General features: G+C 36.8%; 4 protein-coding genes across 6 annotated transcripts; 1 reads left to right on the forward strand and 3 right to left on the reverse strand.

The window, feature by feature from the left end:
* Nucleotides 1-1,726: 1,726 nt before the first annotated feature.
* LOC147761522 (gamma-aminobutyric acid type B receptor subunit 1-like) lies at nucleotides 1,727-9,218 on the reverse strand. The gene is made up of 10 exons (XM_087013659.1): nucleotides 8,989-9,218; nucleotides 8,464-8,527; nucleotides 7,974-8,063; nucleotides 7,369-7,519; nucleotides 6,887-6,969; nucleotides 5,067-5,200; nucleotides 4,425-4,550; nucleotides 4,044-4,183; nucleotides 3,582-3,777; nucleotides 1,727-3,233 (listed from the first exon to the last, which is right to left on the reverse strand). The coding sequence occupies exons 1-10, from the start codon at nucleotides 9,196-9,198 to the stop codon at nucleotides 3,138-3,140; spliced, it is 1,290 nt and encodes a 429-aa protein (XP_086869785.1). The 5' UTR covers nucleotides 9,199-9,218; the 3' UTR covers nucleotides 1,727-3,137.
* A 79-nt stretch (nucleotides 9,219-9,297) lies between these two features.
* Nucleotides 9,298-12,752, reverse strand: LOC106154735 (gamma-aminobutyric acid type B receptor subunit 1-like). Its single transcript, XM_087013242.1, has 7 exons — nucleotides 12,546-12,752; nucleotides 11,621-11,785; nucleotides 11,051-11,221; nucleotides 10,683-10,787; nucleotides 10,406-10,477; nucleotides 9,409-9,633; nucleotides 9,298-9,312 (listed from the first exon to the last, which is right to left on the reverse strand). The coding sequence occupies exons 1-7, from the start codon at nucleotides 12,750-12,752 to the stop codon at nucleotides 9,298-9,300; spliced, it is 960 nt and encodes a 319-aa protein (XP_086869368.1).
* A 13,122-nt stretch (nucleotides 12,753-25,874) lies between these two features.
* Nucleotides 25,875-35,411, reverse strand: LOC106154745 (hepatocyte growth factor activator serine protease). Of its 2 annotated transcripts, XM_013529203.2 has the most exons (7): nucleotides 34,716-35,145; nucleotides 33,709-33,843; nucleotides 32,122-32,229; nucleotides 30,476-30,625; nucleotides 27,985-28,098; nucleotides 27,537-27,686; nucleotides 25,875-26,938 (listed from the first exon to the last, which is right to left on the reverse strand). In XM_013529203.2, exons 2-7 carry the CDS (start codon nucleotides 33,785-33,787, stop codon nucleotides 26,931-26,933), a joined length of 609 nt encoding a protein of 202 aa, XP_013384657.2. In that variant the 5' UTR covers nucleotides 33,788-33,843; nucleotides 34,716-35,145; the 3' UTR covers nucleotides 25,875-26,930. The 2 variants fall into 2 exon arrangements, with proteins under 2 accessions (XP_013384657.2, XP_013384658.2); XM_013529204.2 differs by lacking the exon at nucleotides 30,476-30,625 and having other exon boundaries at nucleotides 34,716-35,411.
* A 10,095-nt stretch (nucleotides 35,412-45,506) lies between these two features.
* On the forward strand, nucleotides 45,507-52,210 carry LOC106154747 (lactadherin). 2 transcript variants are annotated; one of them, XM_013529208.2, is made up of 5 exons: nucleotides 45,507-45,588; nucleotides 48,358-48,477; nucleotides 50,837-50,944; nucleotides 51,230-51,261; nucleotides 51,883-52,210. In XM_013529208.2, exons 2-5 carry the CDS (start codon nucleotides 48,402-48,404, stop codon nucleotides 51,931-51,933), a joined length of 267 nt encoding a protein of 88 aa, XP_013384662.1. In that variant the 5' UTR covers nucleotides 45,507-45,588; nucleotides 48,358-48,401; the 3' UTR covers nucleotides 51,934-52,210. The 2 variants fall into 2 exon arrangements, with proteins under 2 accessions (XP_013384662.1, XP_086870258.1); XM_087014132.1 differs by lacking the exon at nucleotides 45,507-45,588 and adding an exon at nucleotides 45,769-45,856.
* Nucleotides 52,211-53,792: the final 1,582 nt, after the last annotated feature.

Here is a 53,792-nt window from a genome sequence, read left to right on the forward strand (position 1 = left end):
TTCAGCCTATCAAATACCGGTGTAACAGTAATCCAAGTCCCCCAGGAACCGAGGTCCTTCTGTAGGACTAACATTACTTGGGAATAGTAGTCCTACAGGGACTTAGGTTCCTGGCTCATAATTATAGTAGGTAGGACTTGTATTACTGTCGGACTTTTATTCCTGTTACACCTATGACAGTAATAAAAGTCCGACCATTTGAAAGTCCTATCCTTAGCAAATAATCCTGTCAAATGATAAAACTATAAATGTATGTGAAATCCTTCTTGTGAGCCATATATGAGAGAAAAAATGAGAGGTTTGCAACTTCAGCTCGTCTGTGTAGTGGTTAGCGTGCAAGACTACAAGGTAATAATTCATGAATCCTTCTGTTGCATCTATGGGTTCGAGACCTACCTTTGACATGACCTTACTCCCCCCCTTACCCCTATTTATTACTTGTAGCAAATTGTTTAATGGTGTTTTTAATGTCTAATATGTGTTTGAAATTCCGTGCTAATTACATTTACAACTTTTTTTTTGTTTTGTCCTTTAAGTGTCAAAGCACCAAAATAGCAAAGGGTTATTACATACTATTATATACATATATTGAAATTTTCAATTTCTAAACTGTCTTGATTTTTCTTAAATCTCAGCCCATACTTTCCAAGAGCAAATTTCCATCGAGTTTGAGAATTTTTTTAACTTCAGCGAGTGTAAACCGAAAAAAAATCTAAGAACGGAGATCCCGCGTTTTGTGTAAAGTGATTTTTCTCTTAGGAATAAGGTTTTGAAAAAGAGAGAGATGGAGAAAAAATAAGAATTTCGACGCAAAACACAAAAGGTACACCCCAGTAGAAAAGGACATGAAATAATATACACTTTACACATACCTCAAAGGATGAAAATAAGAAATGCCTTTGGATGGTGCCTTATTTTGTGAAAAAAAATATCGAGCAAACCAGGCTCATACATATTGTGCAATGAGGGAGGCGTGCGCCAAAAATATGCGTTAACACGTCAAAATTTGCGTTTACTACATGTAGATGAAAAATGCACATAAACTGCCTATCGGAAAACACTGTAAAATATAAAGATAAAATGTCATATAAATATAATAAAGCAAACGTTTATTATATCTTTAAAACTAGTATGTTTCTATTTCTATTTATTTATGTAATTTCTTGGTGTAAACTATATAGGACAAGCGTTACTAAAATGTTAGGAACGCACGTCCCATTAGGACGTGTATTACTACACGTAGGACTTGCACTACTTGGGAGCCTTCGTCCTACGGACATTGAATCCTAGTAACGTATGTCCTAGGACTTCCATTCCTAACAATGCATGCCTTAGGACTTGCATTCCCAGGACTTAGTGTCCGGGCGGACTTGCGATACGAGGACGTGCACTCCTGCCACACCGGCAACTGACTGGCTAATTGGAAGCGCAAGATGCGCACCCTATTTAGGGCCTTCGACGTAAGCAGTGGTTGCTGTACAGCAGAAGATATGGAGGTGGCCGGCAGAGATACTGCAGAGTACATGAAACTTGACGGTATATGTATTAATTTTTGTCTAAAAAAATGTTGGATTCGTATTTTAATTGTAGGCCTGTTTGGTAATGTAAATGGTACTTACATGTAATGTTTCTTAAACATATTATTATATATTTTTCTAAAACATATTAGAAACCTATTTTATTTTTGCACAAACATTCCACATGCTTATGTCATTATCAGCGAAAGTCAATAAAAAAATACCAACATTCTCCAGTAGTATTTAAATATGTACATACATTCATGCATTTTATTTTAAACGTGCAGTACTGTATATACATGTATTTCAGAAGAAATTCTAATTGCTGTCAACCAACCGGCTTAAATGTCTGTCACGCCTAGTATAGCTGTTAGGGGGTAGTTATCTTTACCCCTAGCTGATTCGGTAGGCGTGACATAGATTTAAGCCTGTTAGTTGACAGCAATTAGTGAGACTCCCCAGAAAGATAGATCAATCCAAATATCTGTGGGAACCAATGCGTTTACCTAGTTGAGAGGTTTGATTTCTAAAGATTCGACAGGAGAACGTAAAGGCACATAAATTGAGGATGAGTTCGTGCAAAATCACCTCATCAGCATGAAAGAAAGCAAGTTCCGAAAAATATGGTTTGATATGCTTTCTTTAAGATTTCAAATGATGGATATTGATGTAGATACATTTGTGTCTCTAGATGAACCTGCTTTTTCTACAGTTTCAACATCCCTTCTGAGCATTCAGATAAAATATTTGACATCATGGACACTGACAATGACGGCTTCATCTCCAAGAAAGAGTTTGTTCACGCACACACTGAATTTTAGTCTACAGAAAATACTGACAACAAATACAATGAATGCTTTGGTCCGCTCACTGACATTGAAAATTGAAACGATGCTTTCTATTACCAGTTACCAGATACTTAAAATGATAATTCGGTTCATTAAAAACGCAATATAAACTTAAATGTGACATGGAATATTACATACCAATGTTCTAGACGAACGTCCTAAATATACTAAATATATGCGATTTATTAAACTAACAGAAACAGTTGATGCCGAATAAGTTAAAGCACAAATTGAACAAAGTCATATTTGGATCTCAGTACGTACTGTTGCAACAGAATAAGTATAGAAACTTGGTAACATACAAAATGATTTTAACAATTGTTGAGGTTGAGGGTGAAATTTTTGTTGTGAGACGATAACAGCAGTACATAAAATTTATACCATTATATCTTAAAAAAATAAATTTTAACAGTGATGTATTTCAAATATTCCATATATATATATTATAGATCTGTGTTTACATGCAGTCACCCGTACCATTGTTATTGAATATACAGGGTATTGTACAGTAAAATATGAATTGACAAATTTAACCATTTGTAATATCCTTAACAAATATGTAAAACGGCCAACCATATAAAGTCATCCACGGTGGAATGAGGGGTTGAAAAAAATGTCCATTCACTGAGTTAACAACAAAAAGCGTGACAGCACTTTGAACGCAGCCATAATTAAGCCACAGTGTTTAAACAACCTAGATTTGTGCTGTTCTTCCATCGCCTTGGTTGTCGTCACTTGCATTAGTATCTCCGTTCTCAGTGGCACGAAAAGGCTACTTATCACATGCGTCATTGAAGAACTCCTCGACGTAGAGCCGCAATGGCGACCAAAGCGACGGTTCCATCTCCCCCCTCTTGAGTTTCATGAGCTGTAAGAATCACAAAAATATTTTTAAAAAACACATCCATACCTTGTTTCAAAGGCTACAGCATTACAAAGAAATTTGGCGTTTGATTGGTTGAAAGCTTGGCGTGATTCTTTGGTTTCATTCTTTCTGAATTAAATTCATAAGACAAACAGGCCGCCGGGAATTTTCAGAATTAATCCATACAAAATCATGAAATAGTTTTCACAAGTATATACGTCAACTCACTTGGTGTCCATCCTCAGTATCTGTATCTTTCTTTCATGGCAAAAAATGAATACTTCGCTGATTTAAATTTTTTGCTTAAATCAAACAGTCAAATAAAAGTGCCATTTTAAAATAGTGTTTTACCTTGGGAATCAAAAGCAACAAAACCGTAGTTATAATAGCGAAGAGCGTGAAGCCAGCTACGACTCCAAAGTTGACACTGGGCTCTTCTTGTACGAGGACACCTACTGGAACTCCGACAACAGTCGCCAAGGCAATGATAACCATAGCAAAACCAACCAGACTGCTGTCACCAGTATCTGTCTTCACCGTCATCACCCTAGAAAAATAAGAAACTAATGCAAATATTACGTTATATCAAATAGCAGTATAATAATATAAGTAGAACCGAAAGTTGTATCCATGACGTAGGCAGAAACTACAGGCCCTACAGGGAATACAGTAAAAATTTCTGAAAGTAAACTTGAAACATTATGTCAATAATGTGTTTCCATGTTGTGTCTGACATGATTCGAAGGTTTGAAAGTGTTCTGGATGCGACAGATAGTGTGTTGGATGTTACGGTGTACATATTGGTTCACGTACCAGGTAGGCCAGGCCAAGCAAACAGAGACCAGCAACAGCAGACCTTTGTACACGATAAACGCAATGGTCCAGCCCATAGCGCTCCCGCTGTGACATTGGCGATAGAAGGTCTGATACCGCACCATCTTGGCACCATCTCTCTAATATTGAGAAGGAACGGGAGTAATATTATATTCAAGACAAACTGTGAGACAGCAGCTGAGCTAATGTACTGGTCGCACATGTGCCACCTTTGGTACAATATCAAAAAAGTACAAAAGCAATGTGACTTTGAAAAAAAAGACCAATTACCAACCTGATAAGTAGTTGAGTCAAAAAGCAATATCTTCTCTTTCACAAAGTACATATACATCGTGGAGACCACCAGTATGGTCAACTTACAATTTCGGGTAAAAGCCTATCTTGCACCACGAGTGGGTCAGTCAACTGCCAGATTAGCAGCATCAAAATATCAATACCCAACAGTACGGCAACTCCAGACAGCATGCGCAGTTCTACTTGCAGACCCTGGCAAATATATATTGTACATAAAGATCCGAAAAGAACAACTGCAATCGTAACATTTTAGTTTGCCACATTTAAGATGAACAACATAGGCCTACAATGTACGTGGATATATGTGTGGTATATGTAGGTATATATGAGTGGCATATATGTGAAATAGCACGGGCTCTGCAGCTGTAATTAAAGCATTTAATATAGCTTGCTTTGTTGATAGTGGATGTGTCTGCTTGGGTTAATCCTTGTATTTGCCTGCAATCCTTTCTATGTGAGTGTTTTGGATTTCACGAGATGTGACAGCCTGCTGTTCGTGAGATTTAAGTGGATGCACAGAATGAGTTGACCACTAAAAGTCTTAGTCATTTTTAGTTAGCTAATAACTATTGCATTGTGTCCCACATGCAGTGTGCTGAATACGACAATATCATGTATGCGAGAATTCAACAGCTGTGGCAGCATGCAAGATGTTAATAAAACGCTGCGTTTAACTCAAAGCAAAAAATTACATTAATGAAAACTCACCCAATCCTGCTGATAACGAAAGAGTCGATACACTCCCCACATCTTCAGCAGCATGGTACCGAACGACAGTGTAAACCCAGTCACAAACAGCCAGACAAAGGCATTGCATGGCGACGACAACTCTGTCGCATTGCCTGGAACAAATCATCTGGTTTTAGAATATATGCCTATGTATAGTATGTAATGCAACTAAGGTACCGTTTAGAATAGGGACTAACTAGTCAGGGTCAAATTTGGCCGACCCACTTGAAAACTTCCTGACGGGATTAACTATTCAGTGTCTGTCAGAGGATACGATGACCAGCTTTGTAGTGGGTCGCCATCAGACTATGTATGGGGCATAAAACAAATGTGATAATTTTTTAATGCAACACGGTAGAAGACACCAACACAGACTAAAAACGGGTTACTAAAATTCACAGCCCGCACAGAAGTGTGTTTCTTTTAAACAAGGTAGCAAAGCTGTCAAATGTACAGACGAAAAACAGAAAATAAAGATGCAGAAAATAGGTCACCTTGTCAATTTTGATACAATAATAAATAATGCTTATAACAGCACAATCAATCAACACTAAAATTTAATTATGTACAAAAGGTAACATGGTCAATAAGATTACAGTTTCAAGACCATGAGAGTTCAAATACACATAATGAAAATCTCAATATCTGAAAAATGTTGACAGGCCATACAATAATATTACAAAATGTTTAAAGACATAAAGAACAATACTGTTGCTTATGTGGAAAAACAGAAAATGTACAAAGCTTCTACTGGATGGGAGTTAAAAGTCACATCTTGAAGATGCCAGTGTTTGAAAAATAATTTTAAAAAAACATAACAAAAATCTCCAATAAAGCTGTTATTCAAACTTTTAATCTAGCTGTATTAACATGGTATGAACAACCCCATTGAGTTTGAGAAAAATATGGCACTTTTATTCATTTAAAGCATTAATGTTGGCGTTGCACAAAATAGTTTTTCTTTTGTAAACTTATTTGCAATATTGAACAACATTTACCTTCATAATTATCATCAATTCCTAATTATGTGACACTGTTAAGTGAGCTAAACCTATGGGAGTTTACAGGGAAATCTCAACATGTGTGTTTTATGTAATCTCATTTCTTGGCCATTTGAAAGTTAAGTAGGTAAGTGGCTTAATAGCTCTGAATTTAGACAGTAATTACCCAAGTGAAAATTACACACTGACCACTATCCATATAGCATCATACAGCACTCTCTGAAAATGAACCTTTCATACAGAACAGCACTGCTTCCAAAACAGAACATTGATTTTTCCAACAAAAGCTGCACTTCAGTCCTATAAACCTTTTCAGTAAGTTTGAGAATCATAAGTAACATCCTGGCAGCTGTGTCCAAAATAAAGTTTTCTTCAATTTTGATGCAACATTACATTTTGCTTAACAGCATAATGACAATTAAATTTTAATAATGAAATAAGAGCATCATGGATATTCTGAAAATGTGACTTCTTCAAGCCCATGGAAGTTCAAAGGCACACTTTGAAAATGGCGATATGTGAAAATTTTAATTCTTAAAAAAAAAAAAAAAAAAAAAAAAAAAAAAAAAAAAAAAAAAGAAAAAAATCCAGATAAGTTAACCATTAAGATAGGTCTACCATATAAAGCTTTATTTTAGTCATATGTTACTTTTCTGTTTGAGAAGAGCAAGTGACATGGTTTTCCTTTAACGACGGCGACGGCGACGACAGACGCAGGTGATGGCTATATGTTTGGTGACGGTTAGATGTGTCTGTACATAAAAAGATACATTGAAATCGACTTGCACGAATGCTCACCTTGAAAAATGACACCGACAGCCAGGAAGATGCATCCCAGTGCAATGACGCTGTTCATCAGTGGCCATGAGTTTTGAATTAACCTTAATATTAAATTGTATTGTGTTAGTTGTGATCGTGTTTGTCGTTGTGACAGGAATGGTAGTCCTGGGAATGGAAGTCCAGGATATAGGGTCCCATATGATCAGTACATGTTAGGGTAAGTCGTAGTATTGGAGCTAGAATACGGGACGAATGTCATCTGTACAAAGTAATTGGAAATTTACTGTCATTCCTGTCACACCTGTGCTTCTGCAGTCAGAAAACATATGAATGACAATTAGTGCAATAAAACTTAAAATATCATTCCCATGTGAACAAAAATTCTTGAAATGGATCGCTTGTTGGATTCATTTCAGATATTAATCTATGGTTGATTAAATTTACACACTTAATGACAGTTAGGTGTACGCATTTCTGCCAACACTGGTTCCAATACGTACTGCGTCTTCCATTTGACGATCGTTACTAAAAGGAACACAACAGTGATAACAATTGATATCACAGCGATCACAGTAAAGGTTATTTTTAGTTCATCTGTGACAACCAGTACTTTTCGGACCGTCCTGTACCCAGATTGAGGTATGGAGCCACCTATGGAGAGAAAAAAATAATGCCTTACACAGCTGCTCAGAACACATCGGGTGATTATACACAGAACTATTAACAAGACAGCTAGTCCACTTGGACGACCCGCCACCCTCCAAATAAATAAATAAATAAAGCCCATGCGAAAGCTGCGTGGACATCAAAGCCAATCCCAACATGGATTCTACAGATGGCTTCCACTGTGCATCAGCAGGGAAGTTAACATTTTAGCTGAAAAAAATCACTGTTTATGTAACTTTCCTTGCCGAAACGGAATGTTTTTCCCTATTCTGTTAATTAAAGACAGACGCAAATAAATAAACGAAGGCGAAAATATGAGGAGATAGATCTATGAAGTCGACATACTGCTTGGGTTCAGACAATAAAATATTGGTGAATGAATTTCAATATAAGTTTGGTAATAAGTGCACTCAATATGTAGAACAACCGCAGAACGCACCATGAGAATACCACAGGTCACTAATCTTCCCCGACAACGTGATGTTCCGGGATTTCTGGTCATAAATACCAAACAATATAGCTGTACCGTCTGAAATCAGAAATAGGATACCAATTAATCATTGATTCTAGGATATAAATAACTTTACATGTAGGGGGGCATAGATAAAGAACTAGATGCACGCATGCATCCCTTCTTCTTTATTACACTCACACACTCGGGGAAACGCACACACAAACACAGACGCACTAAAGCAACTGAATTCCAATGTATGTTTAAAACAATTTCTCCACGGTTGTTGAATGTTTCGGCATGGGCTCACTGGTGTACATGTTATTTTTGGTATTGCGTATTTAAGCAATTAAAAATTAATAATAATAATAATAATAATAATAATAATGTGAGTGTTTGTTTGACCGGTGGCAGTCGGGGAGGAGGTGGTTGTGTGTGGTTTTATTACATTACATCTGGATGCGTGCTAAAAACCTACTTCTTATTTGCTCCATAGACAGCCAGCTCATTCGACTTCCATGTGGTGAGAAAGACACAGGACCCTTGAAAGAGAAAAAAATGTCATGATGTTACATAAGCAATAACTTTTTTTTTTTTTTGGGGGGGGGGTAGGGTAGGTTGAGCACGTGTGTCTCCCTTATAGTGTAGCTTACAAGTTACTAATGTAGTACTCCTTCTATATATCTCCCATGAAAGTATAACTTTCGATCCGAGACAAAGTCAGGCAATGTTCCATCTCTGTGCTCTACAAGTGAAAATCATAGAAAATGATTTTGTCTTTGACCCCACCAGCAACTTACGGAATAGTTAATAGAAGTAAACAATGATTTCACTCCAAATATGTCTCTCTGGAATTTGAAAATACATTAAGAGCTATGACTTGCCTACTGTTTTTTAAAGACGATAATAGCGAAAACACAAAACAAAGCCCCATTTCAGTGAATCTTGTCAACCAACTCTTCACTTACACTATAATACATCTGACAAACCTTGAAATACTTACCGACGCACCGAAGAAGTTGGTGCGATTCATTTCTGGCACCAGAGCATCCGTCACCGTGCCCAGATCGGTGTACTTGAAGTTGGTGATTACTCTTGGCGGAATACGAGGAAGACTCTTGTTTAAGGCCAATGCAGCCGCCCATATGGCATCATAATTCACTTGATATAGTATTCTTCTGGTGTCGTCATTGAACCAAGCCTGTTCTTTCATTTCCCTCAAAATTTCTGCATGATCCTAAAAAAATACGCGCCCGTGTATATACATATATAAAAAACGTCGCTTGTCGACGGAATTTACTACTCTTTAAGTTCATAAGTATTCCATCTTAAAGAGATTATGTTTTGTTCATATTATGGCTTGAAACGCGTGCACGATATGTATATGTTTGTGTGCGTGCGCGTGCATTGCTTCTGTGTGTACCTTTACTGTAAATGGCCGTATTGGTTCATATCCAACTTCGCTAGCATGTTTAGCTTCAGCACGGAATATAATGAACTGCCCTTCTGCCGCTTGGACCACCTGCTCTGCGTTGCAAGAGAGTTGCCCTTTTCGATGCATGTTGGATGCTAAGTTGCGGTAATCTTTGACGTGTTGCACCAAAGTCAGCCACACATATTTCTTTCCAATCAAACCATATTTGTATGCCTGTTTGAAAAAAAAAACAAAACATGATTAGCAAACCACATACTATGTCAAATATATGTTCTATGTCATTTTAAAAGGTGAGGAATATTGTGTTGGATACAGAGCTGCCATATACAGATGCTATCATACGGTACATGTACCCTGTATCACTCTATTTCCCCTTTCAAAAAAACAACTTAATCTAACACTTTAATCTTTCCAAAGGTTAGGCACGACTTTCAGGGGGAGACACAAGAGGGTCAATTTTGGTCTGCTCCAGTCAGTCTCCGCCATTGATTTGATTAAAATATATGTCAGCAACAGCAAATAAAAACTGATAGCAAATAAAAAGAGAAATTGTAAGTACAATTGAAAAATGCAAAAAAACTAAATACAATGGCATTTTTATAGCATTTTCATTCCCAAGAAGTGTTGCGTGTAAGCGTAGCCAGTTACACTTCGGATTGGATTGTCGTTGTCTAGCTACCGAAGTGACGGGAAGTCCGCTAGGAACTGTAGGTCGTTTCCAACTACTAAATGTACAGGTGACATTCGTCCCATTAACATGTACTAATCCCAAGACTCCGACCAACCCAAACCTGTAGTAATCATATGGGAGCCCGGACTTCCATTCCTAGGACTACCATTCCTGTCAGACAATCCACTCAAAAACATATCCATCTGTTCCTAACCCGGCAGACAGTGTTTATAAAACTAGCGGGATATCTGTTATTTGGCGGCTCGTTGGTTCAGTCCATAACACGCAAGTTGTGCGCTATCATTTTAAACTTACCTGACAAAACACATGGCAAAGCGATGAGCCCTGTTTGTTACTATGATGCATAATTACCCTTGCGTCCAGTTCCTAGAACGACAGAAAAAACTGGCTAATTTTATATGAAGGCTATTGATTGTGTACCAAGTAGGGCAAATATAGGAGAAAGACACCACTGAACACAAAGAATGATGCATCTCTCCCATTATATCTTGGGAAGCTTAATTTGGCTAAGTTTTAAACCAAGAAATTCGTATTGTAGTTAAAATCCATTCACTTAGGCTTAAAGCCTCACCTTCAGTTTTTCCATCACTTGGCCCAGCTGCTCTACTCTATAGAATACAGAAGTGACAATTTCTATACCCGACTGTCTTAGGAGAATTTCCACTTCTTTCGACATCTACTCGGAAAAGAAAAAGTAAACACAGTTGTTCTTCAAAAAATCTAATATTTCTTCAAACAAAAGTATAGGTTTTGCATGCAGACAAACAGCAATTAAGCCGCCAAAATGTAAAATTCGTTTTACTTATTAATAGCATCCGTTACATGAGACTAATTTGACATTTCATGCGTGACACCCAGGCAGATAATAATACTTGAATTCCTATAAAGGCAAAGCAATATTATGCTGTCAGTCCGCTGGAAATGTTAGTACCCACTTACCTCTGTAAACGACCTCTTGTCCTCCGCAAGCAATGCCACGCGGGTCCAACCGAAGCGCTCGACAAAATCCACTTCTATGTTTATAACGTCTAGCAATGCGCCGATTGTCCGGTACAAGTATGGGAAGACGAGTCTTTGGGATAGTATGGTAGACGAGCTTCCGGTCGAAATCTGCAATATACATGTATCTATATAAGGATCTATTCAACATGATTTTGGACCTAGGTGTATTCCCAAAGAGGTGGGCGGAGGCAGTTCTCTGTGCTGTTCATAAGCAGGGTCCACAAGATAACATGGACAACTATAGAGGTATACCCATATTGATTGTATGTAGCAAAATATTGACCAAAATCATGAACAATAGGATATAAAAATGGGCAGAAAGGTCGGGTAAATTACATGAAAGCCAGTGTGGCTTTAGTACAGGTCGGTCAACTATTGATCAAATATTTACATTATCCACATCCAGATCAATATGAAAGGTTAAATACTTTTTAAAATTGACCGCACAAATTGGGACACTGTGATTTTAATCTTAGTCTGTTTACATTTTGTTTAAGTGTATCATACCTGTGTCATTTTCAGTTTCCCCGTGATCTCTCCTATCACATCCGTCTCAGTGATGCTGCCGTAATGGAGCAGTGCCATGACAGGAGGGTCTGTTTTTGACGTCATCAGATCTTGGAGCTTGGCCACGGCGTTTCCAACATGATATACAGATTCCTTTGCAGGCACCTTCAGATAAAAGAAAACAATGGCTTAATTATCAGTGCACTAATTTTTTCAAAGGTAACTACTAAGTAGCTACTGCAATAATGTCACCTGTAAACAAGCCTATATAGTCTATATAGTGCGGGTAAACAAGCCTTTATAGTGTAAACAAGTCTATAAAGCCTATATAGTGCGGGCCTACGTGCCTTAGCGTTCCTTTCAAACTACAAGAAATACATGACTGAACTATTTACAGTGCTAAAAAGGGAAAGGTGAATTGTACATACAACATTAAAGACAGATGGAAATGTTTGAAAGATGGTGTCGAGTCTAGTCGACTGAGGCCCTATTTTTAGAGAAACATTGTTGGGTCGGTTCGCCGTGAGAGACTTACAACTTAAAAGTTGCAATCATTGAAATATTTTTACCATTACGTGAGAAATTCATCTCAACAGAACCCCCACGCCCGACGCCCCATTTTAATTAACAGCAGCAAACTTGTGAAAGGGGTAAAAAATCCCTGTAGAGTAATAACATTTAGGTGCGTCACAAAGTCGACCGGTCCAGTTATGTTTTAACAACTTAAAAGTTGAAGTAGTACCTGTTTAAAACATCTATTATCAAATGAATAATTTTACAGCTTTTCAAATTGTGCACTTTCTGACATATTTTTTCTGCTTTCATATTGAAAATAACAGATTAAAAATACTTAAGACAGACTGAAATTATATTCATCCTTGATTCACATACCAAAAAGAATTAATTATGGGTTAACTCCACTCACCGAAGTGTTTTTGATGACGAGACGCAGCGTGTGCCCTGACAGCACTTCGGGATGGTTGTTGATGTCGTTGAGGGCCAGCTGAACAGGGCCATACATTTGCTCGTTGGGCGTGCCAATCGGAGTGAGCATACCGAAGTAAATATCAGCGCCTTCAGTAACACGGAGACACAGGCCCAATAACAGCGCAATGTTGCCAAACACTTCCATTTTCAAACGCACAAATTCGTATAACAATCTGGTCGTTGCACAGTGTCCGTACGACAGCGTTTACCATCTGATAAACTTCGAAACGGTAATCTGCAGTTTGAAGATATATCATGGAACTTAAGGATAAAAGTGACTTGTCAATTTGTAGATAATACTTCATTCTACTCAATGCCACTATTTTCACAAAAACACCCCCTCACGAAAATTCAGTAGTATCGAAGTGGCAAAGAAACATTAACGCAGTAGTGGTGTAGAGCATATTTGCAGTAGAAATGCAGTATAGCCTACTGCAATTCTACTCCAAAAAGTACATAGGTTTGTACAGAGAGGAGCATTATTACAGTAGATTAGCAGCCTGATAGAAGCATGTTTCAAATATGCTAATTAGCTCCCAAATCGAAGCAGATTTGAAGCATGTTTGCAGTATGATTGCAGGAGTCTACTGCGATGGAGTATCTACTGCGTTTTCATGCGGGTATCATTATTAAATATGTGTCTGGGATTGTATAACACCAGGCTGGCAGCTCCATGTTCAACTTTTGCATGTTTTTCTCTTGCTAGGGGGTCTTGTTGACCTGGTAAACTGGTTAACTTTGATATCTTTGCTAATTCAACACATATTTAAAAATTGGAGACCCATTCTTGTTGATACCAAAGAGGGCTATCGAGTGAAGATGTCTACACATGTTCATTTGTAGTGGACTTCTAGTTTTAAGGGTATAAAGGTCATACTGAGATCACCTATTAAGCGTTATATCTCCTTACGTTCCGATTACATAATTAAATAAGGATATGAAATAAAAATCTGTTGAAATAAGCTTTCTATCGATATGCAACATGTTGGTATATTTTGGCTGGTTAAGAAGATAGCCACCCTGTTAATCGGAACCTTAAGCTATTGTTAATCGGTGTTGAAAATCAGAATAACGTAAATAAGACAAAAATCCACAAATATATAATAATTCATGTCGCCAAAGGTACCGATGAACCTAATGAACAGACCCATTAAAATGATAACATTCATTAATCAATATCATTACATTTTTTAAAAACTTTTTATTAAATATCAATTCATTTCATATTTTATATCACAGTATTATTGATTACTTTGTAGAGTTTACTTAACATTTAAATGGATTTTAGACTTAATATATTTAACATTTAATAATTAATTATTTCAATGTCATTCTCACTTTGATAAGTTTACAACAGATATATACACATTCCTTCTCACTTAATTTATATCATTGTAAAATATTCGCCTCTGTCTTCCAATACAGTTTGCTGGGGAGCCATGAAGTAAGGGCCCTTTACAATGTATGCTGTAGGTGAGCTATCTCACTTAACTCTATATAATTGACAATAAAGCGTAACAAAATAACTACAATGTAGACATTTGATAATAGTAAAGTCACACATATGTATTAAGGTGCACAGAAAACTGGATGATATTTCTGCTCATGATGTGATCCTGATTGTAAATGTAAATTGGACATTGTACTTATGAAATAATGCTTTATTCGGACAAAACTTACCTTGTTTGTTCTGCCTGATATCTGATCCAGCAATGAGACGTCTTAGAACAGGTTTCGCCCACGGATATATTGTCACTATCAATGTCTCTATGGAGACTGAGGTGACACAAATAAAACTATCCAATCACAACCATTCTTAATATAACCATACACTAGTATGTCACTGTTAACGGTATAGCTCTATGCAAATCATGATTTACATTACACTACTTGTTTTGGGCAAGGGTTAAGCAATTCTGCTTGGCTTAAAGACATTTTTATGGCACACTATGTAGAATAACGATGCCAAAACAATCATTGCATCTGATAGCTCTATCTACCTCTCTTTAATGTCGGATTGGGTTGATGCGGTTTTTTTATAATCTCCTTCTTTTCTCTTTGCTCTCTCTCATCACTTCAGCTAGCTGCCAATCACTCTTATTTTCACACATATCATTCTCACACACGATCTCTCTCTCTCTCTCTCTGTAGAGTGACAACAGATATTAAATATATCGACTGCAAATATTTACCAGTATATGTTATTTACTACGGATGATGACAAGTGAAACTATTGGAATAAAAATCCACCAGAATGAGGGCATCACGTTCGTATACATGAAGTTTAGCTGGCAATTACCCATCTTTTTCCTTCTTCTTGCTCTCTCATTAGTTTGTCTAACTCAAGCACGACCCCGTCCCCTCCATCTGTTCCTCATTTCTCTCTCTCTCTCACACACACACATTGGTTCATATCTTGAATAAACCATTTACCAATATTCGCAGTTTACCATTATAGATAGGTGAAACATAACATTAATCGTACTGGAATGTGGGCAAATGCACTTAATTGTTTAATCCCATTTCACGGGTCTCAGCACAGCTGACTTGTAACCTGACACAAAATATTCAACATAATTTAATCGGCCATTATGAATACATGAGGACAAAATCTCAACACAAATCTAATTGAGATTATGTGGTAACTCAATTAGGCGAACATGTGTCTTTCCCCACTGTAGGACCTATAGGACCTACTGACCAAAATCCCATGGGCTCCAATGAGACATATATCCAAGATATGAAGGACGTTTGATAAAATTCGATTTAGACCCTGAAACTCACTACCAGAGATCCATCTACTGCTGCTTTTGCAAAATCGGTTGAAGGTACTTGAGCAATATTTGAGACTGCTAATACAACTCGACGACATCATTCATATGGGGTCCGGAAGCAAATAAGACCCTAGCTTCAGAACCCTAGGACCCTAGCTTCAGAAGTTTTAAAACAATCTCGAAATAAAAAGTTGAATGGCAAATCTACCTTCTTGGTGGATACCCTGTAGTATGGTCCAAGGATGATTTTCACAAGATATTCACAGATATGTCTATGTCTTATTTCTGACACAATCCTCCGTCATAATGTTCACATAACTAATCTGTGCCCCTGGTAAAGGGTTCATGGTCAGACGGATGTTCTCAACCATTGTCTAAAGGCCTGCATGTCCTACGGTCAATATCGGAAGCATACCCACGTCAACCAAACCACCATCATAGATAATAATTATTATTTTTTAATTTTTGTAGTTATTGTAGGATCTTAGCTCAGTTGGACTGACAATTACCGCCACCTCTCACCACCCATTTCTCTCTCTCTCTCTCTCTCTCTCTCTCTCTCTCTCTCTCTCTCTCTCTTATACACACACACAAACAGACATACACACAAACACACGCAGACACACACACACAGTGGCTTATCTTGATAAAGCATTTACCGATATCCCCATTTTATCCTTAAAATGAAGTGAAACTGCTGAAAACAAAACATTAACTGAACGGAAATGAGGGCAAATGTTATTAATTGTCTACTCCCATTTCACGCTTGTCTATACAGCTGGCTTGCAACCAGATACAAAATATTACATAATTATAATCGGCCATTATGTATATATAACGTTATGGGTCGGGATAAACCGTGGTAAATAACAGAATTCCACAGGGAATGTTGGTAGTGGAGAAAAAAAACGAGGGAGTGGAAATGTTGATAGAATGGGCAAGCAAACAACGTGAAGATCATGAACACCTTCTCCAGAAAGAAAACATCAATAAGATGGACATGGGAAGGTCCAGATGAAAAAAAAATGAATGAGATTGATTTCCTCATGACAAACAGACCAAACATATTCAGTGATGTGAACGTAATTAACAGACTAAATATTGGTAGAGAACACTATAGGCCCTAACAGATGAAAGCCTCAGGTGTGGGTTAAAATGATTCCAGCAATACAAATGTAATGTTTGGACCACTAACCATCCCTTGTACAATGAAGGTCAACAACAAGGAGATAGAAGCAGTAGAAGAGTATGTATATCGTTAGCAACGGTTCAGCCTCAGCGATAAAACTCTGGAAAAAGAAATCCCAAGAATAATAAATGCAGGATGGACAGCGTTTACAAAGCACAAAGATATATTGAGAAGCAATCTCCCTACCTGTCTGAAAAGGAAAGTGTTCAGTGCCATCTGTCACCTTTGATTTAGAGACATGGACAATGAATACATCCATGGAAAAAAAGCTACAAATGGCACAGAAAAAGATAGAAAGAAGTATGTTAAACATTAGAGTATGAGATAGGATGACCATCAAGTGGATAAGAGAACAGACCAAAGTGAAGGATGTGCTTCTTATAGTTAAAGAAATGAAATGGGGATAGGTAGGACATATCAGTAGAATCAAAGATAACAGATGAATTATAAGGGTGACAGAATGGACACCAAGATATAGACATAGGAAACAAGGGAAGCCTCTGAAAAGATGGAGGAATTAATTAGACGAATGCTGGAAAAAATTAACAAACTGGAAGTGTGAAGCCCAAGACAAAATACGCTAGAATGCCTTTGTCAAACAATGAAACACTTTTGGCTATGAATGATGATGATGATGATGATGATGACAAAAAGTCCCAAAACAATTCTGAGATTTCCGGAATCATGTTTTGGTGTTTTTTTGTTTATCAAAGCCTGTATTTAATAACCTAAGTTACTTACTTTTTTCCTGCAGTGAAGAACCACGGAATCAGAGCATGGCTAGAGAATGTGCCAGTCAAAGCTCTTGCAATTCTCTTGTAATTCTCACGATGACTATTAACATGGTGGTTGCAAGCATGTCATCTATTCATTACAACCTTGATTTTCACATAGTCCTGAGGAAGTTGATAGGCCAAGAAATTTTACCCAAATTTCTACGTACTTCACCACCCAAAATTATAACAATTGTTACTTTTAACGAATGCAATATTCATTTTCATTGCAACACAGTTAAAGTAGATGTGCCATTCCAAAAAAAAAAAAAAAAAAAAATGATAACTTTGTCTTAGATTTGGACAATTTTGAAAGCAAGTCAAATGGTTCAAACCTTTGTATCTTATATGGCGGGTGATCCCTAATTTCTTTTAGGTATTTGTGTCAGGTCTAGGGTCAATTGTGTGGAGAAATATGAAATGGGACCAAACAGTTAATTACATTTACCCCCATTCCATTTTATTTCGACATTTCTACCTATGTATAATGGTAAACTGCAAATATTGGCAAATGATTTTGTGTCGGGTTATGTGCCACTGTGCGCGCAGGGTGTGTGTGTGTGTGTGTGTGTGTGTGTGTGTGAGAGAGAGAGAGAGAGAGAAGCCAAGTGATGAATAACACTCATTTACTCTCTGTGTTGCATTAAGTATATAAATTCGTACTTTAATATCACTCTCCCATTCCCTTCATCTCCCCATCTGCCTTCGTCTCGGTGGTGTATGTGAAAAGACAATTCTAATCTTTGCAAGTAGTTTTTTTTTACAAATAATACAGACCCTTAAACAAAGACTTACGTCCGGAAGAATGTTCAGTTCCAGTCGAAAAATAGTATATAACATATGAGAGGTGCTAAGTGTTCGATGAGGTCTGTTGCATCCAGCAGTTACTCTCCAATGTATGTTGAAAAATGATATGATGACATTATCATTCATTTCAGACAGTCATATCACACGTCATCAGTGCACAGTATACTGTAAAATGGCATTTTATCTGAAACATATATTGGCCGTACAGAAACCTTGTATCAGTGCTGCCTCTCTGCCTCTCCAGTATCATAAAACCAACGCCTCATGCTAAGAATCTTGGTGTTTTTCAGATAGTAGTCTTGGGTAGTTATAAAGCCTGGTGTACTTATAATGTGACTAATGAGTATAAAATCGCTGTGCCATGGAATTGTATTGTTGGTCTTGTACATGTACAGCAAATGTTATTCCTGTCTTCCTCCAATATGGCAAGATACAGGTAATTATCTAACGATTATAGACGTCGAGTTATTAACCTGAAGAGGCTGAATATATGTCAATGTCAGAATATCGATACAGTTGAATTGTTCAGTCAGAACTGTGCATAGGGTCTGGTCTCGGTATAGAAACACTGGATCAAGAGACAAATTGCCTCTGATGGGTCGTCCAAGAAAAAACTACTGACCGTGAAGACCGACGACAGATTTTGATGTCCAGGTTGTCAAGTTTCGACTTTGCTTGTCAGTTGACAACACAGTGGAACAATTTCGGTTACAATTTCAGTTACATGCTCAGAGAGTGTACAGCAGAATAGCAAGACTGAAACCTTTTACCTGTATATCGTTACAAAACAGGCAACGTAGAGTGAACTAGGGCCAACTAGGGCCAACAGGATCTGGAACTGGACAGTCCATGGTCTGACCTCTGATGACAGACGGGTCCGATGCTGGCGAACTGCTGGTAAAGCATTTGAACCACGTGCACTGAACTTTTCGAACCCGGAGCAGCATATATATCCATCATGGTGTGGGGCTGCATCAGCATCTATGGCGTTGGTGAATTGGTAGTGGTTGATGGAAAAATCAATTACCATAAATATATCGATGTTTTGGAGTCAGGCTTGTTACCATCTATTACTAACATGTTTGGTGACAGGAATTATCCATTTGTTAACCAGGATGACAATGCTCCTTGTCGATCACAGACCCAGAGCAGTTGATGATTGGTATGACCAACAGGACATTCGCAGGGTGATGTGGCCTGCCCAGAGTCCGGATGCAAAAATATTGGATAATGTGTGGAATGATATGTCAAAACATTTGACAAATGCCCGTCCAACCAGCAGACAAGCTCTGTTAGATTCAGTGTTTCATGCATGGGCCAGCATAAGCCCTGAACGCAACATTTTATGAATCCTTGCCTCGCAGGCTGGAAGCTATTATTAGGTCAGGTGGCTATTCCACTAAGTACTAATATTGGACTTGAAACTGCATATCTGGTAGAATGTATATTTTGTTCTCATTTTTTTTTTTTTTTTTTGTGAAATTTAATGTTAATAAAATGATACCAGGAGCATATCATTCCACAGTCATTTAACGCCCCCATAGTATTGGTTCAGTAGGGGTGACACTTCTATTGTCCAGTGTGTGCAGATTGGATTACTGTAATTCTATTTTATATGGTTGTCAAAAAAAAAAAAAAAAAAAAAAAAGATTAAAAGACTGCAGCTATTCAGAACATCTCAGCTAGATTATAAACCCGTACATCCATGAGTAACCATATCACCCCAGTTTTAAAAGAGTTACATTGGCTACCTCTGCAAGCCAGAATTTTATTTAAATTTCTAGTCTTTGTCCATGATGCTTTTTACAAAGTTGGGCCGATATACTTAAATGAATTAGTCACTCACTATATTCCAGCAAGAAACCTGCGGTTTGTAGACATTGTTACTTGAGTCGGTTAAAATGTGCCTAAAAACTTATGGTAACATTTCTTTTAAATCAGCAGGTCCAAAGGAATGGACTTTATTACCAGTGGAAATCCGATCAATTGAGTCTACCAAAAAATTTAAGAAAGAATTGAAGACATACCTCTTCAGGAAATATTTTGATTAATCGACTTTTAAATTGATTTTACAAATTTTATAGTAATTGCATTTTTGCACTTTGAGAAATAAAGATGTTCTACTTATAATCTTTTCTGTGTGCAAATAAGGCTGTTTCTTTCCTAGAACTGATTGCTTTTTTTTATAAGAAACATATTTTAGTTATGTACTGTATGTGCTTTTATGTGAGAATCCGTAAATTTTATCGAGAATACTACTAATAATTTTTTTTTTTTTTTGTCGTTAAGTTCTGTAATTTTTCATTTATCTACTCCTAATAATTAACTTCTTAAGAATTTGTTTTATGTATACGTAAAGTCTTCTGAACATGTTAGTATGGATTTTAAACTCAAAATAATTTTATTATTATTATTATTATTATTATTATTATTATTATTATTATTATTATTAATGGTCATTTAAGTATTATGGTGTGCATACTTTTTTCCTAAAATAAAACTTTCTTTATAATACTAAAATCATATACACACGTGCGCACGCGTACTCTCTCTTTTTCGCACAGGGAGGAAGTGTTCTTGTAGTCTGATAGTCTGATGTGAACTAGTTCAGTTGTTTGCTTCAAGTTCACAACACATTGCTCACAAAAAATATTTCTAATCTGTCGCAATCAAAGAAAGTATACGCTTTTCTCTCTCATTCTTACAAAGTATAATTTTTGTACCAAACCAAAAATTTTAAAAGGTGCAATGCTAGGTTGTATTCAAAAGAAATAATGGACCACAGGCAATGCAGTAGTAGAACCGAAGTTGTCTTTAATTGTCCCTTTCTTGCCTTTTTTAATCTTTTTTGGGTCATGAATGAAAGTCGTGGGGCTCGACTGAAAAAGAATCTAAAAGATGTAACGAAATCACTATTTTTGTCATATAAAATGACAGGAGATATTTTCCAAAATTTGAGATGTTTTTAAATTAACGTGTAAAATTGAGGAAAAATATGGGGAACATATCCCAAACACGACCAAACCGCACGACAATTCATCGCTGCTCTTATATGTGAGCCACTTCTCACAACATCGGGACCATACACTTACATTTTTACGGGATATGCTAAGAGTTACCAAGCAGAGCAACCATTTCATTTCTTTTCTTGAATGATTTTGTTATAAAATTGGAGAGGGACACAAAAATAAATTTGTTGGCACTGTTAAATACTTGGCATAATTGACTGTCTGGTTACCTTGTATCAGCTTTTAGGGTTGAGATTTTACTAAAAAAAAAAAGGTGTTTCGGTCTCCGAGGCCTGTCAATCCTTAAAAGCACCCCCCCCCCTTAAAAAATTCTGGATCCGCTCCTGGGATTATAATAAACGCCAATGAGCTCTGTCTTAATTTGAACGTATTGAAATATAATACCCTTTTGGAATATTCCATTATTTTCAACAAGAGTGTTTACATATATTGACTGTATTGGCATGCTTTACAAATTGTACCACGTTTACCTGGGGACCTAACTCCTTTTCACAAGTTCTGCATAAGCTTGCTTCCTGTTCTTTACTTTCTTTGTAGGAAGTATTGAGCGCAGGTCCTCATATGTGTCTCTCTTACATAGTAAAAGCTACGCGGATGCTCAGATTTAAGAACACCTTAAAAACTCCACATGCATTGACGAAAATTTTTTTTTTTATTCAGTAGCAAATAAATATATAATCTTACATTTTTACATTTTTTGACTTATGAATCGCACACAAACACCCACACACACACACACACATTTACATACTTTCTCTCTCAGTAAAAAAAAAAGGTTGTACAGTTACAGTATTGCATAAACGGGTAGAGATTGACAGTTCTTGTTGTTAACATTACAATTGAATTCTAAGAGATATATCATCAGCTGGTTGCTTGTCAATTAAGTTGTAATATGCGATCAATATTTTCCCATTTTCTTTTAACATGTTGTTGTTTTTGGTCGGTATACATATATAAAGAATATAAACAAATATTTCTGTAATAATTAACGTACTGTCTGGTTCCTTCCCATGTTGGGATTTCTGTTTTCGTTCTACATAAACTAATATATTTCTTAATTATTAAGATAAGTAGATAAAAACCTTTTATGTCATATGATTACACAAGCCCGAGTATAAAAATCTCGGGAGATCTCTCAATTACAATGCCTAAATTTTCTTTTACGGAACAAATGACACACGTCCAAACATTCTGTACATGAGGGCAATCCCAGAACGCGTGAAGAATAGTTTCTCTGGCAGCATTACAAAATCCACACTGTTCTGATTCTTTTTTAGAAATTTTCATAAGATAAACATTTGTACTAAATATTCTGTGATTTATTCTAAATTGAAGTGTCTGCAGTTTCGTGTCATCTGTTTCTTGGAAGGGGGATCTAAATATTAGTTGCCAATCGTCATTATTAAAGGATATTTTAATATTTTCGTGCCATTTACTTTTACTTTTGTTGGGTGATATAGTGTGGCCTTGGAGGAATTTTCTATAGAAGTATCTGGATGGTTTGGTAACTTTTTTAATCGAGTCAATTATTTCGTGGAACACGGTTTGTAATTTTCTTCCATTAGTGGAGATAGTTTTACGCCATTCAGCTGGTATGCTCTTTTGAATACTCAAGTATTCCAGAAAGTTTGCGTTTAGGTTGAATTTTTCGTTGAGTTCCTCTAGAGAGAGGAAATTTCCAACATTGTTTATAATATCATTAATGTAGAAAATACCATTTTTGCACCATCTTTTATGGAAGATAGTTTTTTCATTTATTTTAATTTTTGAGTTTTTCCATAGTGGTTGTGATAAGATTTCTTCTGGGGTTATACTGGGGTTTTCCTGAATTTCACTCAAAGAATCAATAACATTTTGCCAAAAGGGGTTATTCGTTGCTTGTAGCGTTTTTAATCCACCTTTGGTCAAGGTCCATATTTTATTACCCCCGATTTCAGACAGTTCACTGAGAAAGAGCGCTTTCCACTTGCTTTTGTTTTCTTCGTCCAAAAGTCTTTTTAGCCATGAAAGTTTTAGTGCCTTAGTAAAAAGTTTTATTTGTGGTACCTTAAGCCCTCCATTTTCGTAATCAGACACCATTGTTGCTCGTTTTATTTTGTCTCTTTTCCCATTCCAGATAAAGTTAAATATGATTGTATCTATAGTTTTAAAGATATGGTCTGAGGGGTTTGATTTCTCAAGGACCAAACTTCCACGATATTTTTTATTTTTTCAATTTTTTCTATAAAGTTAATTTCCCAATGGTTACTTTTTTCAATTCGTATTTTATACCAAGCAACTTTAATGCACCTTCATGATTCCATTTTATTTCTTTTTCAGTTTTGATGTTTTCGTAACATCCTCTTTTGGCCCCAATCCATATTGCTTCTGTTTTTTCGAGATTGGCTCTCAGGCCCGAACATTCAGAGAATGCAGTGATTAAATAGAAGACCCTGTTCAAGGAGAACTCGTCGTCTCCCAGTATAAGAGTTGTATCATCCGCATACGACGTAATAAGAAACTCCGTAGTGTTTATATTAATTCCATTTACGTCAGGATCAGTCTTAACTGCGGCCGAGAAAATTTCTAAACAAAGAATAAAAAGATATGGGGACAGGGGGTCTCCCTGTCGTACACCCCTTTTTACCATAAAGAACTCCGAAAGATGGCCGTTATTTTGTATTGTAGAGGAGATATCAGTGTATAAGGTTTTAACCCACTGTTCCATTCTAAGGAATCAAATGCTTTTTCGTAATCAAGGAGAAGTATTAATCCGGGAATTTGTTCATTTTCTGTTCTTTCTATTAAATCATATACCAGTCTGGTGCATTCACCCATGAATCGGCCTTTTACAAACCCAAGCTGTGTGTCACTTATCAGTTTTTTCAAAAAAAGTTTCATACGGTTTGCAATGCAAGCTGAGGCAATTTTATAGTCGACATTTAGCAGGGAGATTGGTCTCCAGTTATTTAAGTAGTTTTTATCTTTGCCCGCCTTAGGGAGACAAGTTATAAGTCCTTGCCTCTGGCTTATTGACATACATTGTCTAATGAACGAAACGTTGAATGAGCGTACAATAAATTGTTTCAAGTCGGACCAAAAGAATTTATAGAATTCCACTGTGTATCCGTCGATACCAGGCGATCGGCCATTCTTCATGTTTTTTTAAAGCATTATGACATTCTAGCGTAGTAATTTCTTTCTCCATATAGTCGCGTTCCTCATCTGTTAATTTATTAATATGGGGATTGTCATTTCTCATAAATATCTGTCTGTGCACTTCAGTGAGTTCCGTTTTATCTGAAGAATAGAGGCTTTCATAGTATCTTTTTTGTTCCTTAATAATATAATTCAATTTTGTCACTTCTGTCTTATCAGCTTTGACTAATTTTGCAATAGTTTTTTCGGTATAATTTCTCTTTTCTAAATTGCAGAAGTATATATCTACTACTTTTTTCTCCTTCCACTTTCCATCTGGATTTTGTTCTAATAATTATACCCTTTATCTTCTTTTCTCTAAGTTCTTTCAGTAACATTTCTAATCTACCGATTTCGTCTCTTACACTATCATAGTCCGGATGTTCAAAAAGTTGTTTTAATCGGTTTTCTATTACTTTTTCTTGATTATTACGTTCTTTCTTTTTGTAGGCCGAGTATTTTATTGTTTCTCCCCTGATCATTAGCTTCAGTGTTTCTCGTATACATTTTTTTACTATCTTTATATATTCTTTGTCTGTAAGAAGGCTGTTATTAAATTTCCATGTTCCTGGTCCGCGTTCTTGGTTTAAAAATTTCAATTCAATCGTTACCGGAGAATGGTCTGATTTATAAGCAAAATCAATTTCTGCCTTTTTTAAATTATTCTGTAGATCTGAGGATATTAGAAAATAGTCTAGTCTAGCCCGTTTATGAGATGGCCCAAACCATGTATATCTTTTTTCTAAAGGATGAAGTTCTCTCCACTCATCCGTCAGATCAAAAGGATACATAATATTTTTTATGGCTTCATTCGACTTCGTATTATTTTTATGCAGATAATTCAGTGTATCCATTTCATATTCCAAAGGGACATTCCAATCACCTGCAATGATAATTGAAGTATTATCTAAAAACTGTAGTCTATTTTGGAGATTTTTAAAGAACGAGGGCTTATCATTGTTAGGTCCATACAAGGCAACTAGCGAGACTCGTGTGCCTTGCATAAGGGTGTCCAAAATAAGAAAGTTTCCTTCTAGATCTTTTATCTCATTAAATATTTTATATTCAAAGGTGTTTCTGAAAAGAATTGCCACCCCCCTGCTATTTGACTTGTATGAGCAGAATCTGACATCTGCGCCCCACTCTTGCCTCCAAAGTATTTCATTATTCCTTGTGCTGTGAGTATCTATTAAGAATGTTACGTCATATTTTTCTCTACTTCTGACAAAGAAATTCCTTCTTTTAATTGGGTCCGAGGATAAGCCCCTGCAATTCAAGCTACCTACTTTAATCGAGTTCATGTTTAGATATTGAGGACGAAAAGTGTAGCAGAATGTTTATGTTGGGTCATTTGCTCCGTGCCATCAACCATCCAGACAAACATGTCAAACTTCGGATTTTCTGCCGCATATTTATATCCGGCAGTAAATATATTACGTTTTACAAAAAGTAGAATTATGTATACACAAATGTTTGATATATACTGTACGGTAGTTGTGCTGATACACATGAGTATCAACCTGATTCTCACTGATTCATTTACGTACGCACACCGACTTTCACTCGCATTCTCGTTTTCATACATACACACACCAGTTTGCATCCTCTTCAGACATCTCAATTCAACGACTTGGTCATTTATCCATCCACAAGGGTTTCCGTCACACATAAATCCATTCAATGTTACATCAGGATGGACTCGATCAAAGACACACATATGTATGTACAACTAAACGTGATACATAGCAAAGACAAACATGTCAAGTAGAAGAACATGCATAAAAAGACTAAATACATGTCCCAATTAAGGACACACAACAAACAAAAATAGTAATAATAACAATGGACATGTTAGGGTTGGCTATCTTAGTTAGATACAGTCGGCTACTAATACATGCACTTGTATAGAAGACGAACATACATTGTACTAAACCAGAAAATAAAAATTAAAAATAAATAAATAATAATAACAATAATAATAATAACAAATGGGTGTACATGTACATTAGTTAGGTTATACTGAAGTAAGAAAACTTGTAATAATAAAGGTGGATAACATATAATGGTAATCAAATGAAAATGAAATAAACATACTGAAGCTGGACATGTAAGGTAATATTATTATATGGCAAGCCAAAAAAAACATAATGAAGGCGGATAACATATGATGGTAATGAACTGAAAATGAAATAAACATAATTAAGCTGGACATATAAGGTAATAATAAGGCAAGTCGATTACAATTTTTATACTGTTAATGTCACGTTCACAGGCTAGAGTGAATTATTTACCTAAGAGTTCGGCACTTGCTATCGGGGAAGTCATCACACAGCTATGAACCTCAGCTGGTATTTTTCTTACAAGAAAATTATGATAGCAGCGAGTTGTTATTTGACGAAAATTGTTTATTGACATTTTGATAAACCGAATGGCTACAGTAAATGCCAATATAATTTCATTGATTCAACTCTTGTTTCAGTATTTGTTACTTTAATAATAACGGCTGCAATTTCATCATAGGTTATTTGTGGTCATTTGCGGGAAGATTCCTTTTTGTCCTCTCTTAGGAATTGATTACTGGGCTGGAACAAATGGAAAGATGCCAATTATATACTTACATTGCCTAACTCCACCACATGGTATGTGTGTATTTAAGTGTAATTTTTTTATATTAAAGAAAACAAGTGGCTTAAAACAAAGTGGTTAAAATTGTAAAGAACAGTGAAGTGTACATATGTGCTGCACAAGCATGAAAGCTCACACAAACCAACAATCACTTCTGCTTGATCGTTTGAGCTCAGTTTCTACATAATAACTCATATACAGTATGGGATTAAATGCTACCCTTTTTTCGTCAGAGTTTGATTTAAAATTGGATACGTTTGGCCTTCTTAGTAGAAATGTGTCCATAAAATCAAACAGGTGCTGAACAGGTAAAATATTACCCAATTCAATTAATATTTGATGAGGTGTCAGATGCACATTAACATCGGGGCGTAGGTAAGCTCAGCATTTGAGTGTTTATGGGCACATTGTAGGAGAAGGCGTAAGCTTAGATATACAGTTAATCCTTGCGCAAATCATTTTAAATGTTCTGAGTGTATGAGAAGCGAAATACCGGTACAATGCACCAGAATTACTTTTTCCACTCAACAGCTTGGGAATTCAAAAAAGACTTACCAGTGCAGTTCACATATGGGTTACCTTCGAAGCCATTTTCACAAATACAAAATTGGTGAGTTTTTTGATTGCATCCATCGTTATTATCAAGCATGTCCTCTAATCCCCATTTTTTTTCAACAACGCATTTCGCATTTCCCCCACAAGGCACTGAAAACGTAAAATACCGTTTTGCAGTGAAGAGCCAAATTTATTGTCACTTTGAGTCGACAAAAATAGCATTATCACATGGCGCACTTCACTTAAATTTATGCCATGACAATAATTGAAATATGTTAGTAATTTTCTGAGGATTATACTAAAACCGATTGACCTAACCTTCTACTGTAGAGCATCTTGCTCGCATTCATATCAGTTGTATTATTCATTAAAAGCTGTGGCATCCACCTGTAACATCTCATTGTTATACCTGTAAATTTGATTTTTCCGACAAACAACTACAGCGTACCTTTATTGCAAGTGGGTCCCCATATAGCCCCAGGGCACATGCACTTGAAACTGCCATCACGATTTTTACAGGTACCGTTATTTAGGCAAGGCTGATTATTGCACTCGTTGATATCTGGAAAAAAAATTAAATTCGAACCCTTTCCTGGCAGACAACCGTATATACAATTCAAAACCAAACGCATATATCGTTTTAGCTCATAAACTACAGGGTTACTACTTAATATGGAATATTATTTTTTGGCGAGTTAATTTTCAACAAAATATTTATTATATCTTTAACTACTTTAAATCCAAAACTGAGGTGTCACTCTATGCGTAGCCGGGTGTGTTACCTTATTACCACACAACTCTCGAAACAATTGATGCATGCAATTGCATGTTCTGTGGTCAGAAATGTGAGGGGTGGTCTTTTCGGCAATTTCTGCCCTTGTATAAAAACGCATGGGTTTGACCAATCTTTGGAGTGTATTTAGAGAAGCAACAAAGGGATCGCTCTGAAACTTGACAGGTACCTTAGAAAAGATACGGTTCGACAGCTAAGCAACGCAGCTTAGTATGGGATTCTTGCTGTCAGAGAAAATGGCCAGAAACGGACAGCCATTGCCAGGCAATGCAACATTTATCAGGAACCGTTAGTAAAGTCCTCCAAAGAAATGCTGCAACAGGGGCACCTACTCCAATACCTCGACCAGGGTGTCCGCGTATCACACCAAGAAGACAGGATTGCCTTCGCCTTAGAGTGCGCCGTGCTGGTCGTACAAAGACAACCAGTGCCCTCAGAAAAGAGTGGCAGAATGTCATTCAAACGCCCGTTTCAAGGTCCCTCGTGAACAAGAGATTACTGCAAGCCGGTTATTTTGCACAAAGACCAGTAGGGAAACAACTGTTAACAGCAGGTCATATACAGCGACGTCTGCAATGGGTTGGGGACCACGCGCGTTTGCAGCCAAAACACTGGAATCACGTCGTTTTCGGTGATGAAGCCAGATATGGAGTTTTTAAGGTTGACGGTCGAATCCGTGTCCGCCGACGTGTACGAGAGGCATAAAACGATGATTGTGTACTGCCTAGGGTGCAAGCAGGGGGTGTTAACGTCTCTGTTTGGGGAGCAATTTATGACCAGGCCCAGAACCAGTTGGTTTTTCTAGGAGGCAACCTCAACCAGGGTTCCTACAAAGACATTTTACAGCAAACAATGCTTCGATTTGTAAGGGTCATCTTCTGGAACAACTTTGTGTACCAAGACGACTGCGCAACCCCACATCGATCTCGCAGAATCACTGTTTTTCTTCGAAACCAATGGGTTCAGCAACTGCCCTGGCCTGCAAACTTCCTAAATATATACCCAATTGAAAATCTGTGGGCGGAAGTAACTCACAGAATTAATAGCTATGGTCATCGGTAGGTAAATAGTGATGAACTGCGACAGGCAAATATGCGTGGAATGATATCCCCATCCAAACTCTATAAAACTTGTCACAGGGTATGCCATGTAGGATGAGGGCACTGCAAGCGGCTGCTGGAGGTCATACCCGCTATTGATAACCTTTCATGATTTACTGTAATGAGTTCTTTGACTGTGTAACATATCACTGTCCGGAGGCTATCATTTTCTTTGACACCTTAGCTTAAAACTAATACTGACATCAAACTGTTGATATGGTTTTCTGGGGGTGTTCTTTTCTTTTGAATGATATCTTATGTCAGATTTGATATTATTGACCAAAGTATCTCACAGCAGAATACTGGATATTTTTATCACTCAATGACATACATACTTTTTTGATGAATCAAGCCAAAAAGAAATTTAATCAGCACTCAAAAATAACAATGATAAAATTCCATATTAAGTAGTAACCCTGTAGTTACACAAAAAGCTATAGTTCTAAATGGGTCTAAGCTTTCAGACAAAAATTTGGTCAAATTCAGTTCAAGATAAATTCACTGTAGTCCACTTTCACGAATAAAGTATAGGCCTTGAGCAATCACATCATGTCTCCTGTAATAAAACCAGAGCGCCACTGTTTCATTTATCGGATTTCTTGATTACATCTATCTTTGATTTTTCTTGGATAAAAGAAGCTTTAGACTGAAAATCAAGGACAAAAGTACTTTTATTGCACAAAACACATACACCAGGTCGACAGCTCACAGTAATGTACCCTGTATTTCACAGTGTTTGGTGAATCTTGTGCATGAAATACTCATATCCGTAATTTTAACGATTTCATTTGTTCTTTACCATCAGTGCAGATTAAGGTCCATGGATGCCGGATGTTACGACGGCTACTAGTTATTATTCAATAAAACAAAACCTGATTCAATTTCCTTTTCCTTTTTCTCTTCTTAGTATCTATGGAACTTTAATTTCTTAAGGGTAGGTACGTTATGGAGTCATCTTCGAAGAAACTTTATGACCATATTTTGAACAAATAAGGCCAAGGAGTGTTTAGAAATACTTAAGGCTTGAGAGTTAGAAAAAAACTTACCAGTGCAGTTCACATAGGGGTCTCCTTCGAAGCCATTTTCACAAACACAATATTGGTGAAATTTTTGATTACATCCATTGTTATTACGAGGCCTGTCATATACCACGCCTCTTTTTTCAACAACGCATTTCGCATTATCCCCACACGGCACTGGAAACGTAAAATACCTTTTTGCAGCGAAGAGAATTTTTTGCGTTTTGACTAATTATATAGAGATCGAATAGTGATGATTATTTAAAGGGATAATAACTCTTCGTTTCGGCCAAAAAAAAAAAAAAAAAAAAGAATTTTCCTGGAGTAAACAACAATTTTCCTATACTTACCAATGGTTAATGAATCCATTTTAACATTCAAAGTTAGTCCCTGTTTTTTTCTAAAAAAGTTTGGTTTTTTGTTAAAATCTCTTAAGAGATTTTAACAGAGTATAGCCATCAATGGAGGTCACGTGGTCTAAAGACAAACTCAGATATCAGAATACTAGCTAACTGCCCTTTTTTGTGGTAAAACAGAATATATTATATTTCTATGAGTTATTCACAATGTTTTTATTGTAAAATATAGATCTCATACGAATAGTTATGATCCCTTTAAGATAAACAATTTTGGACATCACTGTAACTAAATATCATCTCAGCAACTATGATAGCACCCCCCTGGTTTGTATGCCCCTTTAAGGATTAATGTGCAGTGATCTACTAAACAATGGTCTAAAACAGCCCTTTCTTGCTATAAGACATTCGCCAAATTTTATTTTTTAGTTCGTGTGGTACCGATTGATCTTGGGTAATAATGTACTACATGTGTTTATACAAGGGCGATCCAGGATTATATGAGGGGTGGGGGGAAGGGTTGCGCAGATGCAAAGTCGAACCTTATCTCCCCATGGGATCGGCGCCCGCTGAAGGGTCCCGAAAATTGTTGGTATTTTAGAGGGCGAACCTTGTTTTTTGATACGGTTTAGAACTATGATTCAGCTAGTCAAAATTATAATTTCAAGAGAAGATCATTGGTGAATTATTATTCAGAAATCGAAGGGGCCGCCACTATATATACCCGGTATATTGGTCAACAAGTTGAGACACGCTTTCGGCCTAGAATACTTTTCTGAAACAGGCTCCATGTTATAGTGCACGAGGTGACATGACCTGGTGGCCAGAAGTGGTGGTAATATGAGCCATTTTTCAGTCAAATGCGTGGGCCAGCTAGTATTTATGCAGTGGCAATCGCCAGGGAGGAGCAGTACAAACGTAGAACATATTCCGGGTAGTTTGCAGTGTATTTCGAAGGGGAAAATAGCACAAAATGTAAGGGTATTGTACATTATAGTTTAACTTATGTAGTTCAGATGTTTTTGTTATATTTAGTTTTGTTTTTCGTATATTTATGTAGTTTATTTATTCGTTCTAGATTTCTAAAAGTGGGTCCTCATTTCCTTATAAATGTATGTAATTTTAAGTCATCGTGTCATATTATTAACGACATGAATTTTGCCCGGTAACAAACTGCGTTATTTAAAGACTATTTATTGCGTTTATATATACCGCCAATAAAACGACAACATTTTTATGACTTATAACCTGGTAAGTAATTACAACTGCATATGTTGTCTACACCCCCGGTATGAAATTTAAAGAGCCACGACCTACCTCTGTTGCAAATGGGTCCGAAGATAGGAGAGGGACAAACGCAATGGAAAGAGTCGCTTTTTGGATGGCACGTCCCTCCATTTAAGCACGGCTGAGAATCGCAGGGAGCTGGAAAAAATATTTGCTCAAAAAATCCTCTAACACAATTAACTATGGGGTCCTGCAGGACGTCCCATAGTGCAATTCCGCATGAGGCGGCGTTCAAAATGAATTTGCATGGGGATGTTGCAAGGCTTAGGCTGTTTATTAGGTTTTAAAATATGAAGTGAGACAGCCGTTTTGTTTTCCTTTTTAAAGACAAATTTACGTTGTGATTTTTTATCTGATCCCATTCCCATATACACTATTGGACCACGAGGGTTGCTCCAACTCTGCAGGGGTTAAGTGTAAACAGCGGAATCAGCTTAATTGCCTGACAGATACTCGAGCACCTAGCAGGGGCGTAACCAGGCCTTTTAAAAGTGTACGCACAGATTTCCAAAATTCCCAGGTAAAGCTTAATGTAGACTTACGCAACAGGTGAAGAGCACTTTAAATTATATGTACCAAATATTATAACTTAGATTTCACCAGAAATAAAATTATCACTTTAAGTTAAAAATAGTCTTACAATATAATTAAGTTCCAGTAAATTATTTCACCAAGAGCCAACGCTTTTTCCAGGATTGGGGTACAGGCCGTCCAAATTTGCCATCTGTAATTTCCTTCAAATTTTCAGGAGGTCAAACATTTTCCAAGTACCGTGAGCGGTAGTGAGGGGTAGGGTAAAAATCAAATAAAAAATATTCAAAAATTATAAATTTCATTGGGGAGGGAGGGAGGGTTAAAAACAATCGATAACGATCTCCCGCTGACGCTCTTTCGCCTTTTTTCGACAAGATTGGAGTTTATGATTTTACCCGACTGGTTGGTTCAAAGGTTGTCCATCTTCTGGCCATGCATAAGCAAAAAGCGCTGCATTAGCCCACGTCGGACCATACGGGTCCCATATGGGACCCACGTGGAACACATGGACAGATTCATCTGGGGCCCACATCACAGCCCACACGGGCCACATGTGGGACCCATCGTTGCGTGCTAACTGGGATAAGTGTTATCATCATCTTTATATGGCAACCCTGAGTCACTGGCTAATGATAAAAGGTATATGTTTGGTAAAAAATACCAATGAATAGTAATCTAGCTGAGTGAGCTATATGTAGAAAATAGATCACCCGCGTCGTAATTGAGAGAGTATAGGAAACGAGATTAATGTTCGCTACTTTGTTTTTCTCTGCTTCGACAGCTATAAACAACTGACATCCAATGCATACTGAATAAGTTCATGTCCTGTTATGCATTGGATTATAATTCTAAATAACTGAAGATAAAGCAACCAGAAAATACCTATGCATAAATTCTGTCAGCTTTCATCATTGCCTCACCATGCTCTCTCGCTGACCTGCGTTATTTTGGTCCAGCTGTCCAATTTCCGTCCAATTTCATTTTATTTAATGCTTAACCTAGATGTCCCCCCTTTTTTCTTTTCTTACTTCTGTTTATAAATGTATATCCAATGGCATTTTCTATGCAACCCCCCTTACTTACAATCTACGGCAGCGTGAATGACAAATGCACACGCCATTAGAGTCAAAACAAGGTGCGGGCTGAACAACACTTCCATCATAGATTGGCTGATTTGGAAATGTTATGTCTTACTTCGTTGGAAGGAAATATGATTCCCTGAAACAAACGCAATCTTTGAAATTTTACGTCACAACAATCAATCTGTTTTAACAACAATAATATTTTAACATGATGTACATGACGTAAACACAGTTTACGTGTCGGCATCAGCAATCTAGCAACTAAAAAGGCCAAAAAATGTCTAAAACGGTTGGTACAGATAAAAAATAAACAACACCAAAAATTTACCATCTTTATCTGAAATAACGTCAGAATTAATGGGGGATATATTTTTTTAAAATCAACGTGTTTTAACATTATGAACATGACGTAAACGCAGTACTTGAATTTCCGCATCAGCAATCTAGCAACTAAAAAGGCAAAAAAATGTCTAAAACGGTTGGTACAGATAAAAAGTAAACAACACCAAGAATCACCATCTTTATCTGAAATAACGTCAGAATTAATGGTGGGTATTTTTATAAATAAACGTGTTTGGAAAGCAACACATTTTTACCTACTACACCACCACCGCCACTAATAATAATAATAATATTCGCCAGACCTGCTCCTTTTGTGACCTTTTTTGTGGTGGTGGCACATAAAAGAAGGAGTCTGCAGTAACTATCCCCAAACAATTGATCATGACTTCTCATGATGCAATTAGGTTAATATACGAAGGAAAATCAGATGTACAATTCCCTTTCAAATGTTAGACAGGGTCGTTACGAACGTCTATGTATAAATTATTTTCACTGCCACGAGCATATCAATAATATTACTTGCTGTTTGATGTGTAAATCTGTGTGATTTAATAAAACACACACTACACTAGATAAATCAAACGTGCTCGTTAGAAATATCTGTGGCAAAATAAGAAAATGAGCATTGCATTCATTAAAATATTTCTTCATCCAAATAAATCTTACCTTCTTTGTTCGGACTGAAGTCTGATCCAGCAATGAGACGTCCCAGAACAGATCTCGTCCACATATATATTGTCACTGTTAACGTCTCCATTGTGATTGGCGTGACACCAATGAAAATTATCCAATCGCAGACATTCGGGTTATAAACATAAATTCTTTTTTATGCTCTTTCTATCTCTCATTAAAGTTGGAATGAATTGATATTGTGCTTTATAATCCCCGTCTTTCACTTGCTTTCTTCATCTGTATTTCACTCATTAATAACATGTCTACTTGTTTGGCGCAGTAGGCCTACTCTTTTTACGTCCTGTTTTGCTCTCTCTCTCTCTCCCATTCCCTCTCAAAGTGACAACATATATTAAACATGTCGACAGCAAACAAATACACCGTAACAGTATACGTAATTTACCACGGAAGATAAATGAAATGAAAAACTATTCAAAAATATATCCACCAGAATGAGGGCATCACTTACAGGTATATGTGATATAACTGACAATTGCAGCTCTCTCTCTCCCTCGCTCCAGTTAGGGTAACTAAATATCACAGCTTCCCTCTTTCTGTTTCTATCTCATCACTTTATCTAACTTATAATTACTGCATCCTTCCTCCCAGTCAACGACGACGAGATGCCGCTGTCAAACGTTAATTCACCGACCTTCATTTTATATAATTCAAGGGATTTTATAGCATCTTTTTGTTTACCGATCACGCATAATTTACGTGTTTTCTCCACCTCATCTCAAATTGCGTGATCACTAGAACTTCACTTCTAATTTGCCATTTCGCTATCTAATATTTTATTATGAAACAAAATATCTAAAATATTATTTCCAATACACCATTACTTAGGTAATTCCCAAAGTCCAGTCTGCAGCTGTTGTACACGTGTTAGAAAATTTTGATTGGGAAAATAACCAATCAACTCAAATTTTATCCGTCTTTTACATGTTTAACCTAATGCAAACAAATTGTCTTTCACAGCATTCTCCTTTAATCTGCTTCTCACTCTCTCTCATCCTCTCTATCTCTCATCACTCATCAAGGTCTTATAATTAACGCCACCTCCCCTACCATCTCTCTCTCTCTCTCTCTCTCTCTCTCTCTCTCTCTCTCTCAGACAGACAGACAGTGGCACATAAATTGACACAAATATTTTTCAATATTCGCAAATTACCCTTATGGAAAGGTGAAACTGCTGAAAAACAAGGCATTAATTGAACGAGAATATGGGCAAATGCAATTGGCTGTTATGTCCCACTTCATATTTCTCCACACAGCTGATTTGTGACCTGACACAAATATTTCGACAATACTTATGATCGGCCATTTTGAATACATTACGACAGTATTCATCTAATACAATACATTTTCTTTCAAAGCATTTTCTTTTAATCTCCCTCTCTCTCTCTCTCTCTCTCTCTCTCTCTCTCTCTCTCTCTATATATATATATATATATATATATATATATATATCTTTCTATCTATATCATCCTATCTCCATACTGTATTTCATAACTCAGTCATGGGACTGCTTTTCGGGTCTTACATTTGCTTTGAGAAAATAACAATTACAGCCACCACCCCCGTTTCTCGCTCTGTATCTCTGTCTCTCTCTCTCTCACACACACACACACATGGGCGTCCGCAGGGGGTGGTCAGTAGGGTTACTTAATCCCTCTGGGGTTTCGGAACTGCATTTTTAATGCTGGTAGCCAGCCAATCATTATCTCCCCCTTCAATGTCTTTGACCCTCCACCCGGGAAAATTTTTCAGCGGACACCCATGCACACACACACACACACACACACACACACACACACGGTGACACATAAGCTGTCAAAAATATATTTGATATTCACAATTTACCCTTATAGAAAGGTGAAACTGCTGAAAAAAAGTCATTAATAAAATGAACGAGAATATGGGCAAATGCTTTGTCCCACTTCATATTTTTCCACACAGCTGACTTGTGACCTGACACAAATATTTCAATAATATTTATAATCGGCCATTTTGAATATATTAAGACAAAATTCCAAATAAATCTGAATGAGATTATGGTATATAGCAGGATAAATATCCCTTTCCCCACTATTCAACCTGTAGGTAATTAGGCAAAATTATACAGCTGTATATGCTACTACGGGACAAATGTCCTAGGCAGGAATTCCACTGAGCTCTAGAACACATTCTTTATGAAAATTTCGTAAGGAGATCCCCTTTTACTTATGAATAGATTCCGGGAACATGTTACCAGGGGTCCATCTACCTGCTCCAAAATCGGCTGAAGGGCCTTTGGCAGATTTTGTGGGTGTCAGAACACCTTGACGACATCATCCGTCTGGTCTCTGGTAGAACATAGGTGGACCTTTGCTTCAAAAGCTTCAAAACAGCCTCCAGACCCAAAGGTGTGTGGCAAGTCCACCTGCTGGGAGCATACATGTACCGTCTAACATGGTAACAGAGAGATATTTCACCAGATATTCACAGATTTGTCTAATTCATAACACAATCATATTCCTTAATGCACAGGTACATGTAACTAATGTCCAGTCCTGGAAGAGGGTACATGGGGGAACAAGCATTCTCAAACACTTTTGATATTTATAATTAAGTACAGTTATGTCCTATTTCTCAGTATCGGCCACGTGTTAACTTGTTTTTGATACATTATCTTTTTGCGTGATCACCAGAACTTCACCTTGAATTTGTCAATTAACTATCTAAAATTCCTCATAAAACGATCTCTGCCAACCCAGCTTTGAACTAAATACTGGTATCTAAAATATTATTTCCAATACACCATTAATTTGATAAATAATTAAGTCCAGTCTGCAGCTGTTGTGCACGTGATAAAATTTTTCGATTGAGAAAATAAACAATCAACTCAAATTTCATCTGACTTAAACACTATTCATCTAACATAATACATTGTCTTTCACAGCATTTTCCTTAATCTCTCTCTTTATACATATATATATATATATAAAATATCACAGCTATAAAGCTATATATATATACACTGATGCTCATAAGTTAAGCAACACTTTCTTATTTCTCGAATTTCTCAGCAACCAAAATTTTTATTGAGGCAAAATTTGTACAATAGCTAGATATTTCTCTTGTTTTTACTTTGACTTACTGGACCGTGACATTAGAGTACTATTTACTGTTGAACACGATAGAATATGCAATGGGGGTGCCACTTGCGAAAAACACAGTTTGGCCATGCCATGAGGAGCTTCCGGTTTGGCTAGTTTCATGGGCACAATTTGTTATTTTGGACCAACCAATGGTTAGAAGAGGACTCAACGAGGTAATCAGATGACAAATAACGGGAAGCCATCGTGCTGGGGTGCCAAAGAGACAGATTGCAAGGCAACAAAAAAGCAGCACCAAGTCAAGTGTCCAAGCTGGTAGCAAAATGGTCGATTACCAGGACCAGTTCATTTCAGCCAAACAATGAAAAATTGCCACCATACGTCATTCAAGGGAGGCGCCCTGATCAACAATACAGAGACGAAATACCATTGGGGTGCATACAATCACACATTCAAGCAAACCCAGAAAGAAAAATCATTTTGGACAATGCGCCCATCCAGAAAGCATGGTCCGTGCCAGACGCGCTGCAAGAGCGCGGTATCCCACATTTGGATTGGCCTGCATATTTACCAATTCTCAATGTAATCGAGCATGCTTAGGATATGATTGACAGGGCAATAAGTGAGAGACAACCTTCAGTTAGAAACATTAGAGAGGTCCAACAGGCAGTAAATAAAGAATGGAACCGGCTCTCAAAGCAAGATTGGCAGAATTTGGTGGCAAGTTGCAGGAGACAATGTGAAGCTGTTGTTCAAAACCAGGGAAAGCACACCCGATATTTATTGCATAATAGACGATTAATCATCTATTATCTACAGTCTACTTGTATTAGAACTAATTCTTAGATGATTGAACTTTATTTTTTCATAATAAGCTGTTTTAATCAGCACGTACTTTTTGCTGTGTGAGCATACTTTTTTGACACATGGTTTGGCATATTTTAGTACCGTTTGGTTAATAAAGTCATTTTGATTATTGCAATAAGCTGTGTGGTGTATTTCTTTGACCGAAATATTCAACTTGAATAAGTTATTTATAAAATATGAAAGAAATATGCATAATCCCACCAACAAATGAAATAATGATCATGATAGAAGAAACTTTTGAAAAAATCGGGGTGTTGCTTAACTTATGAGCATCAGTGTATATATATATATATATATATATATATATATATATACATATATATATATATATATATATATATATATATATCCATCTTTCTATCTATCTCATTCTATCTCCATATTTCATCACTCAGTCATGGGACTGCTTTTCGGGTCTTACATTTGCTTTGAGAAAATAATAATTATAGCCACCACCCACGTTTCTCGCTCTGTATCTCTGTCTCTCTCTCTCACACACACACACATGGGCGTCTGCAGGGGGCGGGGGTCAATAGGTCACTTAATCCCCCTGGAATTTCGGAACTGCATTTTTATAACTGGTACCCAGCCAATAATTATCTCCCCCTTCAATGACTTTGACCCCCCACCCCCCGGGGAAAAATTTCAGTGGACACCGACGCACACACACACAAACACACACACACACACACACACACACACACACACACACGGTGACACATAAGTTGACACAAATATATATTTTTTTAATATTCACTATTTACCCTTATAGAAAGGTGAAACTTCTGAAAACAAAACATTTATTGCACGTGAATGTGGGCAAATGCACTTAACTATTTAGTTCCTTTTCATGTTTCTCTACTCGGCTGACTTGTGGCCTGTCACAAATATTTCAGCACTTTATAGCTGGCTTTTTTGAATACATTACAACAAAATCCCCAAACAAATCTGTGTGAAGTTATGGAATAACTCAATTAAAATATAGCAGGATAAGATATACCCTTCCCCACTATACAACTTACAGGCACCGTAATTGGGCAAAATCCTTTATGGTTCTAAGAGACAAATGTCCTAGGCAGGTATTGCTATAGGCAGGGGCTGTATAGGACATTTTTTTTTTTTTAATTTTCGTAAGGAGATCTCATTTCACTTACGACGTACGATATTCCAGGGAACTATTACCAGTGGTCCATCTACCTGATACAAAATCAGGTGAAGGGCCTTTGGCAGATTTTCTGACTGTTAGCGCACTTTGACGACACCATCCATCTGGTCTCTGGTAGAACATATGTGGGCCTTAGCTTCAGAGGCTTCAAAACAATCTCAAGACCCAAAGGTTTGTGCAAATCCACCTGCTGGGATTTACCGTTTAAAATGGTCATAGTTCGATTTTTCACCAGATATTTACAAATTTACCCGTAAAATTCATGACACAGTCATATTCCGTAATGCACACGCACATCTAACTAATATCCGGTCCTGGTACAGGGAGCATGGGGAAAGAGGTGTTCTGAACCACTTTTTAAGACCAGTCCCACTAGTAAACTCAAAACGCGTCTTGCTTCGTCAAGAAAACCGCCAACATTGCTAGTTATAATAATAATAATAATAATAATTATTATTATTATTATTATTATTGTTATTATTATTATTATTATTACTATAATTGAGGCCTAAAATATATCTGGTTAATCACATGGCTGCCATCTCCCACCATCTCCCTCTCTCTCTCTCTCTCTGTCTGTCTGGCTCTTTCTCTCTCTGACTAGTTGATTTTTTTAAAGCAAATGCACCAGAAAGAGGAAATGATGAATATGTGGTATAATTGACAGTTACCGCTCTCTTACTTTTCATCCCTCTCCCTAGTTTGTCTACCTCACAAGCACAGCCTGCCCCCCCCCCCCCCCAATCTGTTTCTTTCTCATTACTTCATTTTACTCCTACTCCACCCCCACCCTGAAAAATATGACAAGATACCCGGAAGAGTTTTCAAACGTTTATTCACCAACTTACCTTTTATATAATTATAAGGGATTATATGGAATATATTTTTCAGTACTTCAGTACTCAGTTTTCTTTACATCACCGTAAATTGCGTGATCGCAAGAACTTCACTTCTAATCTGTCATTTCACTATCTAACGTTTCCTTATAAAACACCCTCAGCGGACCTGGCTTTAGATTTAATATTTTAAATTTTATTTCTAATGCATCATTACTTGGTGAATTCCAAAACTCCAGTCTGCGGTTGTTGAATTGTTTGATTGTGAAAATAACCAATCAAATCAAACTCGAACTGACTGAAAATCTTCACCTTTACGAAAAAAAGTGTGTGTGGTACTGCGCTCAGAAAAGAGTTTAGAAAAAAACTATCTCTCTCTATCGCTCATCACTCAGTCACGGGAGGGATCGTCGGGTCTTACAGTAGCTTAGTTTAACTGACAATTACAGCCGCTTTCCACCATCCATCTCTCTCTCTCTCCCCCTCTCTCTCAACATTATCAACACTCTCAATATTCTCAACACACACACACACACACACACACACACACACATGGTGGTGCATATCTTGACACAAAACATTTTTCAATATTCGCAGTTTACCCTTATAGAAAGGTGAAACTGTTGAAAAACAAGACATTAATGGAACGAGAATGTGGGTAAATGCACTAAGCTATTTAGTTCCATTTCATATTTCTCTACACAGCTGACTTGTGTCCTGACACAAATATTTCAACTATATTGAATATCGGCCATTATGATTACCTTACGACAAAATTCCAAAACAAATCTGAGTGAGGTTCATGGTAAATCAATTAAAATAAAACAGGATAACATGTTCTTTCACCAATATACAACCTATAGGAAATTGGCCAGAATCCTATGTGTACTTAAAGGACATATATGTCCTAGGCAGGCATTCCATTGGACGTCCGACAGCATTCTTTTAGAGTCCTATCTGACATTCATTTCGAAATTTTCGTAAGGATCTTCCCTCACTTAATACTAGCTTCCTGAAACCCACCACCATTTACCTGTTACAAAATCGGTTGAAGGCCTTTGGGCAGATTTTGTGACTGTAAGCGTATCTTGATGACATTATCCATCTAGTCTCTGGTAGAACATAGGTGGACCCTAGCTTCAGAAGCTTCAACACAATCTCAAAACCAGAGAGTGTCAATTCCACCTGCTTGCTGGGATACCCTTTAACATGGTCACAGATTGATTCTACACCAGATATTCACAGACTTGTCTGTCTAATTCATGACACAAGTCATATTCCCTAATGCACACGTTACGTACACCTTACTACTATCCGGTCCTGGTGCATGGCGCATTGTGAGATAGATCTTCTGAACCACTATTTTAGGGCCAATCCCACTGGTAAACTCAAAAAGCACCTTGCCCACGTGTATAAAACCACTAATATTGCTAGTTATATTTTATACAGGTGTAATAATTATCATTGAAACTTAAAACTAATCTAATTAATCACATGGCTGCTTGTCTGGCTCAGCACTCATTTTTACCTGCTCCACCTGACATAACTTAAAGTGGCAATTACCGCCACCTCCCACCATCTCTCTCTCTCTCACTCTCTCTCTCTCTCTCTCTCTCTCTCTCTCTGATAAGTGGGGCTATTTGGATTCAAATACACCTGAAAGGGGGTAAAACGTACATTTGTAATAAATGACAGTTACCGCTCTCTCTCCATTCATCTCTCTCTCTCTCTCTCTCTCTCTCTCTCTCTCTCATTAGTTTTGCTATAATTTTGAAAAAAACGTCTCTACGCCCGGATAAAACTCGGCCCAAAGTGACAATTTTTAAATTAATGCAAAATGCGATCAAACTTAATCTACCACACCCATGCTTAATAAACTTTCTAGACACATCTACATCTCATCTTTAAAGCACCAAGTTGTTAGTTGTTCATGCTAACTTTAAAAAGCTCCACAGCGAAAAGTCGTCAAAACCATTTCACCATCCCTATTGATTAATACAAAATTGACAAACACACACCTAATGGACATCATATTGTTAGTTGGATATACATTCAATAAAATACAATCTTAGATTTAATTAATATTTTCATCTTTAGCTTATACGTTATCACTCACCCTTTTGTTGCGTTGCCTTTTTGACCTTTCTGCTTAAATTAAAAATGAACAAACAATTAAAAAACGGGTGGCTGAAAATGTAAATAATTCAAAAACAAGACCTCAGTTTTATTTATTTTATAATGAGGCTGTAATACGGAGTGTATAGTAGATTTACTAAGCGTGCTACATTTAGGCCAGCGGATTAAATGGTTTGGGTCATACTATAAAAAGTATTTTTGCCAACAAATATGATTCTGGTCAATTTCCTATAGGCTGTATATTGGTGAAAGGGATATGTTATCCTTTTTTATTAAAATTGATTTACCATGAACTTTACTCGGATTTGTTTTGAGATTTTGTCGTCATGTATTCATAATGGCCGATAATTAATAATGTTGAAATATTTTGTGTCAGGTCACAAGTCAGCTGTGTAGAGAAATATGAAATGGAACTAAACAATAAATTGCATTTGCCCATATTCTCGTTCCATTAATGTCTTGTTTTTCAGCAGTTTCACTTATCTATAAGGGTAAACTGCGAATATTGGTAAATGTTTGATGTCAAGATATATATGTGTGTGTGTGTGTGTGTGTGTGTGTGTGTGTGTGTGTGTGTGAAAGAGAGGAGAGAATTAGAGAGAGATAGAGAAAAGAGGGAGAGAAATGTATGGTGGAAGGTGGCGGTATTTGTCAGTTCAACCCAACAAGTAGGCTTCTGACGAACCGATCCATGTCCAAATTATGAAAGAGAGAGGAGAGGTAAAAAAAAGAGAGCCGCGCCAGGCAAGCAGCCAATTAATAACCACACTAGCATAACGTCTCAATAATTATAATGAATATCACTATCAATGATGGCGGTTAAGTTGACGTGGGCAAAATCCCTTTTCCCGTCGGAAATCTACTACTTTATCTGACCAATTTGGCAGGCCTCCAACAGTGGCTGAAAACAATCCCATATGAACCCTTTACAAGGACAGAATGTACATGAATTGCGTGTACATTATAGTAGAGAATAATTTCAGGAATTATACATTGACATATCTGGTTAAAAATCAATATGTGAACATGTTATACTTATAGGGTATCCTCTCAGCAGATGGCTTTCCCACACACCTTCTAGTTATTAGATTGTTTTGAAGCTTATGCTGCTAGGCTTCCTGTATGTTTTACTAGATACCAGATGGATGACGTCGTCAAGGTGCGCTAACCGTCACAAAAGCTGCCCAAGGGAATTCATCCAGATTTGCAGCAGCAGTAGATGGAGCTCTGGTAGTGGGTTTCAGGGTCCAAATCGGAAGTGAAGGATTTAGCTTCGGAAATTACCAAAAATAGGGCCTTCAGGTATCTATATGCATTTCGTTGGACGTCCTTCATATCTAGGATATGTGCCTCATTGGACCCAGTTGGATTTTGGCCAGTATCCTATAGGTCCTACAGTGGGGAAAGACATGTTCGCCTAATTGAGTTACCACATAATCTCAATTAGATCTGTGTTGGGATTTTGTCCTCATGTATTCATAATGGCCGATTAAAATAATGTTGAATATATTGTGTCCGGTCACAAGTCAGCAGTGCTGAGAATTGCGAAATGGGACTAAACAATTTTAATTTTAATTTCTAGATTATCTGATCAATGTCACCAACTTTGATACAATGGCTGAGAAGTCCCGTCTCCCCACCCAATACAGGTGTGTAGAGAGATGACAATATGACTAAACAGTTAATTGCATGTGCCGTTCTTCCCGTTCTGTTAATGTTTTGTTTTTAACAGTTGTCCTTATCTATAGGGTAAACTGCGACTATGCCAGGATATGTGTCACCATGTGTGTGTGTGTGTGTGTGTGTGTGTGTGTGTGTGTGAAAGTGAGAGAGAGAGAGAGAGATGGGTTGTGGGAGGTGGCGATAGGTGCCAGTTAAACTAAGCTAAGACCCGGCAAACCACCCCATAACAAAGTGATGAGAGCGAGAGAGAGAGAGAGAGAGAAAGAGAGAAGCAATGTTATAATACGTTATATGAAGTCCTGAGATTGGTGGAAAGGGGTCGTACCAGAGGTAGACAAACTAACGAGAGAGTGTGAAAATGAGAAAGAGCGGTGATTGCCAGCTTAACTTCATGTATACGAACATGATGCCCTCGTTCTGGTGGATTTTTATTCCAAAAGTTCCACTGGTCTTCATCCGTGGTAAATAACATATACTGGTAAATATTTGCAGTCGACATGTTTCATATACGGTGTCACATTGAGAGAGAGAGAGAGAGAGAGAGAGAGAGAGAGAAAGAGAGATCGTGTGTTAGAATAACCTGTGTGAAAATTAGAGAGCGGTGAATAGCAGCTAGGTTTAGTGACGAGAGAGAGAGAGAGAGAGAGAGAGAGAGAGAGAGAGATGGAGAGATAGAGAGAGAGTGAGAGACAGCATGAGAAAGGAGATTATAAAGAAACCGTATCAACCCAATCCAACATTAATGAGAGGTAGATAGAGCGTATTAGATGCAATGATTGTTTTGCCATCGTTACTCTACATAGTGTTCCATAAAATGTCTTTAAGCCAAGCAGAATGCGCTGGAACGCGCCTTCTCAAACCCTGATCAAAGCAAGTAGGTTAAAGTATATCATTTGCATAGAGCTACACTGTTAACAGTAAACTTGCTAGTGTATGATTATATCAAGAATGACTGTGATTGGATGATTTTATTTGTGTCACCTCAGTTACCATGGAGACATTGATAGTGACAATATATATGTGGACAAAACCTGTTCTGGGACGTCTCATTGCTGGATCAGTCTTCAGAACGAACAAGCAAGGTAAGTTTTATCTGGATTAAACATTTTCATAAGCGCAATGTCCAATTTACACTTACAATCAGGATCATACCATGAGCAGAAACAGCATCCCGTTTCTGTGCACCTTAATACATGTGTGACTTTTCTATTATCAAATATCTACATTGTAGTTATTTTGTTACGCTTTATTGTCAACTATATAGAGTTAGGTGAGACTGCTGACCTACTGCATACATTGTAATAAGCATTTACTTCGTGGCACCCAAGCAACCTGCATTGGAAGACAAAGGTAAATATTTTACAACGATATGAATTAATTAAACTTGTCTAAATTTGACCCAGTTTTGTGAAAGGACATGTAGACCGTTGGTTGGGCGAGTAATGTCTATGTGGTTCAAATATGGCGATCTTGATGGCCAAGGTAGCTGCTCATTCCGTTGGTTGTGTAAGTTATCTGCTATTAAAAGTGCTCAGTGTGCACCAGCAATCTCACAGTGCAACCAAAATTTGTCTCTTAAGCCTAGGTCCCAAGTACGTTTTGGACGCACGGTTTTTAGGGTCCTTGCGTCCGGCTAGGACGTAGCTAGATCGCAGGGAAGGAATCAAGTAATTGGTGAAAAGTTTCTACGTGCTGTTTGCGTCCTCCAAAAGTCGCGCAATGGACGTGCTCCTCACGCACGTTTTCTCATTTTTTGACCGTAGACCACACGTAACAGCCGGTACGTTTGGTTGGGACCTAGGCTTTAGGTGCCCCTATCAAACTATATTGATTCCCAGATTATCCCTTTATTTGATCTGGTTCAGGTTTTAGTTGATGACAACCATTGGTATTTTGGCATCAATGTGGTATCCACGCCAAATTCTGACGCTGTCAATGACCCTAGTCAGTTTAGACACGTCACACATATTTTCGTAGGCCTCTTCTGGTTGTCTGTAAACGCTGTTGTGACTAGTTGAGCGGTACAGGTGAAATCTGACCTCAATAAAGAAAGCCACGCCGTTTCAGTGTTCTAACCACACATGGTCATGGTCCCCAATTTATTAGAGAAACAGGCGACGATGTTTTGCTGTTAACAGTGGGTTCTTCGGAGATCGTCTGGTATTCTAACCTGCTAAAACCATTTTGGTGTTCGGTAAGGACCTTGAAAAACGCGTCTTGGTGACAATTTACCCCTCATTCTGAACGGACTGGGTTGTTTTGTTTAGTTGCAGCAGCATATCCCGATTTCGATACATTGGGTGTGGCTTCTGTACATCAGTCTGGACTCTATTAAACTGTGCAGATCGTTCCGTTTGGCACAATAAACTGTCTGATAATGTCTATATGCGCCATTCTGCCACAGATTGATAAAGTTGTAAAGCAGCACTTTTTGGTTCAATTTACTCCCTGCAAAACCGACCGTTTGCATGTAAAATGTCAAATTATTCTATGCAGTAGTTGCCAACATATGGATTTTTTTTTGACAGAACCATGCTTTTCCAAAGCCAAGCTTTGACCAGCCCAAAGGAGTACTACCCAATTAAGCCTCTGCATATTACATAATGCAACAGCGCGACTGACATGGTAGTCTGTAAATTGTTAGCGATACACCTCTTCCATCCACATATCTTATATGAGATTGGAGTTGTTTGAAAAAAAGAACACATTTTACCTAAGCGTACCTTCAAAACTGAAATATTCCGTATTAAATGTCAAGTCTAATTAAACATTTATAAAAACGTAATAATCAAGACAAATAAATGTTATTATTTAAATGGCTCTGTTCATTAGGTTTATCAGTACCTATGGCGATATGAATTATCATACATTTGTGGATTTTTTGTCTTATTTACGTAATTTTGAGTTTCAACAAGGATTAACAACACCTTAAGTTCCATGATACATCTTCAAACTGTAGAGTACTCATGCCTTCCCAAAGACTCGGCACTGAAACATCCTGAATTCACTGGTAGATCGGGCCTCACTACCAGTTTTCAAGGTTTGCGTCAGTACGCATTTCACAGTATTATACCTCGGATCAAATTTTGAGATGAGATGCACTATTTCCAACCCCGCTGAGAATCATCACTATCACATTGCGTACTAGGCAAGAGCGGTGTCGTGTCTGATACTTCGAAGCTTGTACTGACGCACACCTTGAAAACGGGTGGTGTGGTCAGAAATACCGGTGAATTAAGGAAAAGGTGCCGAGTCTGGTAGTTGGTTAGACCTGGGACTTCAAAAGTGTTTCCATGTTTGATAAAGAAGCATTTTCTACTGAAAGGTATATTTTCTATTTCTCCCATAGATCTATCCTACAAGCATGTTTGCTTTGTCTGGTATAATAATTTTATTTATAGAGACATACATCAAGCAAAACTGAATATTATACATTTTCTCGATTCGATATTATTACCTCGCCATTGAATAGGTAAATAATGTGTAATTTTCTGTTGCACTGTCTGTCTTTTAGCTTCGATGTTCATTTTTTTTCGTTTTCTTTTTCATTTTCAAAAAAAAAAAAAAAAAAAAAAAAACATTTAAAAAATATTTGCCGTTTACTCCTGATGTTATTTCAGATAAAAGATGGTGATCAATCGATTTTTTCTGTATTTACTTTTCAAAAATTTTAGTTTCTAAATTATTAATGTTGAAATTCAAGCAATGTATCCTTGTCAAATAATCATAGTGCATTGATTTTCAGATCAGCCGAATCAGTGATGTTATTCTTTGAAAATGTAGTTGCTTGTTTGTTTTGATGTAAAATTTCAAGGACTGTGTTTGTTTCAGAGTATCATATTTCGTTCTAGCATAAACAACAGAAACAGAGCATTTCCAAATCAGCCAATCTGTGATGGAATTGTTGTTCAGCCCGCACCTTGTTTTGACTTTGATGGCGTGTGCATTTGTCCTTCAGGCTGCCGCAGATTGTAAGTATAGGGGTTAGGCGGGCATAAAATATTATCAGTTTATTTACCATATTTTGCTACCAGGAGAAAATGCAATTAATACATTAACTTTTACTCCAGGGAGAAATTGCTAAATTGATGATGCCCCAGTATGAAACGAATTTATTAGACATCTGATCGTTAAGGTCTAACAATTATGAGCATTTTAAAAATTTTGATACGCCTAGCATTTAAGTCTAGATACATGTATGTGTAAAGTCAGCTGTAGGGTTAATAGTGGGCAGGTCATTATCAAAATTAAGGAGAAATTTTGATTTGATCTATATCTCGAGTTGCAAGGAATGCTATGGCTGTTTTTATTAACTATCACTATTTCATAACTCTTCATGATGGAGAAAAGAACAGAAAGTACGGTGAGATTAGACAAAGGGCTCACAGTGACAGTAGCATGAACAGGCAAGCTCGTGCAGTGTTCACTTAAACAGTGGAGTATCGTGATTTCTACAAAACTATTGAAGTTATACTTGGTGCAACTTATGCATATTTTAGAACCCAACTAGATAAGATATCCCTATTTTTGCATGGTCATAAAACTCTAACTCCTGATCAAAATGACAAAATTTGGAAATAATATTAAATTTCCGAATCGAAAATGTATGAATCTTCCTCAGTGATCTGTTCTAATCTTCCTATTTCTTATCCCTGGCCTGCCAGTGACCAATTCCGCTCCTATGACCAGGCGCCTGTCCATTCTTCCTTGATAGCATGTCACTTTATGTCATCGTTACTCATCTTTTCCTTGGATATTTCTTTTTTTTTTTCATTATCTAATTTTATGACTAGATATATGCTTCAACGACTTCCCACCTTTATTTACCTGTACACTGTAACTAATTTTAACCTGTTAAAAAGGCAAGCTCGGAGACTGGACAACAGGGGGCAGAAATTAACAACACAACAATCAATAATAGCCTATAAGGTGTGACCGGAAATACGTTTAGACTGGGGTTGTTATGAACTCCTAGGTAATTTCTTTTGGGTCCGTTAACTTCATGTTCTATGCCAATATGTCATGCTTTGAATATTTAGACTGGAACATTTTACTATTCAATGTGGTAATTTGTCCAGCTGATGGAAGCAGTCTACTCTCGTGTAACTTTAACCCTATAGTACTTACTTAACCTTAGGAGAGTTTGAATTGGCTATGCTTATACATTGCAACGGAAAAAAAAACCCATATTTTATATTTTCAAGAGCTTTTTCATAGTTTTAAATCAGCACAAAGATAGATGCATTATTGAATAATTACATACAGGAGAAATATCATTTTCGGTATTTGGAAGATAATAAAGGGTTACAATAACCTAAAGAGAGCGCGAATGAATACAGCTCAGAGGTCAAGTCAGTCCCGTCAATAACGCCAAGGTCAAATTAGATCTATTACCAGTAAAACCTACCGTACCTTCTTATTGGTTAGGGAGTATAAATTGTTCAGAAAGGACAAATAGTTATTCTTTTTCCTGACAGCTTACGTAAAAATGGGAACGTTGAGCGATTTGTGCAAAAAACACATTTGTTCACTGACGTTACACAAATCATTACTTTATTATTATTTTATCATGTACAGTATTTGTGTGAACATTTGTTTGTATTTGAAATGCATCCCTAAGTAGAAATAAGAAAAGAAAAAATGGGGATTGTCTAGGTTAAACGTAAAACCAAGTACAATTAGACGGAAAACGGAGGAGAGCTGGGTCAAAATAACGCAGAACAGCGAGAATGGTGTCAGCGAGAATGGTGCGACAACGATGAAAGTAGACAATTTATGCCCAATTAATTTCTGGCTGCATTATCTTCAATTATCTAATGCACAACAGTACTAATTCACCATGTATTGGGTTTCAGTTATTATAACTTTCGAAGAAAAAAAATGTTAAAATTTTAACCCCTATATCTCACGCTTATTCTCGAGTTACCTGGTCTCTCGTTAACGGCAGTGTACATATATGTCTAGCAAAAAATAACAACGGATGGAGTTATCCAAGTACGCTAGGAAAACTAAAAAACTAAAAACACAATCTCCAGTAGTCAAGACGATGAGGATGACACATATAAAGCTATCGGGAAAACATACTACCACACATTATGTACAACTACAGACATATACCAAATCAAAAAATTACCATGTGCATTTTTCCTTTCTGTAATTAAAAAACGTATTAAATAAGTCATATTAACCTAATAGACATCCAAATCTTTGTAATATGCCCCTGCAAATTTCATTTTAATCCCACCTCACGTGGATTATTACTATCGGACATCTTGTCAGATCCGAAAGTAAATTTATGTAGAACGATTTATAATTAAATATCTTTTCCAGCTCCCTGCGATTCCCAGCCGTGCTTAAATGGAGGGACGTGCACTGTAGATGGTGACAATTTCCTATGCGTTTGTCCTGATAATTTTGGAGGAGACACTTGCAACACAGGTACGTGTAGGTCGTGGCTGTGTGATATTGCATACCTGATGGAGCGTGTTTCACAAAAATATCTCTGTACTGGGAGTTTTTCTTAAAATTTTAACTAAAATACTTTTTATAGTATGACCCAAACCATTTTATCCACGAGCCTACATGTGACACGCTTAGTAAATCAACTATACTCTCTGTATTACGGCCTCATTATAAAAAATAATTAGAACTAAAGTTTTGTTTTGAATTAAGTACATTTTCAGCCATCTGCTATTTTAATTGTATGTTCATTTTTAATTTTAGGGGAAAGGTCAAGAAGGCAAATCCACAAAAGGGTGAGTTATACATGTATAAGCTAAAGATGAAAATATTAATTAAATGTAAGATTGTATTGTACTGAATGTATATCCAGCTAACAATATGATATCCGTTAGGTGTGTGTTTGTCGACTTTGTATTCATCAATAGGTATGGCAAAAAGGTAAAATGAAATAACTTTCTCCGGGGCTTTAAAGATGATATTTAAATGTGTTTGATAGGTGTGGTAGATTAATATTGATGACATTTTGCTTTAATTTGAAAATTGTCTGGAAATTGTCTGGAAAATTGTTTGGACTGCTTTTTATCCAGGCGTAGAGATTATTTTATATGGGATAAAATACTATGTTGTTAAAATATATGTTATGTGTAAAATAAACCTAAAATTCCATTTTGAAAAATGATTAAGATTTAGATAAATATGGCAATTCTTTGGGCAGAATTTCGCACTTTACAGTTTTCATAATTCACAATGAACTTACTCCACGTCCAAGGCTGGACGATTTGCTGATATATAAATTAGATAATAATCAAGCTTGCTTCCTATAGCCTGTCAGTAATTAAATTTACTCAGTTCTCTTTGTGATACAAACAACAAATCTGTTCTGCTTTACATGAATTCATATCATGACTCTTTAGGCGCCGAAGAAGAAAATCATCAAGAGAGGAGAGCCTTGGCTTCACCACTAATGACCAGTGGACCAGAGATGAAAGGTATCTTAAAGCTTATATCTTTCCTGGAGCAGTGAAGTGTAAGCGAAGAAGACAATGGGCGTATTTTGAATACCAGGATGACCTAGACTTGTCGCTATGTTCAGCGTATCCAAATTACGAGATCAACTCGGCTTTACCAGATATTAAAAACAATGTCTTTGCTTTCCATTCAATTGCTTTATCTACTGATGGATACCTTATTCATATTCTGAAATAAATATTTCATTTGCAAACAGAAAATATACGCCTATGGGTTCCATTTACGAAACGAATTTATTGATTTATTGATACATAATTTAAGATATCAAAACTAATCCTACCCTTTTAATCAAAACGATAAATAAACAAAGTGCAATTGTATGCAGGACTTGGAGTCAAAACATGTTCCATAGAGAGAAAGAGACAGCAAATATATCTAGCTGCAGATAATGTGCACATAAATTTATACATTTAACTTTAGCAATTGTTTTGGATATAATATATAATAAGTGATACAATCAAATGACTTACTATCTGTGCCTTTACTTTAAATAAATAAACTCGGAAAGATGCTGCTATACCAATGCTTATTTTACCTTGGAGAAAAACCATGCAACCAGGGAGTGGAACAGCTAATCATATAAAGATTATTCATTAATGCAAACATGCTACATTTTTAATAACATGTGCTTTTACGTCAAATTGACCTTACAAGCAATTAAATCATTTACATTTTCAAATTTAAATCATATTTCCTGTCAAACCATACATTCTTTGCACAGTGTATAATACTGCAAGGTATAAATCTTATTTTTCAATATCGTATATAAAGAAAGCAAGATTTATCACTTTCTATCCCCAGAGATTTAGAAAAAGTAGACTTAAACATTATTTTTCATTTTTTGTTTTGTTTTGTTTTTTGTTTTCTCCACCTATATTTTGAGAATGTGTGAAAATGAATTCATTTTCTTGTTGTTTAAATGTCCCGAAACAAATCTAAATACATCTTCACTTTCCTCGATATCATAAATGTTACCTTCTAATACATGTGATGTAAAAATTAATAAGTACATGCCTTACTGAGGTTGGCATTGCCACACTGGGGTTCAATTAAAAATCTGAAGATTTAAAGAAGTTAAAGTTAAAAATCTAAAGATTAAAATTAATTCAATTTGAAAATTTAAAGAAGTTCAGTTTAAATATTTAGATCTAAAAAAATTCAAGTTAAAGATGTAAAGATTTAAAGAACTAAATTAAAATATCTAAAGATAAAAGGAAATACAGTTTAGAGATATATATTTTGAGAAATTCAATTAAAAATATAAAGATTTAAAGGAGTTCAATTTAAAGACCTGAAGTTTCAAAGAAGTTTAATTTTAAGATGTTAAAATGTCTATATATGATATGTTGATATTAAAGGTAAGACATAACTAGCTTACAACTTGGACATAATAAGAGAAGGACATGAAACGCGGGGCAAGATAAAAGGATAATCGGCTTGGCGCGAGCTCTTCACGAAACCATGTGCGTTCGGATCACGTGACCTTCCGTGAAGGCAGCGAGCATATCGCGGTTGTTGATGACTTTTTGTGTCATTTGGGCAGGTAGTTTGCGATAAAGTGAGGCAATCATCCGGGTGGATGAGACAATTAACTTATAGAGATTAAGTATAAGTACAGTTTGTTCTATCAATTTGGAAGCTATATGAGAATTTGATATGTTTGTTCATGGAGGAATTCAAAATGCCCTATGTGGTGAAGGCAATCTTGTTTGTTGCCGTTAAATGAGCATTCAAAATTGTATAATTGTAGTATAGCATACTTGTTTTTAGCTATGATCCGATAGGAAAATATTTC

This window comes from Lingula anatina, chromosome 5, assembly GCF_051362555.1.
Source record: "Lingula anatina isolate TDL-2025a chromosome 5, LinAna3.0, whole genome shotgun sequence".
Classification (NCBI taxonomy): domain Eukaryota; kingdom Metazoa; phylum Brachiopoda; class Lingulata; order Lingulida; family Lingulidae; genus Lingula; species Lingula anatina.

Bases quoted from the DNA above. Each gene is read 5' to 3' on its own strand.
- LOC106154745 (XM_013529203.2), bottom strand. From the start codon at position 33,787: ATGATGGAAGTGTTGTTCAGCCCGCACCTTGTTTTGACTCTAATGGCG. The intron at 32,230-33,708 runs GTAAGTAAGGGG...TATTTTTTCCAG, and splicing joins CATTCACGCTGCCGTAGATT to CTCCCTGCGATTCTCAGCCG. The intron at 30,626-32,121 runs GTAGGTCGTGGC...TTACGTTTCCAG, and splicing joins CGGACCCATTTGCAACAGAG to TGCCGTGTGGGGATAATGCG.
- LOC106154735 (XM_087013242.1), bottom strand. From the start codon at position 12,752: ATGGAAGTGTTTGGCAACATTGCGCTGTTATTGGGCCTGTGTCTCCGT. The intron at 11,786-12,545 runs GTGAGTGGAGTT...TTTTATCTGAAG, and splicing joins TCGTCATCAAAAACACTTCG to GTGCCTGCAAAGGAATCTGT. The intron at 11,222-11,620 runs GTATGATACACT...TGTATATTGCAG, and splicing joins GGAAACTGAAAATGACACAG to ATTTCGACCGGAAGCTCGTC.
- LOC147761522 (XM_087013659.1), bottom strand. From the start codon at position 9,198: ATGAAAGAACAGGCTTGGTTCAATGACGACACCAGAAGAATACTATAT. The intron at 7,520-7,973 runs GTGCGTTCTGCG...TTCTCTCCATAG, and splicing joins TGACCTGTGGTATTCTCATG to GTGGCTCCATACCTCAATCT. The intron at 5,201-6,886 runs GTGAGCATTCGT...GATTTGTTCCAG, and splicing joins TGTCGGTGTCATTTTTCAAG to GCAATGCGACAGAGTTGTCG.
- LOC106154747 (XM_013529208.2), top strand. From the start codon at position 48,402: ATGGAATTGTTGTTCAGCCCGCACCTTGTTTTGACTTTGATGGCGTGT. The intron at 50,945-51,229 runs GTACGTGTAGGT...TTTTAATTTTAG, and splicing joins AGGAGACACTTGCAACACAG to GGGAAAGGTCAAGAAGGCAA. The intron at 51,262-51,882 runs GTGAGTTATACA...ATGACTCTTTAG, and splicing joins GAAGGCAAATCCACAAAAGG to GCGCCGAAGAAGAAAATCAT.